Source organism: Ochotona curzoniae, unplaced genomic scaffold (assembly GCF_017591425.1).
Source record: "Ochotona curzoniae isolate NIBS_2020 unplaced genomic scaffold, NIBS_Ocur_1.0 patch361, whole genome shotgun sequence".
NCBI classification, from domain to species: Eukaryota; Metazoa; Chordata; class Mammalia; order Lagomorpha; family Ochotonidae; genus Ochotona; species Ochotona curzoniae.
In genome coordinates, this window is record NW_024466930.1 from 361,228 (window position 1) to 433,316 (window position 72,089).

Here is a 72,089-nt window from a genome sequence, read left to right on the forward strand (position 1 = left end):
ACACTCTGTCACACAATGGGACAACCAAAGAAGAACCCTAAATCCCTCCTAACTTTTCTGTCTTTCCTGGGTGTGAAATATTTTGATGTCCCATGTGTCCATGCTAGATTCACTGCACATCTGCTAGCCACTTCATAGGTACCCTGGTTTTCAGACAGACTCTAATTGTATTTTGTCTTCATATTCAATCCCTTTTTCTGATAGTACTGCATCATCATGCAATATTCAACCCCCCTCACCCATCTCATCACACAAAGCACAGCATTACTTCTTATTATAGTGAGAACTGGGAGTGCAGCACCATAAAACCCTCAGTCATAATCACAGAGTTCATGCAGTGAAGTGTTATTGCTGCTCTAGCTTGAATTAGAGTTGCTTACTTCATACTGTTCTAATGTATAAGTTAACCTTTATCACAGGGGTGTGTGCAATGCAGAGAGGCAAGTTCCTGGTGCACATAGAGAGACCCATTCTAGGCTGCTGTCAGGACTCACACTCAAAAGCTCAGGGTTGTGGGTGAATGTGAGCGTACCCCAGCTCACATTCAGCAGAGTCTCCTCTGACTGCGATGATAACACTATGTCTCCTCAGACCCTTCTACTCCAGGCGACCCTATCCATAATCAATATTCAAGTGGATGAGTGCTGTCGGAAGGGAGATGGGCTCTGTGGGGCAGAATCTAGGGGACCATGCAAAAAGGATCTAGGGCTCTCGGAGCTGACTCTCCGACGCCTCTGGGCACAGGCTTCCCCACCTTGGCACTGCCATCCTCCCCTCTCCTCTCCCAGACCCTTATGCTTTTCAGGAGTCTCTTGGTTCCTCTGTTCCTAGCTACTTTGGAGCCAAGATTACTGTGCCGAACAGGGGTCAGACACTTCTTCCTGGCCATTGGGTCATGTGCAGGGGCAGCTGTGCTGGTGCCTTCTGGAGAGGAGCAGAGATACACATGCCACGTGGAGCACGAGGGGCTGCCTGAGCCCCTCACCATGAGTGGGGTAAGGAGGGCCTACTGAAGCTTTCAGTAGGGGCAGGGCTGAGACCTGGTGTCAGAACCCTTCACTCTTGCTTCCCCTCTCAGAGCCTTTTCAGCTCACAAAGCCTGTGTGGGTCGTCCTGGCCTGGTTCTCCTCGCAGCTGTGCTCACTGAAGCTGCAGTCACTGCTGTGGTGAGGAGCAGGTGGAGGAAGTGTTCAGGTAGTGAAGGAGTGAGGAGTGGGCTTTGTCACATTAAAGAATTTAAAGCCCTGCATAAATGTGCATTCACAGGAGGCACAGTCCCTAGATGGGTGTCCTGGGTTCTCACACTGGTTCTGTTGCAAAGCACAGATGGAGATAAGGATATGTATTTCTCAGGTGTGATTCTGGGAATGCAGACCAGAGTTTTAGGTGTCCCAGTTTAGTGGAGAATGTCCAGCTGGGGACAGACCTCCTGGACAGATGTTTCCTGAATCTTTCTGGTTCTGCAATCACAGTTCCGGCAACTTCTATAAGATAAACTAGGACTTCAGATTTCTTCAACTTGAAGCACTGTCTCCTTTTTGGTGTCTCCCAATTGTTTTCTTTTCACAGATGGAACAAAACGCAGACCTTCATACACTATGGGTAAACGTTGCAAGGGGGCAGAAGTAAGACTCCAGAGAAGCTAGCACACCTACTCTGTAATTCCTGCATTAGCCAGATTTCCGAGGGCTGTCAACAAGACCTGCTTTTGTACCTCAGATGGGACAATCCAGAATCTGATGCATCTCTGATGAATTTGAAAGGTGAGACCTGGAGGGCCTGAATTGGGAGAAGTTGGGGCAAAGTAAACACTAGTGGGAGTTGGGGGTTCATGGTATCTGGACATTTTGTATGTATGGTGAGTTATTTAAAATCTCACTGTGTACAGCCATTGATCTGAATTTATCTGTTTTCTTCCAAAGAGTAAAACAGCTGCCTTGGAGGGACTAAAAGATATAGAAATGTTTTGTCCATAGTAAACTCTAATTTTTGATTTCTCCTGTTGCAAATGTGTCTGAGTGTATCTGTTTTTCTGAGTTCCGTGTGAGACAGAAACTGGCTCATCCTGCCCACCATGGAGGTCTCCATCCTGTCTCAAGATTGTGGTACATTCAGGGATAGCTTCTCATTTTACTAATGTAATGAAAATCAAAATTTGTTTCTTTCTGATTGACTCTTGAGGGTTAGTATGTTAGTTGAATGAGTATTTTTTTTAATTATATTTTTTATTGGAAAGGCAGATTAACAGAGAGGAGACAGAGTGAAAGATCTTCCATCTGCTGGTTCACTCCCAAATGGCTGCGATGGTCAGAGCTGAGCCAACCTGAAGCCAGGCGTCAGGGGATTCTTCTGGGTCTTCTACACAGTGCAGAGTCCTAAGGATTTGGGTCATCCTCCACTACCTTCTTATGCCATAAGCAGTGTGCTAGAAGGGAAGTGGAATGAGGGGGATGAAAACTGGTGCCCATATGGAATCCTGGTGCTAACAGGCAGAGGATTAGTCAGCGGAGCCATTGCTATGGCCTCCCGAGGAGCATTTCTTAGAACTTGAACAAGGAAATAAATATAAACACTGAGAACTTTCTGGAATCCTTGTGTTTGCTGTGCTGTGTCTTTGCAGGTGGGGACAGAGGAAGGCTGTGAGGGGATGTGTCCTGTCAGTGTTCAGGCCATTGTCGGCATTTTGTGATCACTCTTTAGGTTGTCATCTCCTATGCCCCTGTCCCTCCAGCAGAACACTGTCCCACAATGTGACATGTGATCACAAGAACTTAGGCATGGCTCCTATCTGATGATTCACTCTCCAAATGCCAACAACAGTTGTTTATGTGTTAGGCTGAAGTCCAGCCTTTAAGCTGAATTTGATTTTCCATTTAGGTGCTGGGACCCAAGTCCTTGTGACAGCATTTGTTTACTTCCTAGGGTTTGTATTGGAAGTAAGCTGGATTGGAACTGGATTTGCACCTAGCATTGCAATGAGGGATACAGGTATCCTAAACTGTATCTTAACCACTGCATCAAAGGCACACCCTGAAACCACATTTAAACTGTTTATTTATTTTTTTCTGTTGGCAAGAAAAGGGGAAAGGAAGGATAGTTATGAATTACAGTGTTGAGATACATATTCTTTCTCCTATGGCATAGAGCACAGATGGAAGATTGAAGGAGAGGTTCATGGCTGAGTGTAAAGAACACTTCTGAATGCTGCTCCTTGGCGTGATCCCCCGGATGTATTTCTCACTACTTGAAGCAGACAATGGTGTCAAAATGCTTTTAATTTCTACTTTAAGTGGTGTATATTCTCATTTAATATTAGCAAAGTCTAGAGCACCAGGCTTGAAACTATTTCTTCTTCCTTACACAATATTGAATAAACAAAGTGAGTGTAGAAATCCTGTCAGATTCTAGATCTTAGAAGAAATGCCTTTCATTTTCAATATGAAGTTTCCTGTGTGTTTATCATGTAACCTTCACTATGATGTACTATGCTGTTATAACTAAAGTGCTCAGGTTTTGTTGTATGTATTTATATTGTCACGACGAGGTACAAATTTCTATTGAATGCTGCTTCTATATCTATTAAAATTATATGATTCTTAGCACTAATTCTGATGATGTTATATATTTATGTCTTTGCACACATAGAACCATCAGCGTACTCCTGAGATAAATCCCACAAAATCAGTTGGTTCATCTTTGCCATGAACTGGTGGATTTAACTTGCGACTATTTTGTTGATAATTCTTGAAGAGAATTGTCCGTCAGAGAAATCTGATTATACTTGATGTTTTGGCTGTGTTCTTGTCTGGTTGTTGAACCATGGTAATTTTAGCCTTGTGAGACAAATTTGAAAGGGTTCCCATTATTTTGTTTTCTTAAAATTGTTTTAGAAGAGTTGGTGATAGATTTTGTAAACTGTGATACAAGAGAAAGTGAAATTGTCCAGTTTAGGTCTTCACCTTGTTGTGAGACATTCTGTTACTTACTCAATTTTATTTCTTTTGTAAGTATCTTAAGATTTTCTGAGTTTCATGGTTTAATCTTGGTAATTATCCATGTTCAGAGTATTATGAATTTCTATGAGCTCTTGAAATTTTCTATATTTGTTATTAATTTTTTGTTATATTTATTATTAATAGTATATAGTGATTCCTTGGGTTTCTGTAACTTCAGTAGTAGTAATATTTTATTTTACATATTTGATTTTACTTGACTTTTTCCTATTTTTGATAGTTTAGATAAAATTTTGCCAGTTTTGTAAATATTTTTCAGAGAAGAAACTCTTCATTTCATTGGTCTTTTTTATTTTCTCTCTAATTTTGTTTATTTCTTTCCTTTTACTGTCAGCATTTGGTTTGTTTATGTGAGTTTATTCCAGGAAATACCTCATTTGGCCTTTTTAAACCAATTCAACCAATCTGTACTTTTTAGTTGGTGAATTTAGACCATTTATCTTCAGGTTGTTATTTATAAATTATGACATTCTTCTCATAGTAAACATTTTCTTCTGTTTCATTTGAATATCTTTTAAATTTTCTTCCTTTTGGTTGTTCATTTGGTAGGTTGATTATTTTCTGTTTTCTTGGATTGGAATCTTTCATATTTCTTTTCTCTGCAGTTTCTTTTATTTATTTATTTAGCTTTTTAAAAAAATTGATTACATTGCATTATGTGACACAGTTTTATAGGCACTGGGATTCCCCCCACCCCTCCCCAAACCCTCTCCCCATGGTGGATTCCTCCACCTTGTTGCATTACCACAGTTCAAATTCAGTTGAGATTCTTTCATTGCAAGCATTTACCAAGCATAAAGTCCAGCATCTTATTGTCCAGATAAGTTCAACAGTTTCTTGGGGAGACCATCTCTGGTCTGAAGGTAGAGCCAGCAGAATATCATCCCAATCAATTAAAAGCCCCAACATAACATCAGCAACAATTTACAATGTTATGGTATTAATTGACATGGTATTGAGTAACCAATATGTTAAAAGAAAAAAAAAAGAAAAAAGAATGCAAGTTCTGAACCACATCCTGTGACTTCTTCATTGACATTTCAATTATTAGTTTATATACAACCAGGTTCTATATACCTTAAATGGCTATAGATTACTATTCAGCTGTCTCATGTCTATTTTAATTTTAGTATTTAGCAGTTTATAGCGTTGAAGCATGGTTTTGCTGAACCATGGCTGTTTTACGGGTGGTCTAACTCTATAACTCTAACAAGACATGTGTCAACAGTTTAGGTGCAGAACAGTTTTAGGAGGGGTGTGCAGAGAAATCTTCAATACCCTAGTGAGGAGTAACTAATCTTTGTGTCCCACCTAGTAAGGTATAAGTGAATCCATGCTGACCATTTCCTGTCTGATTCTAAGCTTTCCTTGTTGTTCTCTGTCTATCTATTCTTGATTGTTTGTTTTGAGGGGTTTCTGGAGCGATCCTGATGGTCATTGCGAGAGAGGGTGGGGACCCAAAGTCAGAACCAGGCAAGGACCAGAGAAAGCTCCCCTTCCTAGTCCCAAAGGAAGTTTATTGTTCTTCTGTTTCTGCGGACTGCTCAGGGCTCCTGGTTGTCGTTCTGATGACCTTGGATCCTGCAAGGCAGGATTTGGACTTCTTCCATCCCATGTGGTAGATCCAGATGGGGGTGGGTGACCTCAGAGTTCTCAGCCTCCGAAGGCACTCCAATTCCCCATGGTCTCCTTGGCAGTTGGGATGTAGTCCTTGGTGCTCATACTGATAGTCCTTGGTGAGGATCTGGGAGTCTTCAGGGTTGGGATACAAGCCTCCTCCTGTCCACTTGCTCCACTCAGGAGTCCTTCCCCCCACCCCCCCTACCTCCATGCATATGACCTCCTGTTAAGAGAATTCAATACCAGAATTCAATTCAATTCAATTCAATTCCAGAATTCAGTTCAAGTCACCCACATGGTGTCAGGGAACCAAGACTTGAGCAACTCCCAGTGTTTCTCAGGATGCAGAGTTAAAAGACCTTGAGATTGGGAGGGTGGAGCTGGCACTCAACCCAAGCACACCCACCTATATGGGATATGGTTAACCAAACAATAGCTTTAACTGCTGCACAAATGCTCATCCCTTTCTAGCTCAGCTAAATTTTATTTTTACTTATTTGATAGGTAGTCAGAGAGAATAGGATGGTGCTTGCATCTGCTTGTGTTCTACTGAAACACACAGCTAGGAGGACAACTCAGATCTGCCAGGATAATGACCAGAAACCAATCACTTGAGCCTTTGCTGGAACCTGCCAGAGTGAGCTGCCTCCAGGCTCAATTGGAGTCAGGAGCAGTACGGATTCAGCCAGGGACTGTGTCTGCAATGTAGGCATCTCAACTGCTAGGCTGATGCCCACCCACTTCCTACTTGTATGAATTATTTACATCTAAGCTTGTCTATATTTTATTGGTGCACAAGGGTTGTGTCTTTTAACTTGGTCTACATAAGGTGTCCATGAAATTGTAAGAAGCCCCACAGTCTTCCACATGGGTGTCAGGGGCTCAAACATGGGCCATCTTTAATGTTTTCTCAACTGCCTTATCAGGTATCTAGATGGGAAGCCAATTGTGACTGGAATCAGCACTCCTATCTGAGATACAGGTGTCACACAAGTGGTACCTGTTGTGCTCCAATACCCACCCCAACAAGCAGTATCTTCTATCTGCTTATTCACTCCCCAAGTGACCCCAACAGCTCACTTAGGTAGGAACCCAATCCTGTCTCCCATGTGAATGACAAGGACTCAAGTTCTTGAGTCAGCATCTGCTACCTCCTGGAGTGCACATTAACAGGACATTGAATCAGATGGACAGCAGGAACCCAACTCAAGGATTTCCATAGGTGAAAATGATGTCCCAAGAAGGGCTTTAATCACAGTGCCACATTCCTGCCCCTGATTATGATTTTTCAGTTCTTTAAGTTTCACTCTTGGAAAGTAAGGATTAGAAGTTGGAGTAAGTCTGTGGCCAAACAACCCTGAACATCCCCCATCTCAGCTGATCCTGCGCAACAAGCAAGATCAGGCCTGGTTAGTACATGGATGGAAGAAGTTAGAGTAAAGAGATACAGCACTTTCTAAGGTCTTCTTGAACTTGGCTTTATTAGAATTTTCTCAGATAAGTTGCAAGAATACTAGGAACATATAGTATCGAGGGCAAACAGACCCAAGCCAACAGTAATTTGACACAATGACTAAAAACATCTCTTTGCAATTTTCAGTATAGACTTTACCACAGGACTTGAAACACCACTTGTGATATCCATATTCCACATCAAGAATAGCTCAGGTTCCAGGTCCACATCTACTCTAGTTTTCCTGCTAATGTCCTGTCTGGGAGCAGCATATTATTAACTATTTGCTTCCCTGACATCAATGTGGGAGATCCAATATGTGTATTCAGGGTCTACCTTTGACCAGTTCCATTCTCACTTATGATGAGCATTTGGGTAATGAATGATCAAATGGAAGATTCTCTTTTTCTTGCAAATAAAAACAAAAAAGAGCATCTTTGTTTTTCCTTTGAAAAAGGAACTTAGAAATTTACATTTTCAAATAGAAAAATTTGTGCCCAGCGAGGTAGCCTTGCAAGTAAAGTCCTCTCCTTGCTACACCAGGATCCCTTATGGGCACTGGTTCTAATCCCAACAGCCCTGCTCCCCATCCAGCTTGTTGCTTGGGGCCTAGGAAAGCAGTTGAGGATGGCTCAAAGCCTTGAGATCCTGTACTCATGTGAGAGACCCTGATGAAGCTCAAGGTTCCTGGTTTTGTATCAGTGCAATTCGACCCGTTTTGGCAGTTTGGGGTGTGAATCATCAGGTAGACGATCTTCCTGTCTCTCCTCCTTTCTGTATATCTGACTTTCCAACAAAAAGTTTTTTTTAATGCATTAGCTTAAAAAAAAGAAATATTTAAGGACACATAAACAGATGGAGAATCATTAGCCAGGTTGAAGCATAGTGACACATTCCAGAAAAAAGATGAGAGCCTGACAGCAGAGTGGCACCTGGAGAATGACAGACACAGGAAAGCAGCAGAAACAATGGAATGGTGTTGTAGTTACTAGATATCCCAGCAGCAATCTGCGAGCAGTGAACTAAGTTTTACTTGTGGCCAGAGGTCCTCCTGAAGCCAGGTGGGAAGAGGAATTCACCAGGTGCTCAGGAGGTGAACATAGGCAAATAACAGAAGGAATCTCAGAATTAGAAGATATTTCTTTCCACAATGGTGACATTCCATATGTTTATGTCCAGGCTGCTTTACTCCTGATCCAGCACCCTGCTTATGGCCTGGGAAAGCAAAATAGGATGACCAAAGGCTTGGGACCTTGCACCCACATAAACAGCCTGTAAGAAGCTCCTGGTTCTTGGCTTCGGATCAGCTCAGCTGTAGCAATTGAACCCATTTGGGGAGTGAAGTAGCACATGGAAGACTTTTCTCTTTATGTCTTTATGTGTAAATCTGGTTTTCCAATAAAATAAAATGAATCTTTAAAAATACTATAATGTTTGACCCACAATTACAAATTATACCTGCCAGTGTAGCCAGTTGATCAAGTAGTGTATACTAGGCCTCTCTCCACCAGATTGTGAAGACCACCTGCACCCTCCCAAGCCCAGGTGCTATGTGAATCCCTAGCGCAGCCTTGTGTCACCACTCCCTCATGTTTTTTCTAAGAATTCTGCGCCCACCTTATGTTCATGAGAAGAGTGGAGAATAATCCACATCTTAGGCAATTGCACCTATGTGAGAAACTTGGATGAAGTTCCTAGCTTCTGGCTCTTGGGTTCTGCCTGACTCAGCTCTGGGCTATTTGGAGTAGAACCAGCAGGTAAATGATATCTATCTATCTATCATCTATCTATCAATAGATCTATATACAGCGAGATTTCAGAATATCATATATCATATACAAAACACATGTGATATACATAACTATATGTATTTCTGTATGCTATCCCCCATGACTCTTTCAGATAAATTAAAGAAAAAAGATAAATAAACTAATATGATTTTAAGACCCCCTCCCCCATGCTGTGCTACTTTCTGATCACTGATCCCAGTGGTTCCCAATTCAGAGTGACCATTTTAATGTTTATTGGCTTGTTATTCATCTACCTGAAGGCACATGTATACAGAAAAAGAGAAGGAAAGACAGTGGAGTCGGGGACTTCTATCCAAAAATTCAATGTCCAATTACCCACAGAAGCCAAGTCTAAGCCAGGCTGAAGAGCAGAGCCCAAAGCACCAACTGGATTGTCATGTGGGTGCCAGATGGCCCAGCATTTGAGCCATCATTCACTACCTCCCAGGTGGCATTGGAAGCAGAGTAGCCAGACCTCAAATCAGCCTGAAGAGAGTGCCAAGCAGTTGAATGTGCTGCACCACAATGTCCAACCCGAGTGCTCCCTTTATTAGCGACATTGTACCACTTTCATCTTCCACTCAGCATTATCTGATAATTCCCAGTCTCACAGCAAGTGAAAAGCCTTTCCCACATTTCCAAGGCCTCCAGGACAGTCAGACCCCTTACCTTACCTTCACAATTCTCTATTCCTTATTTTTTTAGTTCACAGACATGCTGCTGCCCCCGGGTTTTTGCACTGGAGGCTACCTCCACCTGGAATCAACCTTGGAGAAAACCCTCAGGCACTCTTTGCACCGCCATTGCCTTAATAAGCAGCTCCCCTCTTTTTTGCCACTCACCCTCAGCAGTAATTACTTTTGTAACTAAAGTACTCTCCGTATTTGCTCCCTGTAGAACTAAACAGTTGCCCCTTCTCGCTGGAACTCAAACTCCACATAGCCAGCAACTCCTGGTCTCCCTCAGGGACTCAGAGCAGTGGCCATGGATCTTGCCCACAGTGATTCAGCTCAGTGATTTGCATGAAGCACTTCCTCATTCCACACTCCACAGCTTTAATGAGGAACCTGACTCAGAGGGTGCTTGTGCTGGGTGCAGCAGGGCATCCTGCTGTTGATATGAGATATCCACAGTACATATAGCTTAAAGAAACGGCTACTTTTTAAAGTTCTAACAAGTTTGTTCTGCTGTGGTTTGACTTTATGCAATCTCAATTATTCACTAAAACTTCTTTGTATACATGGTAGTATTGTCTTTCATTTCTTTGATAGCAGTTAAGGGCAGGAGAAAAAAACCCAAATTATTACTCATACCCAAGTGAAGTTAAATATTGAGTCAGAAACAGAAAGAAAACAAAGTCAGTGGAATCAATTTTAAGCCACACAGGAAATTTGCATAAAATTTTGAATGTAATTTCATTTTCACAATTTCATTTTCACATTTTCACATTTCACATTTCAAAGACAGTGGTTAAATCAATCATGTCTGAGTCTTAAAATCCTCAACAGCTAAGGCTGCCACTGAGATACAGATGCACTGTCAACATGTTGCTCTATAGCAAATTATTCTTTGTTCGTTATTTGATATCCTTTGATATCAATGCCATGTGACAGGTTAGTACACATATTACACCGAATGCACATGGAGAAGTTGATATGAATAGACACAACAGAATCATTTTCTTATAAAAAATACATTTTATTTGAAAAATATGAGGGTGTGTTAATATAATATACTTACTACAAATACTCATTTTATGTCAAAGTTAAGAAAAATAGGCTATGACCAGAAGGGTACTGGGGACAGACTGGGCTAGTATGCCATATATACTGGCAAGCCAGGGTAGGAGGTGGGCCTGGTTGAAGCTACTGCGGGTCGCCCTGACTGGGCTGCAACTCCTACTAGTACGTGCGAGGGACAAATGCGTCCAGGGTGGAACCAGGCGGGACTGCAAGAGGACACGGGTGGAGACAGAACCGGCCCAGCAACTGCAGCCGCCAGCTGACCGGGGCAGTGGACTGTGACGGGCCCTATGCTACTAAAACAGCAGGAATCTGGACTGGGAATACCTCAAAATTTCTTCGAGGATCTTCCCATTCGAGACACCGGACTCGGAGTCCTAACCAGGGAAAGACAGGACAAATCAAGCAACAACCTCAGCCATCTGTTGGCAGCAGAGACTGGGCAAATGGAGACCCTAGAAGGGACTGTGTCAATCAATGAACTCTTCAATGACCACATCATGATTGGGGTGGCGAGACTGGCAACGACCCATGAATGGTGAACTATTGGAACCACTTGATCGAGTATCTCGGAGCGCGCCCCACACCCGGGGCTTGGGGTGGGCGGGAGACTGGGTGGGGCTTCTTCCTCTATATCCCCCTTAAAATTAAAAAAAAAAAAAAAGAAAAATAGGCTAACATTTTAAACTAACAACCTTTATTGACAAAATTTTTAAGTGTATTGTTTTAAAGATTCATTTTTATTTGTATTTATTAAAAAAAAAAAAAAGCTTATAGGGAGGGAGAATGGGTTCACTCCATAGATGACCACCGTGCCAGCCAGGAGCTTGTATATGGAGTACTGGCATGGCAGGCAGGGGATTTACCCCTAATCACAAGATCACCCTCTCAACTGTATTTTTTAACATTTATTTATTTATGTGACCATAAGAGTTGCAGAAAGAGAGGGAAAAACAAAGAAAAATCTTTCATCTGCTGGTTCACTCCCCACACAGCCACAACACCAGCACAGAGCCAGCTCAAAAGCAGGAGTTTCATCAGATTTTCCCACTTGAGTGGCAGGGAACAAGGATAGGCACCATCTTCTTCTGCTTTTCCCAGGCCACTAATAGAAAGCTGGATCAGAAAAGGAGCAGCTGGGACCTAGCTAGTGCCACATGGAATACCAGCATTGCAAGGAGCAGCTTTACCAGTTATACCATAATACCAGTCCTTCAATCATATTTTCAAGTAACCACTTTCAAAATACCTGGTTGCTTACAAGTCATTTTTAGAAGCTGTTTCACTGTTTACCTCACATATTCTTTAAAGTTCCTTAGAATATTCAGGCATTCAAAACATATATTTCTATTAAACCAACCTGTGATGATTAGTACTTAACAAGCTATCTATCAGACATTCCAAATTCCCTCATGCTTACTACTGCCTCACAAAAAAGAGATGTGATTCATATACCTGCACTATTTCAGAGCTGTTCTTGTTAAAATTCATTGAACCTGGTTTCTTATTACTGGTAATGTGACATAAAACAGTCTTGACCAAAATTCCTCTCAATACCTACAATTCAGCTGAAAAAAACAATGAAAGATAAGAATATTTTTTGCATCTCACAATGCCTTTAAACAAAGGTAAATGACACCAGAAAAATGAGTAAGAATCAAGAAAACACACACCCACACTAGAGATTTTTAAAAATTGATAATACCTTTCCATGGGCATTTTAAGCCATTTTATATCTATATAAAAAAATCCTGTAACTTATTCTGAAATAAGAAAAATTTATCTTGGATTACTTAGGTTTGTGCCAAAAAAAAAAAAAAAAAAAATTTAGATCTTGGCTGGCTGACCCTGATCTTACCTGGTTATTTTCTTCACAAAGGAACATTATTTAGGCAAACTGCTGTTTTATTCACATCTCTTTCTAAAAACTGTATAACCATGCGGTGATATCTTTTCAATCAGCACAATATAGAGTGAGTGGCTGCTAAAGCATGATTGATGAATAGATGCTTCATTGCGTTGTTCATATCAAATGTATACAGGCTCATAATCTCCCCATTAGTCTCTTTACTGCCCCTCTTACATCTTTGTTTCTCAGGGTGTAGATTAAAGGGTTAAGGCTAGGTGTGACCACTGTGTAAAAGAGGGCAATGAATTTGCCTTGATCTTGGGAATTTTCTGTTGGTGGCTGGAGATATATGCACATAGCTGGAATGAAAAAGAGTGATACAACCACAAGATGGGCACCACATGTCCCAAAGACTTTCTGAAGTCCTGAGGTTGACTGCATTCTCAACACAGCCCTGGCAATGGCGCCATAGGAGATGACAATGAGGATAAGAGGTATGAGAACAAAAACAGAGCTGGTGATCAGAAGGGTCAACTCATTCAAATGTGTGTCTGCACAGGATAATTGCAGCAATGCTGGGACTTCACAGAAGAAATGATCCACATGGCGATTTCCACACAGGGGCACCCAAAAGGTAAAGAGGGAATGAAGGGCTGAGTCGGTAAAACCACTTACCCAGGAAACCACAGCCAACAGGTGACAGAAACGAGGGTGCATGATGACACTGTAATGCAAAGGCCTGCACACAGCTGCATAACGGTCATAGGACATCACCACCAGAAGGACACACTCTGTGGTTCCCAGTGCAAGCACAAAGTAGAGCTGAGTCATGCAGCCGGCATAGGAGATGGTCTTGTCTGGGCCCCAGAGGTTGACCAGCAGCTGAGGGATGGAGCTGGTGGTATAGCAGAGATCCAGAAAAGAGAGGTTGGAGAGGAAGAAGTACATGGGAGTGTGCAGGTGGGAGTCCAGGTACGACAGGATGATGATGAACAGGTTGCCTATCAGTGTCATCAGGTAGAACATCAGGATGAGCACGAAGAGAGCTACTTCCAGGTGAGGCCAGTGTGAAAAGCCCAGCAGAATGAAGTAGTCTTCAGAACTTGCATTGATTTTTTCCATGATCATTCAAGTTTTTTTTGTTGTCGGAGGAAAAATAATCATAAATGTTGGAAAATGGAAACAAATACTCCTAGAGTCATCAGAACACTGAAACAGACATGAAAGTTAACATAAAGGGTCTGTCTACTGTTCAAGTCTTGGATAATCTCAGCTTTAATAGAAACTTTGAATGTAACAAACTGAATAACCTAAGAATCCTCAACCTCATACTGTTATAAAAGAGAAAAAAATTGAATAATTCTTTCTTATACTCAATCCTAGTTCTCAAATACAGAAGAAATGATGATGGAGTGAGAGAAACATTTTATCAAACACTGTGGGTAAACATTTGATGAAGAGCAGGAAATCGACATAGTTCGAAAATTTTCCTAACAAGTTATATCATTCTGTGATAAATAATATCACCATCAGTGCTAGGACCAACCAACATCCCTTGCTAATATGATGTTCTGAATAGGACATGATTACACATCAGTGAAATTCTTGAAACATGAGACAAGCTCAAAATGAAACACAGAAGTTTACTAATATTCAAACATAGACAGGTCAATGAAGATACATCAAAGATGAGAAACTGTGGTGGAGCTGCAAATTGGTACAGCCTCTATGGAAATCAGTCTGGAGAACACTCAAACAACTCAAAATCTGCATACCATATGACCCAGCAATAGCACTCCTAGGAATATATCCAAAACACCTGTTTTACGACAAACCAACATGCATCCCTATGTTCATTGCAGCACAATCAGTAATTGCAAAAACATGGAAGCAACCGAAATGCCCATCAGCAGAAGATTGGATAAGAAAGCTTTGGTTCATCTACTCCATGGAATACTACTCAGCTATTAAAAAAAACAAAATGCAGTTCTTTGTGGCTAAATGAGCACAACTGGAAACTATAATGCTAAGGGAAATGAGTGAATCCCAAAAGATTAGATACCACATGATTGCCTTGATTTAACCTGTAATTTTTGTATGGTTGTTTGTTATTTTTTGAACCTGTCATTGATACTGTCTCAACCCAGATGTTTCGAAGAATGGAACTTGCATTATTTTTAACATATTGTTTACCCAATACTATGTCAATTAATTCCATAATGTTGTATATTGACACTGAGGCCTTGTTGGGGCTTTTAACTGACTGGATCTTTACTCTGTTAGACCTATCTTCAGACCATAGAAGGTCTCCCCAAGAGGCCACTGAACTTATCTGGACAATAAGACGCTGAACTTTATGCTAGGCATGTGTTTGCAAGCAATGAATCTCAACTGAACTTGAACTATGGTTATGCAACAAGGTGGAGGAATCCACCATGGGGGGAGGGGTATGGGAGGGGTGGGGGGAATCCCCAGCGCCTATAAAACTGTACTACATAATACAATGTAAGCAACAATAAAAAAAAAAAAACAAAGATGAGAAACTGGTTCAGATTAAAGATCAATGAGATATGATGTCTAAATATTTGATCACAGACTTCAAAAATACTATGCATAAAATTGTTGAAATGTTGAAGAAAATAAGATATGGACTATTAAATAATATTAGACTCATCATTTTTGTTGACTTTGAAAACTGTAAACAAATTGCATAAAATGGTACTATTATTGTGGGGTCAGTATAATGCTTCATCAGGCTTAGCCTCTGCGTGTGGGAGGTATCACATATGAGTGTTAGTTAGAGTTCCCTTTGCTCATTTCTGATCCAACACCTTTTTTATGCCTTGGGAAAACAGAGAAAGCTCTCCCAAGTCCTTGAACTCCCAAACCAAAGAGGAAGAACTGGAAGAAGTTCATGGCTTCTAGCTTCAGTCTGGCCCAGCTACTGGGGCTACTTGGGGAGTCAACCTAAGGATGGAAGAGCTTTCTGCCACTCCTTCTCTCTCTGCAACTCTGCGGTTCAATTAAAACACAATGAATTTAAAAAAAAAAACATGTTATTATTCTAAGATGATAAGTGCTGAAATACTCGTGAGTAAAGGAATACAAATGCTGCATGTTACTCTCAAAAGAGCAAAACTAAACAAGTAGATGATAGATGATAGAACAAAGCTTCTCAGGTAAAAAATCCCATTGCTAACTCTGGGTGAATAGGGAATGCTTTGTGCTACTTCTATTGATAATTCTATACATTTAAAATGTTATCATAAGGTGAAGTTCTAATTATAAATTTAAAATAATTTTTAAAATTTTATATTCTATCCATATAATTACCTCATTATATGGTTAAAAAATCTTATCTTGTTGTTCTAATTCAGTCCCAAAAGAATACGACTAAGTGGAAATAGAAGAAATTCCTAACTGGGCTAGAGAATACAATCTCTAAGAAACTAACCCTTATTAACAAATACATAATGTTTGGTTTTCCTTTCGGCATGTTCAGGTTATTGCACATCATATGATTATACTCACAGAAGCGTTAACAATGGTAATCCTGAAAAATCTTGCATAAGAATGAAAAGACAGACTGGCACTGTGGCATAGCAAGCCTGTGATTCTGTGCTCACCTGTGATTCTGCTGCTCACATCCCTATGAGCACAAGTTGGTGTCCCGCCTGCTTCCTGGTGATCCAAGCTCCTTGCTAATGCTGCACAAGATGGCCCAAGTGCATGGGCCCCTACATTCTCCTTCTCTCTGCGTCTGACTTTCAAATAAATAAACTTAAAAAAGGACAGGATGAGAAATACCAAATTTAGAATCATTTTATGTAATTCATGCAATGTGTTCTACATATTAATAAATAAAATTAGTTTTAAAGAAGGAAGAAAATGATTGTTGATATAACTGCTTTTGAGAAGAGTCAGTCTTAGGGAAAGATGGCTGAACATTCAATGAGATAGCTTACAGCAAAGAAGAGCATTATATTGCAGGGCTGAGAAATCGGAACCACAGGACTTCAGGAATGTTTCTGTATGATTTTTCCCCTATAGAAATGTAACCGAGACAGAATTTAAATTCTAACCATAAGTTGCAATCACTATATACTTTTGTTATCCCATTTTGAGAATAATTTAAATATTTAGTAAAAGCATTAAATTGGTTTTTAATATACTGTTAACTTTTTGTTAAACAATAAAGGAGGCTTCAGAGATAACTATGACTCTTAGGTAGTTCTTTTACAGTTTTTAAATCTCTCTTGCAAAATACTAATATGATCTTGCTATAGCGTTATTGTGGCAAGACATAGTAACTCCTTGCTTAAATACCCCCTTTTAGTCTCTAAATTCTTTGTATCTTCCAGCTTTGCAACATTCTTGTGACACATAGTTATATAGTATAGGAAACAAAACATATTATCACATTCAAGCAGAAAAAATGCCAGGTAACAAACTATTCGATTTTCTTCTTATTGAAGATGTGGTAAATGAAAACCTTCCTAAAGTTGCTTTCATGATCTGTGCAGGAACTAACCTCTGTGGTGCTGGGGACAAGCATTATGTCAGAAGACGTGATCTCCTTCCACCATCCTCATACCCTGGACAGTCTCTTGATTCTGATCATAATGCTTCCTTTGCTGTCTTAGCAGGTAGCAGGTCTCAGCAGTCCTTAAACACCTTTCCCTTCTGCCTTTGCTGTGTGTTCCCATTCCCTCTCTGCTGTCTTCCCAGCCAATGCCACCATCACATGCAGACCCATCAGACTGCTGATCTCTGAAATCATCAATCTAACGCGTGTTCATATCCTAGATTCTTACTTACTAAGACAGATTAGGGAAAGAGTCTAAAAGTGTGATAGTCAGGAGAGTCTTGAATCTAACAGGATTTGGTTGCTGCAAGGAGAAACTCATTAGAGTCCTCAGTGTGTGAAGGGGTGGAGCCTTGTTTTAGAGATAACCTGGGCTTTTGTGGAAACAAAGGAAGACCGCTCAGTCTCCTTGAGAGAGATCACTGGAGGATAAATCCCAAAGTGACAATTAGCGCTCTTCAAGGAACTGTTCTGATTAGAGCAGCTGTGCAGGAATGCCTTCAGCATGGTACCACAAGGCTATAACAAAGATGACAGTAATTTCACCTTCCAGCGCTCACTGGAACCATGCAGAATCATTCTTGAAGTCATTCACTCAGCATTCACCGAGACAAATGCTCTAAGCTTTTTTTTTGAAAAAGAAGGACTGTTTGGTTGAAATTATTGGATTTGTTCCCCGTGATTTCTCATTATACAAGTAGTTGCATTTGAGATGAAACAGCCCAGTTAGTCTAATTTGTAAATGGAAGAAGGCATGAAACATTTGAACAAAAACTAAATCGGCCCAACACAGTAGCCTAGCAGCTAAAGTCCTTGCTTGAACATGCCAGAATTCCACATGGATGTTGATTCTAATCCCGATGGCCCTGCTTCCCATCCAGCTCCCTGCTTGTTGCCTGAGAGGGCAGTTGAGGATGGCAAAAGGAATTGGGACCCTGCATCCTCATGGGAGAGCCAGAAGAGGGTCCAGACTCCTGGTTTTGGATCAGCTCAGCTCCAGCCACTGTGGTCAATGGATGGAAGATCTTCCTCTCTGTCTCTCCTCTTTGTATAACTGACTTTCCAATAAACATAAAATAAATCTTAAAAGAAAACAACTAAATTATATATCTTCACTTTGTTAATGTGGATTCCTTAGTTCTGACTGCCTGATATTCTCAAAATTCAAGGCCTGGTTAAACACTGAAAAACTGAAGAAAGCAAACTATCAAAATATTGTTTACAGTCATACCACCCTGAACGCTCCTGATCTCATCTCATCTCGTGAAGCTAAGCAGGGCCGGGCCTGGTTAGTACTTGATGGGAGACTATCAAAATATTACTCAGAAGTTTATATCTTAAGCTTAAAAAAAGAAACTATGAGATATTTTCTTTTTAAAGTAAAAAAGGAGGGAGAGAGAACTTTTGCTATTTGAAAATCAGAGACACCTTTTCAGGCATTGGCTTAACCTGTTGTATCACAACAAACATTAATCCAAGTCTTGCTGAAAGCTTTGTCAAAACATGCAAACAGTTGAGATGAAGTTGGATTGTTAGTCTATATCCACAATTGGCTTATTGCAAAAAAAGGGGGGGGGGTTAAAGGGAGGGGAGACAAATAAATCAGCATGCTTAAATTTTTATATTTTTCAACAAAGCTATTATACCTATATTAAAGAAAATTTTGGTATGGAAATCATAACACCTTATAATAAGATAGACATAAAATAGAGCGATCTAAACAATAATCCAATGCCTTCCTTTCCAACTAACATAGGTAGGGGCAAAAGATCTCTGGTTTCAGAAAACATGATGGTTGTAAAAACTCAATTAAAAAAATAGGTAGTCTTCACAATGTCTGTGACATAGTCACTCAACATGTGCTAGCTGTCGTTCAAGTGAATTTTAAATAGAGTTAAATTCAAGTAGAACTGATAGCACAAAAGATAATACGACCTCATTTTTGTTATTATGTATTTTAGATATTAAAAATAAACAAAAAATAAACAAAACTGTCATCTTTCAGAATCAACTGTACATTTTGTCATATTTATTTGTAACGTTTTAAAAATATTGATTTACTTTTAATTGAAAGGTAGAGTTGCAGAGAGAGGAGGAAATACAGAGGGTTGGGGAAAAGAGACACACAGAAAGAGAAATCTGCCATTTACTGCTTCAGTTCCCGAATAGCCGCAATGGTGGGAGCTGGGCCAGACTGAAGCCGGGGGTCAGAGACTCTTCTGGTCTCCCGTGTGAATACAGAAGTGTAAGAACTTGTGGCCACTTTCCACTGTCTTCCCAGGAGCATTAGTGAGAAGCTGAAAATAAACAAATGGCTGCTACAAACTGTGGGCGCAACAAGAAAACTGACCACAAGATGAAACAAAGTTCTTTTGAAAATGTGGAAATATTCTGTATTTTAATTGTGATGGTATTTGCAGAAGTTCACATTTGTTAAAAATTCAGAGTTGTTTACTTACAATGGGTAGATTTTATTGTAGGTGAGTAGTATCTCAGTAAACCAGAAATAGAATGGCATTTAGATCGTGAGAAGCTGGGATGCTACGTGAGGTACATGAAACAGCAAGAGCTCCAAAAAGGAGAGTGATATGCATCTTGACATCTTGTGAAGTTTGTAGGTGATACAATGTGATTCAGTTACCCTACATTAGTGATCATGCTTCATGAGAAATAAAACAGATTAAGAAAATGGACATTCTAATATAAACTCCATTTTGTGTCCTGAGTGCTTTATTATCAACCTGGTTTCCTGCTAGTATGCCCGGGAAAGCAGCAGAAATGGCCTGAGTGTTGAAGCTTCTGTCACTCACATGAGAGACCTGACTCCTGGCTTCAACCAAAGCTGGCACTAGCTGTTGTGGCCCTTGGGGGCAGCGAGCCAGCAGATGGAAGATCTCTGCCTCTGTCTGTAAATCTAATTTTCAAAAGTGATACAGAAACTTTTTTAAAAAAGAAAAAAATCTCCACAGGTAGAAAATCTAAGTAGAACACATCATGTAGTAGTAATAAACTCTAAATTAAGGAAGAATAGGTTGATGAGTAAATGGACATATGAATAAACCTATCATTTTCAATCAGTGTACTGTTTAACTGTGACAGCCATATAGGCCTCCAGATGAATTAGAACAAATCGTCACATACCCTTGAACATACAAAAGGTAAACTTTGCTCTTGTTATTCATCATCCTTATCACTGACCTTTGCTGTGTCACATTTAGTTAAGCTAACTCTTTGGCCAAAATTTCCATTAGCCCTGATCTATAATATGTCACCTTTCTTTATATATAAAGAATGAGTTCATCATTAAGTGTGTTTGTGTGTTAGAAATATTTCATATATTTTTAAAAAGATCTCATGACAATACAAACACATGCATATGCATAGACAGTCAAAAAACCTCCAGTTGTTAATTTTTGTGAGTATTACAGATGGCAGGTTTAAAGCTAAAAACATCACTAAGAAAAAGATTTATAAAGAATATTTAAAAACTTGGTAATAAAATAATAGTGTTTTTGGTACAGCACTTGTTCACAATTGATGAGTTCCAGACCAAAATGCAGGATCACAACAGAGATCTAACCTCCCAGATGGACAAGGGACTCAAAATAAAATTGCAGAACATATAATCGCTCAGTCACATCTTTGATTGACATCCCACTAGTCTCTTTACTGCCCCTCTTACATCTTTGTTTCTCAGGGTGTAGATTAGAGGGTTAAGGCTAGGTGTGACCACTGTGTAAAAGAGGGCAATGAATTTGCCTTGATCTTGGGAATTTTCTGTTGGTGGCTGGAGATATATACACATGACTGGAACGAAAAAGAGTGATACAACCACAAGATGGGCACCACATGTCCCAAAGACTTTCTGAAGTCCTGAGGTTGATTTCATCCTCAGTACAGTTCGAGCAATGGCACCATAGGAGCTGAGAATGAGAAGAAGTGGTATGATCACAAAGATAGAGCTCATCACCATCAGGGTCAACTCATTAGCACGCACATCAGCACAGGATAATTGCAGCAACGCTGGGACTTCACAGAAGAAATGATCCACATGGCGATTTCCACACAAGGGCACCCAGAAGGTAAAGAGAGAATGAAGGGCTGACGTGCTAAAACCACAAACCCAGGAAACCACAGCCAACAGGTGGCAGAAACGAGGGTGCATGATGACACTGTAATGCAAAGGCCTGCACACAGCTGCATAACGGTCATAGGACATCACCACCAGAAGGACACACTCTGTGGTTCCCAGTGCAAGCACAAAGTAGAGCTGAGTCATGCAGCCAGCATAGGAGATGGTCTTGTCTGGGCCCCAGAGGTTGACCAGCAGCTGAGGGATGGAGCTGGTGGTATAGCAGAGATCCAGAAAAGAGAGGTTGGAGAGGAAGAAGTACATGGGAGTGTGCAGGTGGGAGTCCAGGTACGACAGGATGATGATGAACAGGTTGCCTATCAGTGTCATCAGGTAGAATATCAGGATGAGCACGAAGAGAGCTACTTCCAGGTGAGGCCAGTGTGAAAAGCCCAGCAGAATGAAGTAGTCTTCAGAACTTGCATTTTTTCCCATCATAATTCATTTTTCTATTCATAAGGAATAAATAACATAAACTTAGTGCTTGTCCACCCATTGTCACACATTACCATATATATTTGGCAAAAAAAAACCCATATGCTATGGGTGATTATGGAACTAGAATTGATATCATTTTATATTTTACTCAGATATTTATCTTTTAATACACACATACAATCAATAACCTCAAAGTAGACTTGGTTGTTTCATGTATTACCATGTTAACATTTATATAAATTAAGAGTAAGGTATTTCAAAATCAGGATAGACAATGTTTATGAAAATTTTTCATGAGAAATTAAATTTATTTATTTTCTCCACATTTTCAGGGTACTTTCAGTTTGAAAAACACAGAGAAAGAATAATTCTGTCTCAATTATTTATATAATTTTCTTATATAAAAAACATTTCAATTATAATTTTGAATCTGTTGCACAATGGATAACACACTGATTTTAATAAAAATTTTAAATGCTAATATTCATTTAAAATTAACTAAGTATGGTTATATAAGCAAAACATGTATTCAATTTATTCGTACTAATATATCAACTCTAGGCAAAAAAGTAACATGGAAATGTAGGTATTACGTGACACACACGTAAGTAATGGATTCACAACATGAGCAAAGTGAGAAGGAAGGAAGTGGAAGACATTGGAGAGATCAGTGCTGGAATGCTTCCAGAGTCGAGCAAGAACACCAGCAGCACTGGAAGACACTCAGAAAATGTAGAGAGGGAGCCACGGGGTGGTATTTAGAAGCAGGTGACAGAGGAGCTCCGACATGGCGTTGGAAGAGTATTCTCACAGCGCAGTGAGATCTGGACAACAGGATCTAAAAGATTTTGTGAAATTTCTTCTATTTGAGCCAGTATTGCAACATTATTATTAAATTATTTTATATAATTATTCTTTTATTTTTAAATATATAAAATTATACTTTATACAGTTATATTTATAGTTGTAAAATTAGTTAAATAATAGTAAATGTATGCTTCACCATTTTTGTTTTCTTTAATTTGTAATAGAGCTTCTGGATAGATATTAGCCAATAATAATAGATGATTACAGATAAATGAGCATTGAAATCTCATTTCATAGCTATTCTGCAAATAAATAATAATAAAGACATTCATCTGTGCACTAATAGCTTCAGTTTTAGTAGCCCATTTCCTCCTTTGTATAATCAGTCTTTCATAGGAAAAAAGGCACTCTTATTATTTAGGTTTTTTTCTATATGATATCATAATCACCATTTAAATATTTCTAAATAGTTTTTCTTTGCTGCTTATGCTCCCAAACCTCAAGGCTGATTCCTCTTCTGACAGAAAATGGAATAGACCAACATCATCACCACAGACCCATTTTCTATCTTAAGAGGAATTTTAATAACTCAACTATTTTTATCCACCACAGTCTTGAAGATCCTTTATTGGATTTCTATTCCTGATGGTCATACAGTGTTGTATTCATGCAGCTAAGTTCAAAATACAGTCTCCATCCAGACAAATGTACTGCACTTGGCCTGTTGATGGAATATTTTCCTCTATAAAGTTTCTTGGTGGTGGCAGCCACTATTATATTCAAGTAAATAATGCCCATTTTAAAACAGAATTGATTGTGAAAATCAACAGTACAGCATCCCCAGGACTGAGCTGAGCGATCTGCTATTCAAAGGATGTGAATATCTTAAGAAACCAAAGGCAAGCTTTACGCATGCTCACCAGGTACGGAAACACTGCTACATTGATTCACATCCCTTGACTCAATCCACAGAGTTCTGAGGTCATCCAAAACAGCAATTTAAAAAACATGAAACTAGGGTGATAAGCTTTGACAATAAAGTTACTTACACACATCAATTCTTTTGTATACACATTTAATTTAGTGTAACAAAGCAACTTGTGACGTTTTAATGTTCACAATTATGCATTGTGTTTCTTATCTAGTGGGAAAAAAAGAGAATAAAAATAAACAGGAACAAAATTACAATAGAAAATGTCAATCTCTAATAAGATCCTTCAGGTTCTGTTTTCAAATAAGGTCCTACAGGTTCCTACCAAATGGCAGAGCTCAAGTCATCATTAGCAGAGAATTTTATTTTTGAAATTTTCATGTTTCAATTTTGACTTCTGAAAAGTCAACGGATGTAAGGAATCTCTAACTTGCTAAGCTTTAGCTGCACAACTATGAGCACAAATTTAACCCATGGCTGTGAGATTAACCCAGGAAGGCACCTAAACATCTCTACAGCTTTTGATATCATCGATATTACGCGTGGTCATTGGTTTTGGAAGTATTATGGCTAAGTTTCAAGAGTCATTTTGCTAAGTTTCTTGAGATGACAGGTAGAACACAAGTGACTTTCATTCAAGTGACATTTGCTCTGATGCAAACATCATTTTCATCTTAATGCAACTACTAAATTCCTTATTGCATTAGTAAGAGCAAGTGGTGGATGTGCTTTCTATTGTATCTGTTGTATAATCCATCCTTCATCTTATTCTAGATCCATCCTTCATGTTATTCTAGAGACTTGAAGGGAATGGGGAGTGGTGTTTGGGTTAAAAGCCTTGTGTCCCACACTGGAATGCCTTTGCCCGATACCTGATTGGTGCCTGCCTGCAGCTTCTTGCTAATACAAACCCTGGCGGTCAGTAGTGCTGGCTCAAGTCATTGCGTTCCTGCTACTCAAGTAAGAGGTCCAGGCCCAGCCACTGAGGGCAGTTGGGACGTGACCCAAAAGATGGGAGTTCCTCCTGCCTATCCAACTTTGTCTCTCTTCTTCTCACATAAAATTTTTTAAGTTAAAGGAAATTAAAGAATATAAAACAGAAATAGAGACTTCTCTAGAGAGAAGTTCAGGGTTTGGTTTTACTGATAGAAGTAAAGAAGGCATTGAAGATTCTATCACCTAGATTTTATGAGCTGTGGGGTATAATATCTTCTCTCTTCTTTTAAATCAAATAGTGTGGGGGGGAAATGTATAGCTTAGCACTCTCCTCTTGTAATTACTGAAGCAATTTTGCTAATTCTTGTCATATTCATTTCCTAGAATTTTGCATATTTTATATTGAGAATAGTTTATTTATACACACACACACACACATAATTTCGTATGTGTGGGGTAAAATAAATGCTTTGATATATGTATGCATTGTGAAGTGACAATGGTAAGTACTTACATAATTGTCATCTCTACTTGTTCTTAACCATTAGACCAAGAAGCGACAAAATATCCACCACCTCATATGCTTATCATTTTATAATAGAAACGTTTGCTTAGCAATTTGGAAATGTGGTCACTGCTTACCTGATTCTTAAGCGGCGCTCCATCCATTTCTTTCAGTACCAGCCTGACTCCGTGTTCGCCCCTGAAATTCTCTTGCTGGTTTGCTATCTCAGAAATAAACTGTCGTGGAACATGAATACATAACCTCAACGCCTTACATGATTTTGCTCATGAGCTAATCTAGCTACAGAGAACAGAGTCTGAAATGACTGTGATCGTCACTGTCGCAGAAGAGAGAGCCCGAGTTCGTCCAGAAGACGTACTTTTATCAGAATGTAGAAACTCATTAAGGTCTTCAGGGTATCAGGGGAGAAACCCTTTTAGCCTACAACAGTAGGATTTTCATGGAAACAAAGAGAATAACGGGCTTTCCTCGATTGGGACCTCTGGGAAAATAAATCCCCAGAGTTAAATTTATTCGTTTTGAAAGGCAGCGTTCATGGCTGAGGGGAAATAAAGAAATAGAGAAATCTTTTATCCAGTGGTTCACTGCCCTGAGGGCCACAAAGGCCTCATCTCGGCGGATTCTTCCAGTCCTCTGGCGCCACCTGCTGTTACTTTCCTAGGCTTGTTAGCCAGAAGCTGTATTGCAGAGGGACAGACATGCAATGCCCATATGGGGTGCCTGTCATAAGTGGCAGCTCTGTATGCTGTGTAACCACGTCAGCTCCTAGAGTTTCAATTAGTACCTTTCAAGCACTACTCCGGTTAAACTAGAATAATATTCTTCACTGAAATACTTTCAGTTTGATTTGTAGTCTTGTTGAGATGACTGTGTTTATCACCAAGCAATATGGAAAAAGATGCTGTGAGCTATACTGACAATGGATGGAACAGGTTTTACAGTTATGAGATTTTTTCCTGTAATTCCCCATGAAACTAAACCTTAAATGTAATAAGGAAATTGATTGGAAGGTAGAGGAAGACTGCAAACCAAGAAGCAGAAAAGGGAGAACACAAAAAAATTAAACTGTATACGTTTTCCTTATGTAAAGCTGAAGGTGTATTATTTGTGTATTTCAAATACAAATCCTGTGTTTCTTTTAAGTTCAATTCCAGGCCTATTCCCAAAAGTTTGTGAGAAAATTCAAGTAAAATGCAAAAGTTTTAGAACATGTTTACACAGTGTGCAAAATGATCCTTAGCTGTATTTGTATAGTATTGAATGGTTTAGGTCAAAGTTGTCACGTAATGTAACTTCTTGTACTGTTGCAACCTACTGCCACCATACAGTTTAGTAGCTCTCTTGAAAGTAACAGTCAGACACACTGCTCGTGATAAGAATTCAACTTTGTACTCTTGGAATAGTCTTTCTTCTTTCCCATCCCCTTACCTTTGGTGAGCACCATTGCACTCTCTACTCCCTGAGTTTGACTTTTTCAGATTCCGCATGCAAGCAAGGCCTTACAGTATTGCCTTTTTGTACTTTGTTTACTTTACTTACTGTGATGTCTTCCACATGTATCCATCAAGTTTCTCCAGGCTGAAAGGTCTGTAAAACTAAAGGATTTTTAATGAACTGTCATAGACACTAGCCAAAAATGAAAGGGTCATCCTAGGGTAAATTCCTTAAGTCTCCAAAAGCATGGCAGATAGCATTTGTAAAAGTGTCCACAGACTCTAACAATCTATATAATTTTATAAAGATTTAGTGGCAGGGGAAAAGATTGCATCTATGAGCTACATTAAATACTTTAAGTTAAAAATAAAGAATTTCCACATGAACAGTTGGCTCTATGAAAGATGCAGCATCTTTTTCTGTGGCAGCTGTGAGGTATAAAACTTGTGCCTTTCGTGTGTATCTAGGGGTTTAGACCTGCCAGCAGGCCCTGAGGTCACCGAGGGTGAGGCAGACGTTGGCCGCAAGAACCACCAGAGACAAGCTGGTGAGGAATGTCTGCTTTATTATGCACAGGTTACAGGTTTTAAAGGATAAGGAAGGGGAGGGCAGGAGGGAGCCTTCCAGCAGACCCCATGCCTGCTGAGATGCTGCTATATAACACATCTTTTTCTAAAGTTTCCAGTCATATCACAGGTCATGTTCCATGTGTACTCCCCTTGACCTTCTAGCCATGTTGGCGGTCACACTACACATGTAGGCGTACACTCAAATATGACCTCTGTCCTAGACAGCAAGACCCTGCTAAATGTTGTTTGTGCAACAGATGGTGGGGGCTTGGCAGTCCTCAGTTCCTTATCATTCACTAGCTTGCTGTCTACATCAACATTTTACATGTTAAAGACAAAGTCCTCAATGAACAACACCACTGACCCCCACCGCTGCACATACCAGTCACTCGTGATGTGTTTCCAATGTCACTCCAAGGTCACCCAATCCTCTGGATAAGTGATTACAAATTCAGAGGTCTCCGCTAACAATTCATGTTCTATATTTTTCTAGAACATCTCATGTAATTGAGAAAAACAGTATCCTATTAGAAGGATGGTTTGTCAAAAATAATACAAACCAGGATCAAGAAGAGACACATAGATCGAGACTTGCAGGAGCAAAATGTTTCTAAAGATGCCACACTCCCAATATCACAATATGTAACTCCAATACAGACATGCATCTATGCCACAATATCCAAGATTTTATGGGTATTTCATTACATAGGCCTATCTTGGTGCATTTATCCTTTGGTGGACACTCTGATTTCATATCTTGGTATTCCGTATCATATTATGACTCATAATGCAATGAACATGGTTGTGTATATATTATCTGCCCTGGATTATAAAGTAGTGGTAATGAAAACACTAACATGAATACTAATATCCTTATTTATCTGGGCAAAGGATGTTCAACACCACTAATAATCAGCGTAATTCAGATAAACCCACACAATATCACCTTAGCCCAGTTAGAATGACTAATAACAAAATGACAAAAAAAGTAACAAATGCTGGTTATGTTAGACTAAAGCGAGCTCTTGCACTCTATCAATGTGAATAAAAATTAGTACAGTCCTTTTATAATATATCTTCATCAAAAATTGAAATGCATTCATTATGTAATCCTAGAAATCCTATTCAGGATATATATCCAGATAAAATGAAATCAGTAAGAAAAGAAACATCTGCTCCCTCAAGTTTATTGTAGCACAACAAACTATATGCAAGAAAGAGAAACATAAGTGTCCATCAACAGATGAGTGAATAAAGAAAATAAGGTGCTACTAAAAGGCATGAAATCTTGCCCTTTGTGACAACACAGGTATATATAGAAATTACCATGTTAAGTGAAATATGTTAGGCACATAAGGCTAATCACAGCATAATCTCACTTTTGTGTGGCATCTGAAAAAGCTGAACTCACAGAAGTTGAGACTAGAACAGTAGTTACCAGAGGCTGGACAGAGAGGCAGTGTGTGTGGCAAAAGGAAAGTTTGGTCTACTAATGGCTACTAAGTTATAGTTTCATAGAAGAAAGAAGTTCTGGTGTTTTGTATTACAGTGTGGTGAATATAGATAATAAGAACTTATTAAAACTTTTTAAAATCTTTCGGATTGATTTTGAATATTTTCCTTCATAAATACTCATTATCATTTATTTTATTTTTATTTGGATGGCAGAGTTCCAGAGAGAGGGAGAGACAAAGAGAGATGCTTCATCCACTGGTTCACTTCCCAAATGGCACAACGGCCAGATGAGCTGTCCCAAAGCCAGGAACCAGCAGCTTCCTCTGGGTCTTCCACATGAGTGAAAGAACCCAAGAAGCTGAGCCATTCTCTGATGCTTCCTCAGGTTTAACTGGGAGCTGGATCAAAAGAGGAGTAGCCAGGACATGAGCTAGTGCACATATGGGATGCCAGCACCATAAGTGGAGGCTGATTATTATACCACAGCTCCCACCTTCTCTGTAAATAATTAGTAAGCATTTGAGAATATTGATAAGTGCACTCTGAACTGAATACTGCTACAAAGTTTATATTTCTATCATGTCATCACTTGGTACTCAATAAGTATATACAAATTTCATGTGTCAATATTAATTTTATTTTTCTGACAAGCTGCAATAGAAGAATCACAGCTAATGGCTTACAGGCATTTAAATTTGAAGTAAATGGCATTCTATTTTATGGACAGTAAATATGAAAGAATCCTCATTTAGTTGATAAAGATCATGGTCACTCTGTGCTCTAATAGGTCTAAGGTACATTAACTACCTGTGGAAGACATGGATGCTACGTGAAACCTCTGGAAATCTGCAATAGGAGAATCACAGCTAATACTGACAACCATTCTCTGCATAACAAGGAGCTCCCGTCATGCAATTGGCCTCTGATTGGGCTAAAATACTGACTATGAGTCACCATTATCTGATTTGCCAATCTGGTTATGCAATGTAGCATTCCGTTATTAAACACAAATGTCATAAATAAGACCAAGCCTCAGTAGGATGTGAGGCAACATAAAGTTCATTTCAGTGTGAAATTCCAGCACATTTATGAGAAACCAATTATACATGCCAGAACTCAAGTTCCTGGAGTATCTGCTTTCAAGATTTATTACCTCTCACTAAATCCATATATATGGCTTATAGGATGTTCCCCAACACATAGGAAGTTCTCTATGACAATTTAGCATAGGAGAAACTGTTCAAACTTGGCTCACTTTGAGTTTGAATATAAGTGGACTGAGCTCAAAGTTTGAATTTGCTACTCTTTTCCTTTAGGACATGTTATAGAGCAGTAGTAAACAAATCAGCCTGGTACTTGTACAGAAACAGAGATGAAGATCGATGGAACAGAATAGAAACATCAAAAGAGAGCCCACACATGGACAGCTACCTAATCTTCCACAAGAGAACAGAGAACAACCCAGGGAAAAAAGATGGTCTCTTCTACAAATTTCAGCACATCTGAATAGCAGCTTGCAGAAGTAAGAACAAGATCCTCATCTTTCATCAAACACAAAGATCAAATCTAAATGGATAAAGGATCTAAGCCTAGACCCAGAAGTCATTAAACTCTTAGAAGAAAGTGTAAGAAATACTCCTCAATACTTTTGCTTAAGCAAAGACTTCCTAGAAAAATCATCAAAAGCAGTCAAGACCAAAATAAACAAATGGAACTACATCAAACTAAGAAGCTTCTGCACAGCAAAGGGAACAATCAACAAAGTAAAGAGAAACCAGCAGAATGGGAGAAGATTTTTGCATACTACACAACAGAGGCTTATATCAAGGATATGCAAAAACTCCAGAAACATGATAACAAAAAAAACCAAATAACCCAATTAAGAAATAAGTGAAGGAAATGAGCAGATATTTTTCAAAGGAACAAATTCAAAGAGCTAACAGACACATGAAAAAATGCTCAAGCTTCCTAGCAGTAAGAGAAATTAAAATAAAAAGTACACCGAGGTTCCATTTAACCCCAGTGAGAATGGTGCACATACAGAAAACCATGAACCACACCTGTTGGCAAGGATGAGGGAAGAAAGGTGCCCTCTTCCACTGCTGGTGGGACTGTAGACTGGTGCAGCCACTTTGGAAGTCAGTATGGAGAAAGCTTAGGTAACTGAAAATTTACATATCATATGACCCATCAATCACACTTCTATGAATACAAAAGAACTGAAGCATGCACATGAGAAAACAACCTACAATGAATATATTCATTGCAGCACAAACAACAATCGTAAAAACATGGAAAAACCTCAATGCCCACCAAAGGACTAGATAAAGAAACTGGTATATCTGCTCTATGGAATACTATTCAGCTATTAAAAAGAATGAAATTTTACCATTTGCAACCAAATGGTCCCAACTGAACCATTATGATCAGTGAAACGAGCCAATCCCCAAAAGACAAATATCATATGTTCACTCTAATACAGGACAACCTCCACTGAGAAACAAAACAAAAAGTTGAACAAACATACCCTTATAATCTAACAAGTGAAGGATATAATGGATCCCAGAGTACCAGCAATCAAAGAAAAACAACAGAATGGATCTCTACAACTGAATGAAAGTAGACTCTCCAGTGAAATTTCTAAATATACCTAGACAACAGAATATTAAACTTTCTACCCTTGCCTATGCCAACAGTGTCATGACCCATGTAAAGAGCAGAAAGTTGGAGTCAAGACTACACTTGATCAACGTCCTTTTTAATACTGCTTTTGCTACATCATGGGCTCTGATAGTTTTGTTTTTAATTTCATTTCTTAAAAAAAATTTTTATTTCTCTACCAATTTCTTCAATGACACATAACATTGCTTTCCTCAGGAAAGTTTTTATTTTCTTTTTCATTTCTTCAGTGGCATATTGATATTTAGTAGCATGTTATGTAACTCATGCTGTTGTAATTTTTAAATTACTGTTCCTACTGTTGATTTTGCTTCATGGTTTTTCATTTAACAGAAAGCACAGTAACTGTGTAATGGAAACTATCATAACCAGTTGTGAAGATGCAGTGCAGTATGCATCTCTACTTCCAAACCAAAGATGAACTCCCAAAGAAACTGTAAATATGTCCTGACAATAGGACGCTGGACTCTCTTCTATTGCCCATCCCTATAATGTGAGATTGCATTTAAATAGCAGAATGAAAGACACGTGACTGTTTATGGAGGACTGTACTAGTGTAACAATATGGGGAAATGAGTGGGAAAAAGAGATTTGGGGCGGTTGGGGAAACCCCAACAGTGAAAAACAACAATAATAATGCCTATTAAGTGGCTAATATTAAAATATTTATTATTACACATAATAAACACCTACCAACAACCCAGCTTATGAAATAAATCCAATACCCACACAGTTAAATTACCATGTTATTCCTATCCAATGAGTGAGTGTTCTTTACTTTTCAATATCTCTACATTTTAGTACTCATTAATATTGACATCCAGAATATAAATAATATTTTGGAGACACTTAAGCCTGAAATAAAGACGGTATATTTCATGTATTCTTTCACAGCTTGTCTTCTCCAGTCTCGTTTAAGCGGAATAATTAAGCATTGAAGATGACTGCAGTGCATTTCTACTCCTGAACAGCAGGACTCTCACTGACTGATGAATACACATTGACAATAGGATGCTAGACTTTCTACCACTGTCTATTGCTGCAATGCCACGATGCACTTAAATAACAGGAAGTTGGACTGTTGCTGAAGGACTGTATCCCTGTAATAACATTAGGAAAAACAGTAGGGGTGGGTAGAAAGGAAAGGGAGGAAGAGGAGGAGGAGGAGGGAGAATCTATAAAACCATATCATGCAAAATAAGAATATATGCACATGAAATTTAAAAACATAAATATCATTGAAATCATTGTTTCTGAAATGTACACCAAAATGCTCCTTTAAACACCTGTTTCCCACAGAGTCCTAAGAAAATCCTTCATTTATTTACCATTTTGGGGGAGTTAAAGTGATAATAACCATGCTAACACAGTTGAAGATCCTGCCCTGGTGCTGTGTCACAGCTCTAAGAATTCATGGAGTAAGATTTCCTGACACTAAGCTTCAATAAGAAGTGCTTCTTTCCCTTTTTCACATCACAAGAAGAAACCCTAGAGACAATTTCATTATGCACATGAAGATGAAACATTACAAACTTTAAAATAGTTGCCTTGAGAGTGGGAATAAAATACATATAACTGTGGTTCCACTGTTCCAAGTCTAGCAGAATCTCTAGGGACCTGGAGAAACTGAACTCATCACTATTAGTTTCCGCATCTTGCCAGCTTAATTATGAGATCCCAAAGGTGCTTCTTCATATTAGAAAAAAATCAGATACTTTCAAGATATTCCCAATGACTTCATAGTTTCATACAACTAATATGCTATCAAGTTGTGTAAGGATTATTCTAACTCATTCAGGGAATTTACAAAAGCAAATAAAATAGGCTGCCAATTCCTCTGCAAGTAGTGAGAAACCAGTAAGACAAACCATTAATGCTATTGTTTTTCTTCTCTCCCTCTTAAAAATGTAATTGTCACCAAGGAAAATAAGCCAATTACTCATGGAGCTAAGAAATAAATTCAATTTTTTTCACTTAGAAAATGTAAAACAAACTCCAGAAAAGCAATTCTAATGGTTTGATTCATTCATCACTTACTCATGAAGGAATTACTAGAGCATTTTTTAATTTTAATTTTTTTTTTAGTTTTAGAGCAACATTTATTAGAAAAGTTGAGAAAGGAGACTCCTGCCCTAGTGACAGGAGGGGGCTCTGAGATAGAAAGGGCCCTTACCCCTTTGCCATAGTGGCAGGAGGAAAAGTAAAAAGACCCTAGTCCCCTGCCATAGTGGCAGGAGGAAAAAGAGACTCCATTAGAGCATTTTAAATCTGTGCTTTCCTATCTTTTGCCTTCCAAATCTAAAACTGTACACTTTTTGAAACATCAAATAGAGAAACGCAGTGACTTTCCATAAGCCAGTATCCCATGTGAATGAAGAAATGCTTGAGTAGTTTCAACACTCTGGGCTACAATGAAGCTCAAACAGCTGAACAATCTAATGGAAACTATACTGGATTTTATCCATAAGTTAGTATTTGTTCCCAAATTTACTTGTTTAGATATTAAGTTTTAAGAAGTATTCCCGGGCCCAGCGCCATGGCCTAGCACCTAAAGTCTTCACCTTGAAAGTGACGGGATCCCAAATGGACGCCGGTTTTAATCCCGGCTGCTCCACTTCCCATCCAGCTTCTTGCTTGTGGCCTGGGAAAGCAGTTGAGGACAGCCTGAAGTCTTGGGACCCATGTGAGAGACCTGGAAAGAATTTCCTGGCTCCTGGCTCTGGATCAGCACAGCACTGGCTGTTGCAGTCACTTAGGGAGTGAATCATTGGATGGAAGATCTTCCTCTCTGTCTCTCCTCCTCTCTGTACATCTGCCTTTCCAATAAAAATAATAAATAAATCTTTAAAAAAGATCAAATAACAGAAAGATTCTCCAAGCCTCCAATCACAAACTAATGTCAAAAAAGTGAAAATGTTAATTCTTTGATCTGTTAATGTTCTAATCTGTACACACTGTATGTATATTGAAATGTCACACTTCAGCCATAAATATGTATAAATACTGTTTTTAAAATTTGAAACATGACATTCATTTTCTCTGAAAATTGTAAAAGGGGGCATTATTATTTGGCACCATTTAAATTTCTTACAGTAACCAGAATAATTTTATAAAGTGATATGCTAGATTCTCTAACAGTATTGGTGTGAGATAAAGAGAGAGAGAGAGATACAGAAGGAAAAAGAGAAAGTTACGCTATACCTGTTTGTAGGTGACATAATCTTATACCTAAGGGAGCCAAAGAATTTCACTAACAGACTATAGGAAATCATCAAAGAATTTGATGAATTTGCAGGATATAAAATAAACACTCAAAAGATCAATAGCTATAGGAGAAATACACCAACAATGTCATAAGTGAGGAAGAACTTGCAAAATCAGTCCCATTCACAATAGCCATAGAAATTTGCGAATGTCTTGGAGCAGATTTAACCAAGGACATGAAAGATCTCTACAAAGGAAAGAAATGTAAAGAGAGTGAGAGAAAAGGAAAAAAAACAAACAAACAGTAAAACCTTTCATTTCATGGATTGGAAAAAGATACCACAATATCTGCAGAAAACATACAGATTCAATGCTATGAAAATCAAAATAACAGAGACTTTTCTTCTCAGATCTAGAAAAATGATCTTTGAGTTGGCACAGTGGCTCAACAGGCTAATCCTCTACTTGTAAGCCCTGACTTCCCATATGGATGCCAGTTCATGTTCTGGCTGCTCCACTTCCAGTCCAGCTCTCTTTATGGTGTGGGAGAGAAACAGAGGATGTCCCACGTTCTTGAGAACCTGCATTCTTGTAGGGAACCTGGAGGAAGCTCATGTCTCTTGGCTTCAAATCAATTCAGTTCTGGCAATTGTGGCCATTTGGGGAGTGAACCAGTAGATGGAAGATCATTTTCTCTGTCTGTCCTTATCTCGGTAAATCTGTGATTCCAATGAAAATAATTAATAAATCTTTTTGAAAAAAGAAAAATGACCTTAAATTCCATATGAAATCTCAAGATTCCCTGAATCTAGTGGAATATATTTTTGAAGCATTCCTATCTTATTAATTTCTGGAAGAGTATCTGTATTGGATCTCCAAAAAATATGATAGGAGCAATCAAGGAAGTCATCCGGTCTGGATTTCTTCCCTTGTATTAATGTATATGACTTTGGCACAATATAAACACAAAGAAAATTACAGATCAATGTTCCTAATGACCATATATGAAAATCCTCAAACAAGGATGGATGTTTTGTGTAATGATTAAGATGATTTGGGACGCCAATCTGCTAATAGAGTGATTGATTTCAAATCCCAGCCTAGTTTCTGATTCCTGCTTATTTTTAATGTACAATGCAGGAGGCAGCAGAAGATGGCAGAAATACTTGGGTTCCTGCCTTCCATGTGGGAGTCATAAATCTAGATAAATAACAACAAATAAACAAGTAAGCAAAAACATTTTTAAATGCTCAAAAATCCTGGAAAACTGAACTTAACATTAACCATGACTAAGTGGAATTCATCCCAGAAATTTAAGGATGCTTGAATATATATGCAATTTAATATGGTACAACACAAAAGAAGGCACAATCATCTCAATAGGAGAAACAGCATTCGTTAACATTCAAAATCCATTTATTATAAAAAACCTTCAACAAAATAAATACAAAAGAAATATACCTCACCTCAATGCAATAAAAGCCAAGTATGTAAAACTCAGTTATCATCATGAATAAAAAAGTGGTTTTTCTTCAATCCCCTGAAGAAAGCTAGTCTTCCCACTCTCTCCATCTCAATTATTTCTAGTAATAGGGATTATAACAAAAGCCATTGGAATACAGTAAGTAATGAAAGATACTCAAACTTAAAAAAGATTGTTGTATCACTTTGTAGATGACATGACTTTCTAATGGAACATCCTCAAGATTTCGTCAAAATAATGTTAGGATTCTTATATAACTTTTAAAAAAAAAAGCTAGTAAGAGAAATTGGAATATTTCCAAATACAGATAGATGAGAGGTGTTTGAGGCCATAATTGTGCCAATTACTCCAATTAAATAATTAATGCATTATATACATATATTGAAATATCACACTCCATCCCATAAATAGCTACAGCAGTTATTCACCAACCACATTGAGAGGTATATATACAATTATTAGTACTAATAAAGTGAGTAAAATTATAGAACACAAAATTAGCATTCAAAATCATGACTTTTTCTGTGCACTGAGCTGAAAAACCAATGAAGAAAATAATCCTATCTGCAAAAGCTGCAAAAAGTAAAATGTTTAGAAATAAATCAGTCAACAAAATACCTTATACTAAAAACTGCAAAATTACACTGAGATTTAAGAAATAACTAAATGGAAAGATATTCTGTCAGCATAGAGTGGAAAAATTAAAATCATAAAGAACTCTTATTAAAATTATTAAAGCAAGCAAAAGTAATATATACATTCAATTTAATCTCCCTGAAAACTCATAACATTTCCTACAGATACCCAAATAGACCAAGCAACACAGAGAAAAAAAAAAAGCAGTGGCATCATGTCATATCTCAAAATCCAGTACAAACCTATCATCATCAAAACAGAATGGCCCTGGAGTAAAAGCAGAGACAGAGACCAATAAAACTAGAGTGTAATATAATCTAATATTACCTAAAAAAATGACCACAACTTGTGCTTTTTTATACATAAATCACTTCTCGGCCTTTTGGCTAAGAACATGTATAGTGACTTTTTACACGAAATGAAAAAAATAAGTAAACATAAACATATGTTACTCTCAGCAGTAATTTTTTCAGTAGGGTTCCAAAAGCATAATCATGAAAAACAAAAATTGCACATGAGGTTAAGATGAAGATCTTCCATAAAGACAAGAAATCAGTTTATAGAATGAAGAGAACATCTTCAGAGTGCAGAGAAAATATGCACACCACATATTTGGTAACATATTAACAGTCAAAATACATAAGAACCTCAACTAGCTCAATTGAAAGAAACATTACTCAATCAAAATATGAAGTCATAACCAGAATGCAAATTTCTCAAAAGCAGACATACAGATGGCCAGTGAGTATATGAAAAAAAACGTTCGGCATCCCCAAATGTGCAATTTAAGGGTGCAATGCCATGGCTTAATGGACTAATTCGCCACTTCAAGTGCTTTGGGTGTTAGTTCATGTTCCAGCTGCTCCACTTCCTGCCCAGCTCCCTGATAACAGCCTAAGAAAACAAAGGAGAGTGCCCAAATTCTAAGGATCCTGCACCTGTGTGGAAGACCCAGAAGAAGCTCCTGGCTGTATACTGATATGATGACTTGCTTTTAAAAAGAAATGCAAATTACAACCACAATGATCACTTCACATCTGTCAAAACAGTTATTAACAAAAACCCAGCACATACGACAAGGATGTGGAGAAGTAAGAATTGCTGCACACTGTTGATGTGATTGTAAATTAACACAATATTTATAGTGGGCAAAGTAGTGGGTACGCTCCTCACAAAATTAGAGGAAGACACTGTGGCACAGAGAATCCAGCCACTGCTTGCAAGGAAGACATCACAAGTGCAAACCAAAACCATAATGAGATATCTCCTCGTTGTTGTAAGGCAGAGCTATTTCAAAAGGACACAAGGTAACAAGTATTGGGGAAAATATGGAGAAAGGAGAACGTTTGCAGCCTGAAGGCTGGAACGTGGATCCCCATGGTCATGTGGAGAGGGGTATGGAGTTTCCTCAGAAAAACTAAAAACAAAGCCATCATAGGAAAACATGAGAATTTATTTGGGGAAATACTTACAAAATACCGCAAACTAGCTCTCTTTTCACTCTCTAACTCTGCAAAGTGACTTCCATCAGTTGAATCCAATCAGAAGTCAGGTATCAAGGAACCCTCTTGATTCAGCTCCCGGGAGGAACAACACAGAATTCAAATGATTAAAAAGTGTAATTTGCTGTTTCAGTGTTGCTTTTGCCAGTGCTGTGACCTGCACTTGGCTCCAAAAAGCTAAGAACAAGTAGAAACAGAGTCACCTGTGCTAACGGCTATTAATCAAACAGGAGCTCTAAAGAAGCAAATAGGCTTCCAAACAATTCAATCTTTCTTTTTTATTTTCCTGAGTATGAGTGATTCCGGTTTGTTGGCATCTGTATAACAGAGAAGTTTCCTCTCTTTAAACTTTGCCAAAAATTAAAAAGTCAACTTGAATGACCTGATATTAACCAATCATCTTTTTCTATTGTTCTGTTTCCTTGTCCTCAACTGACAAAACTCACTGTTCTGCCATTACCTAGTAAGGATTTCAATTCATTGTGTAGAACAGAGGAAACCATGACCCATGAATCATGAGTAAAAGCCAGTTACATCTCTTGCCAAAATTTCTAGGTTTTTTTCCCAATAAAAGATACATATTGGGGAATGTCAAGACTACTTCAAATATTTAATAGAAAATGCATACTACTAAGGACTACTCACTGGTTTTTTAAAAATTACACCAAAATAAATGAATCTTTTATTTCCATTTCATGTATTTTTGAAGCACTTTCGTATACTAGAAACACACATAACCATATGATTCTACTAATTTCAGAAAAACAGAAGGGGCTGTAATCTATCTGAGGAGGTTGATAAGGAGAAACTTTCCCATTTGTACAGTCTCTTTAAGACACTCAAAGTTGTTTTTCAAAATGATAATAGTTGTGGATGAGAATGCACATTTTAAATATTAAACTTTAAATGTTAGTGGTTTCTGCACATCTGGCCCATTAAACTATTGGATTAAATAGAAAAGAGAAAGAGAGAAAGAGACCAGAGATGGGGAATTTGTAATTTCATCTTTTTGTTACAAAAATTTAAATGTTTTAAAGTTATTATTTTAAATATCATTTGAATCTTTTTTATTAGAAAGATCATCATTCATTGCTTTATTTTCCTTTCTCGTGTCAACTGATTTTGTGTCCCTTTCATTGTTTTGACTAGAAATAATCAAATGTATCAAGAATTAATGAAATAAGAGAGTCAGGAAATCCTGATATTAATTCCTCAAGATACTTATTAATAGCTGCTCTACTCCATTTGTATTGATTTGTTTATTCATTTTAAGTGTGTTCTATTTAACTAATATCTAGTGTTGTGGTAAGCTGTATCAGTTTATTTTCAAATAAACCTAACAATAGAAGAAAGTTTTGCCCAATCTTTATTCAATAGGACTAATTGTACATAACAGACGTTTCCATAGAGAGTTCAGTTCCAACGAATTTTTTCTGCTAACTCAACTGGGATAAGAATAAATGAATGGCCTGTTTGAAAACAATACCCATGAGATCTCAAGAATAGCATACAAATAATATGCAAAGGAAACAGTCCTCATATTTTCTACTACATTCCTCCTAACATTTGGCATGGTGCATCAATGGAAAGACTGTCTAGTATTTTATTCTTCCTTGAAAGTTGGAAAACTTCAAGTACATCCCTTCAGAATCATTTTCATTGAAGGCTTTCTATCAAGTAAGGTATGTAGAAGCTAGCCAGTCTTAAAGTCTGATCTCTGAGAAGGTTAGAATGGATGTAAATCGCAGTGACTGATACACACATGAGTGTTATGTAGGAAGTCATTTCAGCAAGGCTTTGTAAATCTCTTTAGGGATTCTAAAAACAAGTTTTCTTCTTGTAATTATTTTTTTTCATTTCTTTCTCAGTATCTCACTTGAGTGAAACTGAAAAATCGAATTTCAATGAACAGCACAGCTAATAGCTAGTAAACACTTAAATTAACTATGGAAAATTCGCTCCAACATATGAATATATCACATGAATTGCTTCTAATGTGTGATCAATGTTTTATGTATTGACTTCACATAATTCAAAGAGATATTTTAGCATCAGATAAAAATAGCTTTTATTACTTCTTATGATCTTTAATCATATACAAACCTTTTTTAAAATTAGTTTTAGCTCCTATGCATGAACATGCAGCATTTTTCTTTCTATGTCCAGCCTACTTCACTGCATATGGTGTCTTCCATACTCATCCATTTTAATGAAAATGGTAGAATGTTATTCTTTTTCCATGAATAATATTCCATTATAAGGAAGAAATGTCTGTGTATAACAGTATTGCTGCAAATATAAGCTTTGTCAGACTTTGTTATATATTTTTGTCCATTAAATGTTTAAAATGCTATCTATAAGTGAAACGATCACTTTTTCATTTGATTATTATTCACAACCTTTTTTGAGTCTTTTTACTTGTTGGTTTAGGGGATCATTAAGCTTTTGAATATTATGTAAATTTAAAATATGTCAAAAGCCCAAGAAGAAAGAGAGGTAAAGTAAAAGAAAGGACATATCATTATATTCTCTATATATTAATGTCACATTATCATGTTAATTGATTTAAATTGTGTGATAGCCATTGTCATATATTTGCTCTGACTCTGAGAATCTAGACTACTAAAAAGTTTCTTTAAAATTATAGTTACTAAAAGATCACTAGAAAGAAAATGTTTATATATATATATATGTAATATAAAGGAAGTGTCATCTACTAGAATAAAATCCTGTACTTCACTAAAGTGACCATAAAACTTTTATGGATAAATAGATCCCTGTTTAGTGAAATTGGAATGAAAACCGCAAGAAGTGGGAGATCCAAATATCATGGAATCCAATAGGTGAAAGTAATGAAATGTGAGAATGACCTAAAAATTATTAGTGATCTAATGATAGAGTCATACACCTTACATATACTCCAAAGGTAAATCATGTTGGTTAAGCATACCTTCTCTGGTGTCATGAGGTGAAAAATCCAGAAAAAATGAAAGAATTCTTGGGTAATCATCATTTACAAACAAAATGAGACATAATAATGTGAATAAATGGCACAGATTTTGAAGTGTGCACATTTAATAATGTTACTGATCATGTTCAAGCATGATTACTGTCATTAGAGTTAAATATAAGTATGGTAGATACTTATATATGAGATATAAGTATCTCATGAAAAATTGAAAACTGGGTCATGCTATTAAAACTATGAAATGTGACTATAAGAATGAGTAGCAAAAGGACTTTATGGCAAAATTTTTAAAGACCATTTGCTAAATGAAATTATTAGAATGCTTATTTTAAAAGCTAAATTATATGATACAATATATGTTTTATATCACAACCAAAACATATGTAGAATAACCTGAAAAATAATTTAAGCTAAGAAAGTTGATTATGCTTATATAAAATTCTGCATAACATTAAGCTAATATAAAATGTAGAGAGCTATATTTATTCAGGACACAGTCCTAAAGTACAGGTGCTTTCTATGGAACCTTAAAACTATGAACTTATAGTCTTGATATTGATTGTTTTTCTTACTATAGAATAAAAATAACTGGAATAGCATGGCATTGGAATGAAAACTGACATACAAAGAAACAGAACAGAAAAGCAACACTAAATGTTAGCCCAGAAACACAGCCATTTTTTTGACAGTGATGTCAAGAACACAAATTAGAGAGAAAGGATAATAGTAAACTAGACACCAAAAGACAAATACTATGTGTCCCCTTTCATATGTGGAAGCTAAATAAAAGTCACAGGCCAGTGTTATGATCTGCAACCCCACCAGACTGCTGGGTCCAGTCCTAACTGCTCTACCTCCAACCTAGTTTTCTGATATTGCAGCAGAAGATGGCTCAAACATGTGGGTCCCTGCCACCCATGTGGGAGATCCAGCTAGAGATGCTGACTTTTGGATTTGGCCTGGCTCAGACTGAAAATATTTAAAAAGAAGAGAAAAGCAAAAAGGGAAGGAAAGGGAACAGGAAGAGAAAGAAAGAGGCAGGGAAGAGAGGGTGAAAAGGGAAAGTAAAGATTGGGAAAGACAAAAAAAATCAGAATGATTTTTACTACAGAATGATGTTTACTAAAGACTGGGAGGAGTACAAAGGTTAGAGGCAATCTGGGTGATGGGTAAGCAAATCATAGTTAGAAGGAATATAATCTCAGTGTTACAACATTCTGGTGAGAATATAGTTCACAATAACAGAGCATATATTTTATGAACATACACAAGAAAGAAACCCCACTCTTCTAATCACTAGGTAATATCAAAAAAGTAAAAATATCAAGTGTTCTAATGTATAGAAATATCAGAATGTACCATGTAAATTTGTATAATCACTTTTAATTTCAAAACAGGACAGCACTAAAAGCTTCAATCACTGTAAAAAAATTGGGGCTTTGGCACACAGGGCACATTAGAAATTAATTACAATCATTACTGTTTTATTATGGATATTGCACTCTGTACCTAAAATAATATAACCAAAGGGCAACATTACGGCTGTACTCTGAGAAACTGTGTGATATCTCACAAGATGGCATTGAAAATTTTATAAAATAGATCATATAGAACAGGGCTCTTTAGGACTAACAATGAAATATGATACAATTAGACCACATATCAATGGTAGGGTAATTCAGTATTTTATGATTGTGATACCATCATAACTTTCCAACAGAAATCTGTCACCTTACACAGTGGATTTCATAAAATGCACTTAATCACAAAAGTTAAGAGTAATCTAAACAAAGTCTTCCAGTTTCCTAGTTTGCCTTTGTTGAACTACAGCTTCAGATCATGCATTTGACTTAGTGGTTTTTAGCATTTTTAAAGAACCGAAGAAATATGATCTAGCATGTAAAATAAATTTTGAACTTGATTAAAGCTCTGGGCTTGATTCAAGATATTTATCCCTCAGCACCTTAAAATGTCTACAAAATAAATAACTAGATGAAAATTTTGCATGGAGTATCAAATGCCCAAAGTTTGAAGCAAGAAAAAGGTACACACAAGCTCTAATTTGAGAGCATGGGTAAACCTATGTCTTTGAGACTTCACTTTCTCAGTTTTTACATGAGATAATGGTCATTACAATGTTTTATAGTCTTACTCAATGACAAAAAGCTGACATAGACTTTTTTCAAATCCCAAGTCTTCTCACATCCTCTGGAGATGTGATTGTATTCACTGACAACTTAGGGTTAACAAATGTTGGGTTGCTAATCATGCTTGTTGCACGTTTTCTGCTCCCTTGCCCTCAGTCCATCTGTCCCATCTTCACATTTCAGCCAAGCCTCATTTCAGGAATTCACCTACAAGCTCTCTATTTCCAGATCTAGAAGCCACATCATCTTTGTCAGACACTTAGAAACCAGAAGATCCCATAGAATCAGCTGGATTTTATGCCAAAAAAAAAACTTGAAGTAATTAATTTGGATATTCCAAAATACAAAATTCTTCTTTCACTCAATCCTGGTCAGATCTCATGGAAATAGATACCTACATCCTTGCTATTAAGTGGAGGAAATTCAACTTCAGAAGGGTTAACGTATTTGTTGAAGACAGCCACATTTAGTGCAGAGTATCTTGAAGCAAGATTGAGTCATCAGGTGCCAGATTGTTTATTTCTGTCATATTACTGTGGAACATCTTCCAATCATAAATAATCAATTTGTGATTATGTTTTATCATTCCTTAAAACTTTTACTGTTCTTCTGATTCCTTATGCTAGGTGAAACTGAAGATCATGGTACTGACTAATGAGAGTTACCCTGGAGAGTTCATTCTACTCGGCTTTGCTGACCGACCTTGGCTCCAGCTTCCACTATTCATCATTCTTCTCATCACATACCCCACGGCCTTGGTGGGAAACATCGCCATCATCCTGGTGTCCAGGCTAGACCCCCGGCTCCACAGCCCCATGTATTTCTTCCTCACCAATCTCTCCTTCTTGGACATGTGTTACACCACCAGCTTTGTCCCTCAGATGCTGTTCAACCTGGGAACCTCTAAGAAGACAATCAGCTACGTGGGCTGTGCGATTCAGCTTTATTTATTTCACACCATGGGAGGCACAGAGTGTCTGCTCTTGGCTCTTATGTCCTTTGATCGCTATGTGGCCATCTGTAGACCTCTGCACTACACCCTCATCATGAATCGGCACATCTGCATCTTGTTAGCATCCATTGTGTGGCTGACTGGAATTATATTTGCTCTCTCAGAAGCCACTCTCACACTACAATTACCAATGTGTGGTGTCAATATACTGGATCACTTGCTGTGTGAGATCCCAGTTCTGATCAAGACAGCCTGTGGTGACAAGAGGGCAAATGAGTTGATACTCTCTGTCGTGTGCATTTTTATATTAGCTGTTCCCCTTTGTTTAATTCTTGCTTCCTATATCAGTATTGGACGTGCTGTATTTAAGATTAAATCTTCTGAGGGAAGGAAAAAGGCCTTTGGGACATGTTCCTCTCATCTCATTGTCGTTCTCTTGTTTTATGGTCCAGCAATAAGCATGTACCTTCAGCCCCCTTCTTCCTTCTCAAAGGACCAGCCCAAGTTCATGGCTCTCTTCTATGGAGTGATAACTCCCACACTCAACCCTTTTATCTATACTCTGAGGAATAAGGATGTAAAGGGGGCATTAGGCAAACTAGTGAGTAGAATGTTTGGTTTTAAGTAAATGGATATCAGTTAAGGAATAAAATAGATTTATGTGGATTTTTCTGAGAATTTGTTCTTGTCTCATCGTGTTCTTTTTGCCAAATATTACATGTTTCTGATGGTTCTGTAGTGTTAGGTAAGAATGATAGTTCAACTAACATTCACCATCATGGTCATTCTGCTTGCAGGGATATGTTAAAATAACTACTTTGAATTATTAAAAGCTAAAATAGTAACTGTAGTAAGTAGTAAAAATCAGTAATATGAATTATACTATAAGCTCAATATTTTCGGCTTATCCATTATAATTAGCATCCACAGGTACCCTGTCAGTGTCACCTAAGACACATAAAATCACTCTTGTGGTTTGGCTCCATGTTTAGGTGGCGGCATTCATGGTGCATTCAATGTGAGGTACTCTCTGTTGTAGAAGAATCACCGGTTTGCCACCTTCAGTTTTTGTAGATATGAGTACCTCTTCAAATTTCAAGACTGTGGGAAGCAGCGAGGTTGGGTGGAGAGGGAAAAGAGGCAAGTTGTGTTCTTTTCTTGGAGAGGTACCTAGGAAATGTACGAAATCTGTTATCTTTATATTAAAAAAGTGAATTTTAAATTTTATAAAGACAATGCGAAAATCAAAAGTATAAAAGCAAAAAACTCCATAGTTTTGAAAAAGTTGGTTCTGAATTTTTTTCTTTGCTTTTACAATGAAAGGAATCTTCTTTCTTTAGGCTACTGATACAAAATCGGTTCTTGTTCTATTTTCACTTGACTTGAAAAGAATCGACTTGTTTCTTGAACATGTTCTCACGCACTCCAAGATATATATTTCTCTTCTCCAATTTCAAAAAGTATTATTAATATATTAGGATGAATTGTTTTTTAAAAAACTAAGTCTTCAGGGGCCCAGCGCGGTGGCGCAAGTGGTTAAAGGTCCTCGCCTTGCACGCCCAGGATCCCATATGGGCGCCGGTTCTAATCCCGGCAGCCCTGCTTCCCTTCCAGCTCCCTACCTACGGCCTGGGAAAGCAGTCGAGGACGGCCCAAAGCTTTGGGACCCTGCACCCGCATGGGAGACCCGGAAGAGGCTCCTGGCTTCGGATTGACATAGTATCGGCCGTTGCGCTCACTTGGGGAGTGAACCATCGGACACAAGATCTTCCTCTCTGTCTCTCCTCTCTGTATATCCGCCTTTCCAATGAAAAAATAATAAAAATAAATCTTTAAAAAAAAAAAACTAAGTCTTCAAATTGACTTGCATGATTTTTATGTTTTTATCCTTGCCTCAATGTTTTTAGGAAACCACAAAGGAGTGCTTCGATAGGAATTTATGATTACATTTACCTTAGGGATGTGGGGTAGCTACAATAGACTTAAGTGACTGAATATTTTGTAGAGTAGTATTTGAAATCATTGAGTAAAACTGATAGATAATTCCAATATACTTTATTAGATGTTAATTCATTTTTGCATAAACACATACACAAAATGTTCATTTATAAGTGAAACAAGGTATCTGTATCTGTCTGCATTTCAATCAATAAAAACTAAAAATAAAAAATTGCAAGTTTGTAATTATTTAAGAAATATATGAATATATTTTGCATTTAATGTTTAAAATTTATAATGAAATATTTAAAGGAATACAATGAAAAACAAAAGTATAAATGAGTTTTTGAACATTTATTTTAAATATCATAACCATGGGTCTTATAATTAATTTGAAGAAGGAAGGAATTTAGGTCGATAATGAATCATAATCTGGTACCATGTCTGTGCATGCATTAGACCAATCGAGAATGTCTCATGAAATTGTTGAAAAGTCAGTAAAAGAAATGATTTGCATTTCAAGAAAATGTAACTGATATAAGTTGTCTTTTTATTAAGACAAATATGGGTAGAAATGATGTTTAATAACTGTTTCACTAAAAGCTGAAACTTCTGGGGCCAGTGCCATGGCATAGCAAAATAATCCTGTGCCTACAGCACTGGCATCCCATAAAGGCTTTGATTCAGCCTGCCCCAGCTGATCCACTTCCAATCCAGCTCCCTGCTTATGGGCTGGGAAAGCAGTGGAGGACGGCTCAAAATCTTGGCCCCTGAGCCCATGTAGGAGCCCCAGAATAAGCTCCTGATTTCCTGGCTCCAGATCAGCTCAGTTTCATTCATTATACCATTTTGGGAGTGAGCCAGTAGATGAAAGATCTTTCCCTTTCTGTAAATCTGCCTTTCAAATAGAATAAATGAAAACACAATTGAAACTTCCAAAATATAGTTCTGAAATTTAGAATTTGCCCTCAAGACTTAGAGCATTGTCATGAAATTGGTAGAATTTATGAAAGAAATTAATGAAGCTGTGATTATTTGGTATTGAATTAATATATTAAGAATCCTATGCTATGGTTGGTAGCTTTTTAAAAAAAATCAAAAAGTAATCTGGGGTGGGGGGACCTTTCTGGCATGCCTGTGCTGTTATCAAGATCTAAGAAAATTTTTTCAAAGAGAAGTCATGTGTTTTCCTTTACAAGAATCAATTGTAGCTAGATTCACTATCTGAAAAACATCAGATCATCTGGGGCTGCTCCAGTTCTTAAAATCACTGGACATGAGCAAATATAGAAAAAAATGTAGCAATCTAAAACTCATATGCTTGCTAGGTGATTGTAGACTCATTGGCACATAATGTTTTTAAATTTTACACAAGAATACATGAACACATATACACTCAGGAATAAAAAATATTTCGTGATGTTATAATATATTTGATCACTTTTGTCATCTCAGATATCTTTGGTCTAACTTACTCTAACATACAGCAAAAAACAAAGAGTGTCCATTACCCAAATGCCAAATAAGAAGTGTTTCAGGCTTGCTTTTTTGGTAGGATTTTGAAATATTTGTATATATGTAAATATATACAATACCCTAGGGTAAGCCGAAAATTCATTTTTTCTTATTTTTTTCACATCCTAAGAATATACTTCTAACATAATCTTAACCATTTTTTAAAAAAGAGTTTTTATATATTTGGGCTATATCCGATCACACAAAGTATATAGATTTCCTCCTGTGGTTTAACTCTGATGATCAAAATTTAGTAGAATTTCAGATTTTAGATGTTTGTATCAGAGATGCACAATTGATATAGTGATATTTAGACTAAGGAGCAAAACCCAGCAATGTTTGTGTGAGAAGCTTAGCCATAAAGATTGATCATAAATGTCCTGCTGCTTTCTTAATTCATCCTGTCTCCCGCATTCAGCAAGCAACATTCTACCTTCTGTGTCTAAATATTTTTAATTTTATAAGTGGAAATGTTATTCAGACACTGTGGAAAATCACAACCTCCTAAGAATTACAAATAAAAAATTTAGGAAAAAAAATAATTAGCAATGAAGAAAATCCATAGAAATGTTTGATTTCTACCATACTGTTTCAAAATTTCCAGGCATTTATGTTCAGTACATTCCAACATTTCAGCTAATTTTAAAAAATTTTTATTGGAAGGGCAGATTTTACAGAGAGGACAGAGAGAAAAATCCACTGGTTCATGTCCCAAATGGCCGCCACTCTCTGAGCTGATTGAAAGCCAGGAGCTAGGAGCTTCTTCTGGGTCCCACGAGCGTGCAGGTTCCCAAGGCTTCGAGCTATCCCCCACTGCTTTCCCAGGCCATAAGAAAGGAACTGGGTCAGAAGCAGCACAGCCAGTACCTGAACCCGTATGGGATCCCAGAGCTTGCAAAGGGAGGATGTAGCCAGTTCAGCCATTGTGGTAGTAACACTTTGGGTAATATTTAAGCACCTCTGTGGAAGAGAAGACATATTATACTAAGAATAAAATTGTTCTATAACTGATGTAAGTTCTTAGCATTCCCAAGCCTATCAAAGAGGTGTCTCCACTCTCTGCATTTTTGTAGTTTGTATTGATTGTCTGTGCCATAGAGTGGTTTAGATAATAATATATCCTGTTATCTCATCTTATTGTCATGAATTCCACATCACCTTTGATTAATGCAGGCCTGCCTGCTTTGAAAAGTGTATGTACTATATACCTATTTGCATTCAAAGAAAATGAGGCAGAATGTCAAAACATTTTAACTGTTATAATTTTAGAAATCTGTGTATCCATTCAACTATTTTTAAGTTTTTATATTATTGTATTTTAATAATAAAATTAAAAATAAAATTAATATAATCTTGACTTGTATGTTAGAGAATTTTCTAAATGTATTTCTTTCTTTCAACCTTTTAATTGTTTAAATCTTATGGTATCTGTCATTTGTTCTTCCTGGAATGTCTAGTTGCTTGGAAATGATTTTATGATCACCTCCCTGCAATCCGAAGCCAGGAGCCAGGAACTTTTTTCCAGGTCTCCCACATGGGTACAGGATCCCAAGGCTCAGGGCCATCGTCAACTGCTTTCCCAGGCCACAAGCAGGGAGCTGGATGGGAAGCAGAGCAGCCGGGATTAGAACCAGTGCCCATATGGGATCCCAGTGTGTTCAAGGCAAGGACTTTAGCTACTAGGCCACCACACTGGGCCCAGATGCTCGGTTTTAATCTTCTGCATTTGCATCTCCAGTTATCCCAGGAGCTCTTACTTAAGAGATTGTCTATTCTCCACTTTCTGGTTTTAGTGCATCTGTCTAAAAAATTTACTGGCAAGTATGAGAGAAAATATTTCAAGAAAAGCAGTTTCCTGTGGATGTGTGTTCTCATTTTTGGTATTCTGTAGGTTCATGTGTCTGTTTATGCCAATATCATGCTGTTTGGATTACAATAGCTCTGCAATATATGATGAATTCTGATATTGTCAGGTTTAAAAGTTTGTTCTTTTGTAGGTCTTTGTGCTTCCATATAGACTTCAAGATATTTAGATTTTGTTAATTTGAAAAACAGAGTCACACAGAGAGACAAGAGACAGAGACACCTTGTATCTGTTGATTACTCCCCAAATGACTGCAACCACCAGCCCTGGGCAGCCTGAAGCCAGGAGCCCAGAGTTCCTCTCTGTCTCTCCAGGCTGTAGGGGCATGAGCACCTGGAACTTGATCTGCCACCTCTCAGGCTCATTAAGAGGGAATTAATTCAAAGTAGAGCCCCTGAGTCTCAAACAGGCCAAGAAAGACAGAGATGAAATGATGCCAGAGAAATGTAGAGGATCCCAATGACCTGTTATGAGACTTGATGACAAGAAATTTGAAGAGACTGCTATGTGTTAGTTTGGCGGTGCTAGGACACCCTTGAGAAACAGAGAGGCTTTTAATGCAGTCTGCAAGATTTTTGTCTTCATGATTCAGTTTTGGTAAGTATATATCCTGAAATTTACCCACTCATTCTTGTCTTTCCAATTTGTTGGGAGCTGGATCAGAAATGAAACAGTGGAGACACAAACTGGTACCCATATAGGATGCTGGCACTAGCATGCACAAGATTAGCCTGCTAAGTCACTATATCAGCAACTGGGCTTTTGATTTTGATGAAGATGTTTACCGATATAAACTTTCTTGTCTGTGCCAGTTTTACTGTGTCCTGTTCTCATTGGTTTTAATGATTTCTAACTATCTCATTTACATTTTTCTGTGATCTATTTTTTGTTTAGGAGCTTGTTGGTCACTCTCCATGTATTAGTTTTATATCTATAATTTTTTTATTTTTATTTCTAGTTTTATTTCATTATGATCAGAAATATACATAATTTCAATTGTTTTAATTTGCTGAGTCTGGTTTAGTGAAATTATATATTATGCGTTGTAGAGATTGTACTATTTGCCTACAGAAATGAAGTGTATCTTACAACTACTGAATCAAAATATTCAGCAAATGTCTGCTAGGTCCTTCTTATCTATATCACATTTTAACTCTTGTGTCCCCTTTTTCATTTTTAAGATTTATTTTATTTATTTGTAAGAAAGAGCTACAAAGGGAAAGAAAGAGAGTGTCTTTATTCACTGATTCACTCCCCTAAATGGTTGCAAATGTAAGGGTTGAGCCAGGCAGAAGCCACTAGTCAAGAACTTCCTCTGGGTCTCCTGTGTGGATGCAAAAGCCCAAGAGCTTGATCCCTCTCCCACTACTTCTCCAGATCGTTAGCAAGGAGCAGGATGGGAAGTGGAACAGCTGGAACTGGAACTGGCACCCATACGGAATGCAGGCATTGCAGGTGGTAGCTTAATGCTCTGCACCATTCTTAATGCTAGCCCCATTCCATTGTCTCTTTACTTTTCCTTTTCCTGGATGATCTGTATACTGATCAAAGTGGTGGGTAAGTCTTCCACTGACATTGGATTGCAGTTCACATCCCAATTTGATTCTCATAATGGTTCCTTTACAAAACTGGGTGCTCCAGTATTAGGGTGTATCTATACAGACAGATATAGATGTAGAGATAGAGATAGAGACAGAGATAAAAAAAATGATAAAAAATGATAAAAAAAAAAAAAGAATGAATAAGAATAGCGTCTGAGCATACCCTACATGGGGACCTGGGGAGGGTGGGAAATTGGGAGGGCCTTCTCCCTTAATACCCTCCTTTTAAACATGAAGGAAACAATATGGAAAAAAATAGAATAGTGTCTGGTAAAAAGAAGCCAGTTTGTTACTACAGGGACTTAGAGAGAGGAAAAGCAGGTGTTTATTTCTATAAGAGACACCTTACAACATAAAGGTTCAAACTAGGAAAAATCAGCAGGGGATCTTATGAGGAGACAGCAACAGGCAGCAGTAAGTGTGGACTTCCTCTTGGCAAATACTTCTGTCCTGGCTAACTCCAGGCATATTCGTCATCAGTAATGGTGCTACAGAGGCAGGAAGCCAGAACAACTTAGAACCAAGACCTACTACTGAAAAAGATCACACAGAGTCTACTAAAATCTCTGCAAAACCTTAAGGACCTAGTTGGGACTGGAATTTTGAGTGAAAGTCCTGTTTGAGCTTGAAAAAGTACACAACCAAGAAAAAGGGATAAATTGGAAGGCATGAAATAAGTTACTTTTTAATTGACAAAAAATTTATAAATTATAGTATAGAACATGATGTTCTGAAATATATATATATATACATTACAGAAATGCTACAAAAGCTAACTTATGCACTGAATTATGAATTAGCTCATTAGTTTTTAAATGAAATGAGACTTTTTAAAATCTACTCTTCATAATTTTCCAGTATACAATACATAACTATTAACTTTTGTCCCCATGTTATACACCAAATCTCTTGATGTTATTTCTCCTGACTAAATTTTATATTTCATTTATTCCCCCACTTTAACTGTATTCTGTGTTCTCTAGATAATAATTATTACATGTATTAATCTCCATACCATACTCTTCTTAAATCAACGGCATAAGAAAAGGGATTCAGCAACAATTTAACAACGAAATTGAAATTGCTATATAAGTAACATCTTTTCCTCCAACTAATTTATCTTTAAGATGTAAATTTCCAGCATCTGTGGTCTGTTTTTTCTCTATTCTTCGAATTCCATATACTTCTCCCTAATCTCTTCAATGCCCCTTTTACCTCCTTGTTCCTCAGAGTGTATATAAGAGGGTTAAGAGTTGGGGTCACTACAGTGTAGAAAAGGGTGAGAAACTTGTTCTGTTCATGAGCATAACGACTCTTGGGTTGGAGGTAGACACCTGTGACAGTGCCATAGAAAAGAGAAACCACAAGAAGGTGAGAAGTGCAAGTGCCAAACGCTTTCTTCTGCCCGGAAGCTGACTTTATCCTCAGCACAGCCTTAACAATAGCAGCATAAGAGGACAGGATAATGATCAGGGGCACCACCAGCAGAATGCTGCTAGCTACGGACATCTGGATTTCATTGTAGGTGGTGTCTGTACTGGAGAGCTGAATAAGTGCTGGGACTTCACACACAATGTCATCAACCATGTGGTGGGAGCAGAAAGGCAACTGGAGTATAGCAGGGGCCTGAATGAGAGATGGAACCAAGCCAGTCCCCCACGCCAGGAGAGCCAGCTGCAGACAAACTCTTGGGTGCATGATGGTGGTATACTGCAGTGGGCGACACACTGCTACATAGCGGTCCACAGCCATGATGACAAGAAGGACACATTCAGTGCCCCCAAGCCACATGAAGACGTAGAGTTGAATGGCACAGCCTATGTAACTGATAACTTTCTCTGGGCCCCAGAAGTTAGTCAACATTTGTGGAACACAGCTGCCGGTGAAACAGAGCTCCAGCAAAGACAGATTGGAAAGGAAGAAATACATAGGAATGTGGAGTTTTGGATCCGTCAAGAAGACAAGGACTATAACTATGTTGTTTGCAATAGTCAAGCAGTAAAACACCAAAATAATCCAAAAGAGTATCATTTCCAAATATGGCTTGTCAGAGAAGCCCAAGAGAATGAAATTACTGTGGCTGTCATTGCAAATCACAGTCATAGCTTCTGAGACAATTACCTCTTGAGGGAATGGTTCAAAATTAATTAGTTAGAGGCCTGTGATGGTTCCTGTAGAGACAAGAAGAATACACTTGTTTAACTCAAAGTTATGAGATTCTCACTTGCTGTATTTTGGGGATGAAAGATAACATTTAGTAGAAATTTCCCAATGCTTTCATACTTAATTCCTTTAAAAGCATATAATTTCTCCCTGCCTATATTAAAATTTACTCTTAATCTTTGATATCTTTTACTCAATCTTTCTTTTCTTGTTATCATTTTCTCAAACTTTGCATCTATATTTTATATTATACAAAAAATACACTAAGCATTTGTTGGGTAAATTGATACATTGCATCTTTGCTTTCAAAGATTGTAAATTTGTGTTTTATTTCATAGTACTACCCAATGCAAACTATCTCTCTTCTATTCATCTTATCTTTTATTTCTGCATGTCTTTGTATTTCAATGTGTGTTTTTTCTCTCATGCTCACCTCCTCAATCTGTTACCCCTCAACCCTTCTCCCTTTTCTTCTCATCAATCCTTCTCGTTCCCCATATTCTCCATATATTCTTTTCATTTCCTTGATTTCTGAGCTTAATTCTCTCTCAGTGACATTTACACTGTTTGACTGAACAATGACCCTCCTGGCATGAGGGACCAGCTTGGTTCCATCTCTCATCCAGGCCTTCACTATACTCCAGTTACCCTTCTGCTCCAACCACATGGCTGACGACATTGCGATTGTTGATGACGTTGTAACTGTACAATGTACTTAATTCACTCCTCTTACTAAATTTTTCATTTGCAAAAAAAGGGAAAGAACATACTTGTTGGGGAAATGTAAAAATTTAAGAAAACTACTAGAAAGAGTTTCGGGCACACTGTGACTGTTTAATGATTGTTAACATGATTTTTTTTTTTACGATTCCATATAACTTCTTTATTTCAGTGGCCTCACCTCTTATTCCATCTCTGCCTTGCTGCTATATCCTTTTTTCTTCTGCCTTTTTTTTCTAATTACATTGCACTTAGACATTGGATTTTTGGAGAGAATATGATGGATAACAATAGAAAAAATTCCTATTTTTATGCTATCATCTTTGAAAAATAACCTGAGAAGAAATTGTGTACATTTCCCTGCTTTTATAAATTATGCATATTTATATATGCATATGTAATACATATATGTATGTGAATAGGATATATATATATATATCCTACAGGTATGTCTGTATTTATCAACCTAATGAGGAATTTCACTTGGTCATTAACTTGAGCATTTCACATTTCTAATTGTTAGAGAATCCTGATTTGTGTTTAATAACATTCTAAATTCATATGTTAGTATGGCATATTTTTTAAAATGTTAACAAGGTACCATGCCTGTAGGCAACTGCCTAGGTTAGCTTGTATATTTGGAAGTTTTACACTCTTGGGAGAAAAGTAGGCAGTATCTGGCAGGCATTCTGGGCTTGGTTAAAGCCAAATTTGTGTTAACTGTACCAGTGTTCCAGTGAATTGCCTATTTTTCTTCTTCTTCTTCTTTTTAAAATATAAGTGGAGAAGGCAGGTAACTCCTGAACAGGACACCTACACCATGGTACCCACATGCCAAGGGGCTGCAGATTGTCCAGGGAAGGAGTTTGGAGATGTATTGGAATGGAGCACTTGAGGGCATGTTTGACAGGGAAAGAATAACTTCTGGGGTCTTCCATGGGCCAGGCCACTGCACTCACAGGTAGATGAAGGAGATGAGAGGGAGTGGTTTAGAGGAAGTAAATCAGAGCACCTGTTGACATATATGTGAGCCGTATCTGGGGGTGGGTAGGGCAGGGGCAGTCCACAGCACATACTGGCATGAATGAGAGCCAGGACAGGGTGCAAGCCAGGCATGGTGAGGCCAGTTCACATGAGATTAGAGGTGAGCTAGGCTGAGCCAGACTGATATACTTGCTGGGGTGCATGAGAGCCAGAATCTGTGCAGGCCAGCTGGGTTAAGCTGCAACACCAAGTGACCAATACCAGGACGGAGTGTGAGTCATGTCGGGCTAGATGGCAGTACCCACTGGTAGGCACAAAATCTGGGGCTGGAAATAAGCCTGGCAGGGGAATTGTAGACACTCCCCTACTAGGCTGTACCTATTGCTGCTGAGTACAAGAATCAGGACTAGCAGCAGGCCAGATTGGACAAGATGGTGGTACCTGTTGGCATAGATGAGGGTCAGGTCTGGTGGCGGGTCAGGCTGAGCAAAGTCGTAGCACCCACAGGTGTACACAAGAACTAGATGGGATACATGCTGGGCCAGGCTAGACCACAGCAGAGGTTGGTATGTAAAAAAAACTGGGACTCAGGGAAAGCCTAGTGGGGTTTAAGGGGGTCACCCTAACTAGATCCTGTCACCCACTGTCATGCATGAGAACCAGGTCTGTGGTGGGCTAGCTAGGCTCGACAGCAGCAGCTATTGTTTGCATGAGAGATGGGACTATGCATAACTAACCAGGCAGCTGCATGCACCAATACGTGCTTTGGCTAGTGCAAGTGACAGCCTGAGCCTGACCCTGCACTGACTAGCACATACAAGAGTCAACTCTGAGGTCACTGCAGGTGAAAATTCTTGGGAGATCGCAACCAGACATCAGGATTCAGACAAAGAACACAGGAAACATCACAGAATGTATAATCCAACCTTGGAGTACATGTATCAGGACTGGGCCTCCTCAGTTGCTGCTGCCTGTGCAGTGGGCAGCATGCCCAGATACATAGAGGAGAAATGATGGCCAGCTCATTTTGGCCATCAGGGGACAGCAACTGCCTCATTAGAGGATGGAAAGCAGAATAGGCTGGACAACTCCCCTGGCCAAACTTTGGATGCACCAAGATGGATTGTCAACCAGTAGACCTTGGAAAGATTTTCTAAACACGGAAACAGCAAATCCACCAATTTTTCAGAACTATCGAAAATACTCAAGTAACATCCTTGGAAACTCAGTCCAACATCAAGGTCTCTAAAACATCATCAAATGATCATCCCCCATCCCTGAGTGCTGATCTTGTTTGACAGAAAGGAATGGCCCCCTCTTGCACTTCCCCTGGATACATAGGAGAATAAAAAAAAAAAAAAAAAAAAACCCTGAAACATTTGTCCCACCCATCTTACTTCATGCCTGAGACTTCCCACCCTCATCAGAGGTCACTTGGGCATGCATCCCTCTCAACAACATAAAGTATATTTTAAAAAAACAAAGTTTTGAAAATGCTAAAAAGATAATAAAGAGGGACCGGCACAATGTTTCAATTGACTAATCTTTCAGCGTCAAGCTCTGGCATCTGATATGGGGGCCAGTTTGTGTCACAGCTGTGCTACTTCCCATCCAGCTCCTTGCTCGTGGCCTGGGAAAGCAGTAGAGGACAGTTCAAAGCCTTAGAACCCTGCACCCACGTGCGAGACCCAGAGGCAGCTCCTGGATCCTGGCTTCGGATCAGCTCACTTCTGGCCCTTGCAGCCACTTGGGGCATGAACCAGTGGACAGATTGCTTTCCCTTTCTCTCCTTCTGTCTGTAAATCTGCCTTTCCAATAAAAAAAAAAAAAGATCATTTTTTTAAAAAGTAATGATAAAGTTTCCCAGAGAGCCAAATTATCCAATGTTTTATGATTATGATGTTTTCCATTTGAAATATTACTTAAATGCTGACCTATAAAATAACAAATAAAAGAGAAAAAGGATAATTGTGGTATGTAAATTAAGCATATTGAAATTCAGGTTTATAGATTCTAGACTCTGTTATACCATTCATTAGAGAGCTGACTTTGACTTAGAACAATTAGGCCAAATAAACTTCAAATTTTATCAATTCTAATAAGGTAATTATTCTGCCAGCTTTACACGTTGCTCTCAGAAACCCTGAAATTACTAATTCATTACAGGAGTTATTCTTTTATTTACCTTTCTGGTGACTCAAAAAGAAGAGGAAAAGTTTTACACTTATCATGTAACATATTTTTATAATATTAAAAAACATTAGCGTGGTGCCTTTACCTTCCTAATTTTTCTATTCTTCCTTTTTCTAAGCTCTACAGTCTCATTTTCCTGTTTCTTGCTTCCCTATCATTTTTCTTATCAGATAACCCAACAAATCCTGTCAGTTTTCAAAGTTTGCATAGCACGTTGTATAACCCCAAGTATTTCATTTGCAATAAACTTTTGGCCAAAGGGGTTGAACAGAACATCCTGTGGCTTAGAATGGATTTTATAAATCTAGGCCCTTTGGTGAGTATTTCACAGCATCTTCTTCCAATAAATTTAAACTTGAACCCACTTTTTTATTCCAAATCAATGTTTGCTAAAAGCCTTTCAGTTTTGCCAGTACTGAAATAAAACTTTTCCTTCTCTAAAATATTTTCCAGTCTACCAAGTATTAACGTACTAAAATAAATGATCAAAATGCTGATGATGGCATTCCAGATCCCAGTTCCAATATTTTACTTGCAGTCTCTCTCTTTTCTACAAATCATTCCAGAAACCTGGGCTTCCCAGCACGTGCCTACAGTCAATGAACAGAGGACATGTGAGCTGGAGAACCCTAAACGAGGCTGGCAACAACAAACTGCAATGTTATTCAGCTTACTAAATCAATTACTTCATTTAAAGCTTAAACTGTGGTTCACATGTTAAAAAAATTCATTTTCCCACATCTTATTAGTAACTATAGTACATTTCTAATAAACTTTAAATAATACTAAGAATGGCAGAGAAAATGTATAGGGGAAAGTCCAAGTTTAGAAATTAAGCTGAATACAGTAATATCATTTTGAAAGTCCATTGTGTTCAATGAGCCACTTACTAAATCATTCTCTTAAAAAGGTAAAATGACATGGCCTGATATTTACAATCCATACTTCATTGAAACAAACTCTTTATCAAAACTTAATGTACTTGAGCACTAATGATATATCATGCAATTATCTATCTAATGTTTTTACCTAAATATGAGCTTTTGCTTTTTGCAAAACTTGCTAGAGATTATGTTCTAAAATGACATCCTAAAATATTCTGGTTCTGGTGTCTTTCCTCTCCAATATAGCCTTATGAATCTAACATAAGTAAAATTTAGCTTTATCCACACATGGGACACAGATACATCCTTATGCTTGAAGGATATTAACCGATCTGCCAGAATGTTCAGACATTAATATTTCTCTCTGCTGAGATACACTGATCACGCATGGCTCAAATTTTACCATGTTTTATATTTCCTTCAAATGAGTCCTTAACATCAATACATTCCACAAAATCTCTATGTTCTGTGTGTCTATTTTCTGATTAGATATTTTCTATAGAGCTTTTACAAATCAGTAATAACATGTTAGCCCTTTGGCTGTAAACTTGATTCTGATATCACAGACAAGGCACATTCAATGTTATAAACACTCTCACTAGTTGATTTTTACCTCCAGCAGCAAGTTGCCTTTTACATAACCACTTGATTTTCATCCACTTGGACTTCTGCCTTATATTTTTTTGCCTATTCAAATTGTTCTTCCCTTTCTGGCTTTCTCTTAAATAGTAAAGCCTGCATCTTTCTATCTGTCTAAATTTACATACCTACATAGCCATGCACCTGCCTCATCTCTCTCAATCTATTTTTCTCTCTTAATTATTAGAGATGTGTTGTTTCTCTGAACCAATTATTTCCACAGAGGTCTTCAGGTTGAGGATAGAGACTTAGACTAGCTTCCTTTCACTACATATAATTGCAAGAAATCTGTATTTCTGTTGAGAAAGGCCTTCTGCCTGAGAATAGCAATGATTCTAAGGCGTTTCCCTTAGCTCACTTTTCCTCAGAACACTATCTGGAGGAGTTCAGCTGACAGCCAGTGTGCCCTGATTCCTGTGGTTGCAAATGTAGAAGACAGCACTTCCACCTCACCTTTTAAAGAATGCATCTAGTGCCGGTGCGTCATGCTCTGTTTTGATTCTACCAGCATGGCATCGCAGAGCTCATGTAAGCTCAGATTCATTTTACATATATAATCTGCCTCAGGTCCACAGCAAGCACCTTTCATCTCTGCCCAAAGACCTTGTCTGACACTGTCGGAGCGTAGTTGGCACATACACAAGTGTTTCCCAGAAGGACAACAGATTTAATGACCCTGGGGAAACTCAAAAAATGGACGATGTTAGCCAGGATGGAAGAATACTCTAGCTGTTTATCTTCAGATGAAAATACTCTATATGCTATCCAGGAGGTCCTGAGAGAACTTAGTTCCTATTACACATAACTCTGATAAATACATTTACACATTGCCCTTTGTATATTCTTCCTGAAATCATCTTCCCAAATAGATTTTTTTATACATGATGCCTTGTCTCCAGCTCTGATTTTGGGGTTCTAAGATTAACAGAGGTAGTTCTAAAAGTGGGCCTAGAAATCAGATCCTTGGGAGAATATTCAGAAAACAAGCTGCTCACCATTTAGGTTGCAACAGACCTCCCAATATTGAGACTAAATAGGACAATAGCTATCTTCTGAAAATTGTCAACATCACCAATACTAATATTGTTGCCCCTATTGTGGCTTGAGGCAATGAAGTTTAGGCAGAAGAAGTTATGAAATGTTTGGAGGAAATGATAATTAGGTTCTTTTTGAGTTGGCTGGACCTTGCTAATTATTGTGAAATTTTAAGAAAATAATAGCATATTCAAATTAGCCAATTAACAACATAGGGTGATGGTTCTCAAAATGGAATGCCAGCATCCTTATTGGAGTGCCAGTTTGAGTCCCAGCTACTTTATTTTCAATTCATCTCCCTGTTACTGTACCTGGAAAAGCAAAGGAAGATGTACCAAATACTGGGTTCCAGAACACAAAGCAAGAACATTCAAGTAGAATTTAAACACTCTTTAAGATTTATCTATTTTTATTGGAAAAGCAGATATACAGAGAGAAGGAGAGACAAAGAGAAAGATCTATCTGCTGGTTCACTCCCCAAGTAGCTAAGCCAATCGCAAGCCAGGAGGCAAGAGCTTCTTCTATGTCTCCCACACAGTGCAGGGTCCCAAAGTTTTGGGCCATCTTGTACTGCTTTCTCAGGCCACAGAAAGGGAGCTGGACAAGAAGGAGATCAGCCAGGACACGAGACGGCGCCCATATGGGATCCCAGGCAAGTGCAAAGTGAGGACTTTAGCCCCTTTTGCAGGATTTAAAGATATTCTCATTCTCTGCAGCCACAGATACATCTGTAGAAAATCAGACTTAAGACTACAGTGTTAGAACTAACCCTAACCCTAAGAACTACAGAGCATCAAAGATAATATGCACAAAACTAAAACTTGTTGCGACAGCCAAGGAACTGTCAGGGGAAAAAAAACAGACACTGAGACTTCTGAGTGTGGGTAGTGTGCAGCTGAGTCACAATGAATGGATTTCCAGATTTCCCTGACACTGCTGCAGAGCAGAAGTATTCCCGCACCACTTTATTTTCTGAAAATGATGCAAGGTATTCAACTAAAACAACTTTTTGCAAAGGAATATACACCTCAAAAGCTTTCACTGGTTCATCCAATACCACCAAAACAAGTAGCTTTTTTCAACATCTGCAGGACTAGAAAAATATACTATCTGAAACTTCTAAAGGGGAGAAAATATATGAAGGTAAACATGAAAACTGTTTAATCATGAGAATACCATCCCATCATTTAGGAATTAAATTTATGGACATGAATGCTAGATTCAGTAATAATGCAGGATTGTTCTGAGGTGGCAGAAACTATCACATGACAAAAGGGACTAAGTATGTGTTTGTGTTTGTGGTATCTTATAAAGCCACCAGAGTTTAATTACTCTATGTAATCCTAATACATCCTAACAAAAAGCAATTATAGCAGGCAGAAGCTGTGTTGAGGACTGTTGTGATAGTATACTGATTAACGCTAGAAACTGATAAACAAGATTTAGAAAAATAGTTCAATAAAACTTAACATCTCATCATAACAACTGCTTTCAAATAATATGGTGAAAAATGAATTATCTCAATATAATATAGATCATATATGAAATGCTCAAGTTAGCAATATATTTAATGGGAGAAGAGTGAAAGCTTTTCTGGTAAAATCTGGGAAAAACCAAAAATAACTATTTTCATCACTTTGTCAAATAGTACTGGAGGGACTGACATAATGGCTCAATGGATAAATTTTCACTTTATACATGCCAGGATTCCAAATGGGCACCAGTTTGTGTCCTGGCTGCTCCAGTTCCCAACTTGCTCCCTACTTGTATCCTAGGCAGTAGAGGATAGCTAGGGAAAACAGCAAAAGATGGGCCAAAGCCTTGGGAGCCTGCACCTATGTTGAGAGGCCTGGAAGAAACTCCTGGTTCTTGGCTTCAGATTGGCTCAACTCTGGCTGTTGCAGCCACTTGGCGAGTGAACCAGAAGATCGAAGATCTTTCTGTTTGTATTTCTTTCTCTGAAAATCTGCCTTTCCAACAAAAATAAATATCTCAGAAAATATATATTATTGGAAATCCTAGCCAGAAAAAAACCAAACAATAAATGTAAATAAAAGATGCAAATATGATGTAAAATGCCCTCTATTTGCTTGAGGATATGATTGAATACATAGAAAACCCTGTAAGTGCCACCTAAAATTTATTAGAACTAGTGACCAGAGGTGGTAAACTTGTAGGGTAAAAACAATAATAATTAACAAGAGCTGGTAGTGTCTGTTTACACTAAAATCGAGCTGCTTTTAAAAGAAATTAAGAAGGGGTCAGCTGTGGTGGAGCAGATAAAGCTGCCTACTGCAATGCTAGCATCCAATATGGACACTGTTGTTTGTTTATATCAGAAAGACATAAAGAACCCAAGCCACTCAAGACCTAGTAAACAAATAATCCAATTTCAAAACGAGCAGAGGATTTAAATAAACTCTTCTGAAACAAAGGCACACAAATAGCTTACAGAGGTGTGGGATAAAATGTCTCATCAACACCAACCACCAGGAATATGTAACTTTAAAAAGCTATACCCATCAGAATCATCTAACACAGAATATACACACATAAAAAGCACCTCACAAATTATGGAAAACAGCATTAAAAGATATTTGTTTTGGAACAAAGCTATTTTGAAGTCAATGCATAGTTTCTCCTTATATGTGTTACAGCAACTTCCTCTGTGATGCCTGGTCGGATTTATGACTTCTGCGCTCGGTGCTTCTTTTCCTGCCTCACATAAATTACTTTTCTATTATAATCCAAGATTAATCAATTATATTTATTTGTGGTATTGTGTTGTGTTTATACCAATGCCTTTGAGACACTAATCCCATTTCAAATGAGCAATCTAGAAAATTCAAATACGAATTCAAATGATCAACATGCATAAAAAGTGCTCGACATCACTAATCATTTCTGCCTACTATCAAGATAATAAAATAATACAAGTACATTAAGGCTTTGAAGAAATGAGAATCCTTGCACATTTTTGGTGAAAATCTAAGCTAGTACAACCAGTATTAAAAACAGTGCAGAAATTCCTCCAAATTTTCAAGTAGAGCTACCATATAATCTAGCATTCTCATTTCTAGGTGTGTCCAAAGGAAACAAAAATCAACATGCCAGAGTGTCTGCATGTCCCATTCATGGCAGCAATATTCACAATAGTAACATATGGAATCAACCTAAGTATCCACCAACAGACAAATTAGTAAAAACAAAAATGTGCGGTATGCACACAATAGAATATTATTAGCTTTTTAAAAAAAGATTTATTTATTTATTGGAAAGTCAGATATACAGAGAGGAGGAGAGACAGAGAGGAAAATCTTCCGTCGAGGACTTTAACCACTAGGCCATGCCACGGGGCCCTATTATTAGCTTTTTAAAATTAAAGAAATCCTAGCACTTAGAATGACATGGTTGAATCTGGATGAGACTGTTAAGCAAAATAAGTCAAGCACACAAGAGTAAATATTGCATGATCTGACCCATACGTGAAAATGTATAAAAATTAATCCTGTAGAAAGAAATGTTATGGACTGTGAGTGCGATCACACCAGACATGTCTAAGGTTTATTAAGGAGTCTTTATTAACCAAGCTTGGTGATAACAGAACATACTAGAAATAGCAGATCACAAGTCCATATGGCAATCCAACCAATCATAATCCAACCAAACATAATCCAAAGAGGAACAAATGGTCATTATCCTCAAGTCCATCCATTAAGCTGAAGACCTATGTCCCAGCTTCCCCAACAATATGTTATCCTAAGAGACATGCATCGAATAACCTGGACACACTTCCAAAGCTGCAGACATTCACCTTTCCCTGGCTTCTCTGCCCACATTCCATTACTGCTAGGTCTCACCGCTCCTGGAACTCCTGATAGCACACAAACCAGAAACAATATTATTATAACCATTTTCTCATCTAAGCAGTACACAGGGACCATGCTCAGGGGATTACCTGTCCTGGGTCAGCCAGCAGTGGAGGTGCCAGAGTAACAGAAGCATCTGACCAGATAGAGAGAGTGAGCCCCTGGCTTCATGGGCCTTTTAAAGGGGCTTGTGAGGGGAGTGGTTACACAACAATGCAATACCATCCCCTCTCAGTTGATAGGTGAGTCACAGGTGGGCAGGAGGGAATACCTAAGTGTTGTGGGCTAAGGAGTTGATTAGTGCTCATTGGGATGGGCAGGAACAGGAACTGGGCTTGCAGCTGAAAACACCTAGACTAATTGGACTCATCTGTATCCAATATCCTGGCTAAATTAGGACATGGGGGGAAAAGTATACAAGGAGAGCTGAAGCGGCAATAAAGTCAGACTTCGAGACTTTGCAGAGACGTCTACCATCACTGGCTGCACTCCGTAACAAAAATAATGTAATGGTTATCCCTACAAGCTAGTCAGCTGAGGATAAATGAGATGGATGTCAAGGAGCTGTTAGTCAAAGGATGCAAATTTTTTTAAAAAAAGATTTATTTTATTTTTATTATAAAGTCAGATACACAGAGAGGAGGAGAAATAGAGAGGAAGATCTTCCGTCTGATGATTCACTCCCCAAGTGAGCACAACAGCCAGTGCTGTGCCGATCCGGAGCCAGGAACTTCCTCCAGGTCTCCCACACGGGTGCAGGGTCCCAAAGTATTCAGCCATCCTCCACTGCTTTCCCAGGCCACAAGCAGGGAGCTGGATGGGAAGTGGAGCTTCCAGGATTAGAACCAGTGCCCATATGGGATCCGGGCGCGCTCAAGGCGAGGACTTAAGCCACTAGGCCACGCCACTGGGCCCAAAGTATGCAAAATTGCACTTAGATAGGAGGAAAAAGTTGAAAGCATCTATTTGTATAGCATAATTACCTTAGTTAATCATGGTATACTCATGTTTTTGAAATGTACTTAGAGTGGATTTTAAATATTTCCATCAAAAGATATTAACTATGTGAGCTAATTAATGTGTTGTCTAGTTAGATCCAGCTTTTCCACAATGTACATTTACTTTCCAGTATTATGCCGAATGCAATAAGCAGTTTTCCTTGTCAGTTTTAAGATTTATAAAATTGATTTGAAAAATACACTATAAGAGCAAATATAGAAAACATTTTACTCTGTATTACATATAGTATAAAATGACAAATTAAAACATTTATTTAGTAAGCAAAAATTGAGAAGGTATATATCAACTATTAAATCACGAAAGATCTTAATATAGTTATAACAACCACACTTAGAAAATGTTCTCTCATTAAAGTATTACCCTCTATGCAGAAGTTTATAATTTTTAAGAATACATAATATAAAAAGAAAAATAAACACATTTAAAATGCTGGGTTTTTTGAGGCATTAATACTCAATCTAATCACAGTTTTTTTAACATTCCACTAAACTTCAGTTATAAATATTAAGTTATAAACTGCGTAAGAAGCTATTGTAAAATTATTCCCTTTTCAATCCCATATTATGTCTACATGTTCTGTCCTAATGTATTAATGCTAACCCTGAACTTCAGTGTGTTTAAGAATGCACATTATGTGATCTTCTATGAATTAAATTTTTATCAGCAGATATCTGAAAGGTAAGTCCAAAAATACTCATTGGAAAAAACAATGAGTAATAGAAGATTCTCAAAGACATCACCAGAATGCTTTCTGTTTGAGCTTACAGGAAATTTAGAGTTATATGTTCATTAGCACTGTGTCCTCTCAATTAAACAATCTTAAGCTTATTTGTCACAGTTTATGTTTTGTAGCTATAACTGTCACCATGGTTTTATAATTTGTACACCACCTATGTACCAATATCGTGTTACAAGTGCAGTTGGGAGTACATTTCCTTTTTTGCATCTCTGGACACAATGACCAATTAAACTTCGGGGACTCTAAAGTCCCTGGGGCCAAAACAGAGGATACAGCATTGTATGGATAGCAGACCCCCAACTGGTATTTATACCAGTTGGATTATTTAAAGTTACAATTTTCCTCACGTCCAGTCTGTGAACTCAGCTTCTCATTGTAGAGATCCATTTGGAATCTAATGAATGAAGTCAACATCCATCAGAAAATGCCCAAGTGACTGAAGCTAATATTCACAATTCACTTTCAACTCGCCATACAAGCTTCCCTTATGTATTTTCTTGATGAATTACAAACATCATTTCTTCCTTCGTGAGTGAGCAAAAAGATGCTACAAGGACTGAAAGTTCCAAGAATCACTGTGTTTATCCACCTGTGTTTGGACCAGACCACCTTCCAAACATGGCATGAAGAAAGGCAGGAATATCTCCTCACTTAGAAAAAAGGTGAGTGCTGGGTGTGTGCTACAAAAATGAGTGTCATATGAGAGGGAAGCATCTTCCAGCATCATGTTATCCATATGTTTGCTACTAGGTTGTGACAGATTACAGTGTTCCATTAGCTTCCTGGGGACCAATTCTTCCTAATCTTTCATGCTTTTGTATCTATGCTCATATTGTGTCTAAAGTCATCAACAGGACTTTTCAGGTTAAAAAAAAAAAAAAAACAGCCTTACATGAGATTTTCTTAATTCATGTAAGATGTGTAAATAGGAAAAGCAACAGGTGATGGTGAAACCAATTATCTCATCAAAGGGCAAATTTATTTTTCTGATAACAAAAACGAGAAATGGGTAGATAAGTTGACACCAATGCCATATAAATCATGTAGAACAGTCGAGGATATGAAAAAATAGAAGCAGAAAAAAAAAATAGCTGCTAGGGCAAACTTTTGCTCAGTGAGTAACAGGCAGCATAGAATTCCCACATCCCATACTGGATCTACTGCACTCAACTCCCACCTTCAGTTCCAATTCTTACTGCAATGCTCCCTTGGAGGCAACAGGTGATGGCTCAAGCACTTACATCTCTTACACCCACATTCGAAACCCAAATCGAATTCCAGTCTGCTGACTTCAGCCAGGCCACACTCCTACTGTTGTGGACATTTCGAGAAAATGGTGGATGAGAAATATCTTTGTCTGCCTATCAAATTAAACAGGAAGCATAAAAAAGGAAAAAATGTAATAATATTCCTTTCCTTACTAGTTGTTCATTCTTCCTTCTACGTGGGAGCTAACATTTAAAACAAGGAAAAAAAAGGAATGTCTGCGTGCATCACTATTGCTACAAATATAATTGTGTAAAACTTTGTTTTATGCCTTTATCAAATCAATAGTTAAGAATTAACACACGACTGTTATTTTAATCACCTATGATTACTTTAAAGTTGACTGTTTGTGAGTGAAATGGTCATGTTTCCATTCAATATTCTCTATAACTGTTGTCTGTGTTCTAAGTAAGTCAGGTCTTACTGCTTTTTACTCGCTGAACTTTTTATTCAGTGGAGTATTAAGCCTGTTTTCTGTAATGTAAATTCAAAATATGTTTTCCCAAAATTTTTCTTAAAGGGGAAGAAGGGGAGAAAGAAGAGTTGGAGAGAATTACCTCGCATTTTAAAATCTATGTGAATACTCAAAAATATCTGATCTGATAAACTCTTGTATCCTGCAGCTGAAGGGTTATCACTGCTATTTACCAAGAACTAATCTAGATGTAGCACAAATCCAAAATTAAAGTCACACACAATGAGAGGAGTTACAAATTTTACAATCAGCTTTGTTCATGATCGTATATACTTTACATTGTCACGCTATATTTCACATATCACTGTTTCTTACTCCAGAAAAGATTTCTCATTTTGTATCAAGATATTCCAATCAACCCTATTTTATCTCCTTTCTGAAGTATATTTTACAGAACTCTCTATTGCTGTACTTTTAAGCAGTGTATGTTTTCTCAAATTCATTGCATTTAACCACACAAAGCAGACATAAAACTTGAGTGTACTTAGGCCATCTGATTAAATAACTGACAACTTTCACAAACTGAAAGAACTAAAACTCAATATGCTATGTTTGGTGTTTCAGTGTGTCAATTTAAAATAGCTTATGTTGTAAGAAGTAATTCTTGTTGTGTTATTTATTCGTTAGAAAAAAATATTTTGAAAATTTATTGGAAAAAAAAATCAAAAGTTAAACTTATATTGCCACAAAAAAATCAAAGACAATACTTAGATTTTTCATAATATGCACTTTTGCTAAAACTTTTAAAAAAGATTTATTTGTTTTTATTGGAAAGGTAGATTTACAGAAAGAAGGAGACAGAAAGATCTTCCCTCTGCTAGTTCACTCCACAAATGGAACTGAGTCAATCTGAAACCAGGAGCCTTTGGGCCATCATCCACTGCTTTTCCCGACCATAAGCAGGGAGTTGTAAGTAAAGTGGGAACAGCTGGGACAGGAACCAGCACCATATGAGGTCCTAGCACACTGAGAGTGAGAATTTAGTCGCTGAGCCACTGCACTAGGCCCTTCCTAAAACTTTTTAAGACTCTCCATATGTGTTGATTTCAGTTATTGGTACATAAAAAAAAAAAAAAAAACTTTGCTGTTACATCTTATCCATTTTCCATGAAATGTTTGAAAAATCCTCATGGTAAAAAGAAAGAGGGATCTTAAATGTGGGATCCGAGTCTTGCCATCACCATTAATAAGCATGAACATTATTTATTCTTACTGTGTCACAGTAACAATGCAACTTAGCATGTGTCATTAATCAGGCTTTGGGGGAGAGTTAGCAAAGAGAGGTTTTAGACACCGAGAAACGTCTCTTACTCAACCTGGTCTAATGAAGGTTAAGTCATCCATGTTCCTACTGTCACCCAGGCCGTTGCAGAGCAGACGACATCCCCTGCGATCATCACTATCACTCCATATCACAGGTAAGGTATGCGTTCATTAACCTGAAATAAAAACTTTGTACCCACAGTGGCTCTTTGGAAGGGACATACACAAAACCTTTAAACAAAGCATGCAATTCAAAATACTAAAGATACTACTGAAACAATCAATTACATATTTATTACAGATTCAGAAACTCTTTATTATTACCCCTTTATTACTCAGAATTTTTAGCCTAAATTAAGTGTAATTTAACTAAGAATTGTTATCTATAATAACTGTTTATGAGTGGGAGGTAATTTGGGAATGGAAGAGGAGGAATTCCAGAACCTATGGAACTGTATCATAAAATAATAAAATAACAAAACAAAAAGTTTATGAATGAGGATAGGTTTAGATGAGAGAATACAAAGTATACTCCATACTTCTAATTTTCAATGCTTTTGTATGCATATATTTTCATATTAGATGGCATCTAATGCAACCATTTACTTTAAAATAGCAACTGGAAATAGAGAAGCTATTTTTTATACTGTAAGCTTAGAAAATATGGTATTTAACAAGGCTCCATTTAATTCACTCTAAGATATGTTTTTTTTTTTTTGCTGAAGGATTCATTATAATTACTTTAAACTAAATTTGGTTCCAATAAGAGTATTCATTAAACATTTATGTTGGCTGTTTTCCTATATCATTTTTAGGTGTGAAAATAAAGAATCATCATGAATTGGGCAAATGAGAGCTCTTCAAAAGAGTTTATACTGCTTGGCTTTTCAGACAGGCCCTGGCTGCAAATGCCTCTTCTTGTGGTCTTGGTAATATCCTATTCATTCACCATCTTTGGCAATGTGTCCATCATGATGGTGTGCATTCTGGATCCCAAACTTCACACACCCATGTATTTCTTCCTCACTAATCTCTCCATCTTAGATCTCTGTTATACCACAACTACAGTCCCTCAGATGTTAGTGAATATTTGCCGCAACAAAAAGACCATCAGCTATGGTGGTTGTGTGACACAGCTCATCATTTTCCTGGCCCTGGGAGCTACTGAATGTCTCCTCCTCGCAGTTATGTCTTTTGACAGATTTGTGGCAATTTGCAGACCCCTCCACTACGTAGTCATTATGAATCAAAGGCTGTGCCTGAGGATGGCAGCTTTCTCCTGGTTCACCGGCTTCAGCAACTCCGTGTTGCAGTCTTGCTTGACTCTTTACAGGCCACGCTGTGGTCATCGGGAAGTGGACCACTTCTTCTGTGAGGTCCCTGCCCTTCTCAAGTTGTCCTGTGCTGACACTAAACCTATTGAGGCTGAGCTCTTTTTCTTTAGTGTATTAATTCTGCTCATCCCAGTAACATTAATCCTCATCTCCTACAGCTTCATAGCTCGAGCAGTATTGAAAATCAAATCAGCAGAAGGGCGGCGGAAAGCTTTTGGGACATGTGGATCACACATGATTGTGGTGTCTCTCTTTTATGGAACAGCCATCTACATGTACCTGCAACCACCTTCATCCACCTCGAAAGACTGGGGGAAGATGGTTTCCCTCTTCTATGGAATCATCACACCCATGTTGAACCCCCTCATCTACAGTCTCCGAAATAAAGACATAAAGGAGGCCTTCAAGAGGGTGATGTCAAGAATCTTTTTCTATAGGAAATAAGAGGATGATGAAAATTTCAGTTTTTACTCTTGAAAATGATAACATTTGAACTGATTTTTTTCCCATGCTGATGTTATTTCATTGAATTCTTTCAACAATGAGGAAACTCTTTCTCTCTACAGAAAATAATGCTGTTACCAAATTATATATTTTTAAAGTTAAAAATTTGGTTGACATTTAGAAGTCCAATATATGAGTTTTTTGAGGCGACTCATTTTAATTTCAAAAGCCTTGGATACTTTACCTTCCCATTTGTATACATATTTTTCTAAGTCATATTACTTATCTTCTTGGTAAGCTATTTATTTCCAAAAAGTAACCTGTCATTGTTTTATATTGCATAAATTGGTTTCATGGTGACAGTTTTCTCTGATGAGTCTCATCAGAACTTTGCATAATGGATCTACTGGCAGTGAGAGTGTTGTTTCCAGATGTTGTAACTCAGCACAAATACAGATGTCGTCCCGCCTTTTTGGCTTTGAAAATGTAGGATTCAGATAAACATCTGCACAGAAATAGTTTTTCAATCATTTCATTGAGTCACTTGTCGTAACAAAATGCATCCCAAAACTGTCCTAAGCATGTAATGTATGCGCTTTTAAACCAGCTAAGTATTTCACTTTTAAAACCTCAAGTGTCAGTTGAGTTTCATTTGTTCTTCTAACATTTATTCTTTTTTCTTCCTTTTGTTCAGTTCCTTACTTGTCTCAATTTCTATTCCAGGAAGTAGAATTTCTGCTAATTATAAAGTCAATTGATTACAGAATATGTTAATGAGACTCTTTTTTATAATGATCATAATTTGTTATATGAGCAAGTATACACAATTTAAGTAGCTAAAAATTGAATCCATTTAATTATATTTTTGTACTGTTGAATGTTTGCATTTGTTTTGACTATTACAAATACTATCACAAAGAATGCAAAACATAATAATCTGTGTCTCGTTGCAAACATATATTCTTTATCTCAGACCGTAAAATGTTTTGAAGACCTAAGATGTCAACATATAGTGCCAAATTTTTCCACAAAAGTTGCTATATTTCATATTCCCACAAAAACTGGGCATCATAAATGAGAATATCTGGTTCATGTATATTTGAAAGCTCAGAGTTTTCATTATTTGAGTTATTTTCCAGCTTTAGATACAGAAAAATTATCACTTGGTACTTTTTTGGGTGTATATGCTTTACAGATTATTTGTTTTTGTTGTTATTAGAAAGTCAGTTATAAATAAAGAAGATTTGGGAAGAGAAATATCTTCTATTTGTGATTCACCCACAAATGGTCACAATGACCAAATTGAACTGGTCTGAAGCCAGTGGTCAGGACCTTCTTCAGTCCTCCCATGTGGCACAGCTGTTTTCCCAGGACAAAAGCAGAATGCTATTTTGGAAGTAGAGCAGCCAGGACTCGAACTGGTACCCACATGAAATACCGGCACCACAGACCGAGGATTAGCCTATGTGCCGCCATGCTGTCCACCAAAGTCATATATTTTTAATAATTTAGATAAATGTGGGATGTTAGTAAATAACTTATTCTCGCCTTCCAGGGAGATAGTAAAATTATACCTTCCTTCCACATTAATTATAGTCCTAATTGCTTAATCTAATTTGCCAATAAAATGTGAGCGAAACTGAAGTGAGTCACTTACTGGTGAGGCTAAGATGTAACACACATTCTGCAATGTTCTATATTTCTCTTTGCCAATCAAGTCAATTTTCCAGATAGGGGTCCTTATTTAGCTTTCATGTAGATTGAGAATAACGTCAAATACTACTCCACCTTGTGGACTAACATTTGGCCTGGAGGATGACACAGATGGGGCAATCAGAGACCTGAGGGTTCATGACCAGGTAAGGAATGACTTCTAAGGGAGTTCCATGAACAAGCCCACTGTACCTGAAGTGCTGGATCACAGAACCCACGAGTGAGAGTTGTAACAGGGAATGGGTAATGTGAGGCTGGTCTGTGGGGCATTATCTGGGCTCACTCATGTGGAACAACAATCTGTTGGCATGTGCAAGATCTGTGGCTAGGAACAGTCCATATTAGGGAAATGCCCAAGCTAGATTGGGATTCCCACTGGCAAGAACAAGAGCCAGAATAGGGGTAGTGGGCTGGGCCAGACATGGCTGCAGTCTCCCTTGCAATGGGTGGGGACTGAATCTGATGAGTGCCAGATTGGGCTAGACTCCAGCATTCGCTTATAATCATCAGAAACAGGGTGGGTGTATAATGGGCTAGGTTAGGTCCCATCTTCCACTGAACTACATGAGGGCTGTGTCT

The 72,089-nt window shown here is 37.8% G+C and overlaps 4 protein-coding genes and 1 pseudogene across 4 annotated transcripts; 2 read left to right on the forward strand and 3 right to left on the reverse strand.

Moving 5' to 3' along the window:
* Positions 1-12,662: 12,662 nt before the first annotated feature.
* Positions 12,663-13,595, reverse strand: LOC121167306 (olfactory receptor 2J3-like). Its single transcript, XM_040996756.1, has one exon. The coding sequence runs from the start codon at positions 13,593-13,595 to the stop codon at positions 12,663-12,665; it is 933 nt and encodes a 310-aa protein (XP_040852690.1).
* Positions 13,596-20,686: 7,091 nt separating this feature from the next.
* LOC121167338 lies at positions 20,687-21,629 on the reverse strand (annotated as a pseudogene).
* Positions 21,630-43,540: 21,911 nt separating this feature from the next.
* On the forward strand, positions 43,541-44,479 carry LOC121167309 (olfactory receptor 2B11-like). Its single transcript, XM_040996759.1, has one exon. It carries the CDS (start codon positions 43,541-43,543, stop codon positions 44,477-44,479), a length of 939 nt encoding a protein of 312 aa, XP_040852693.1.
* Positions 44,480-51,891: 7,412 nt separating this feature from the next.
* On the reverse strand, positions 51,892-52,872 carry LOC121167340 (olfactory receptor 2H2-like). The gene has a single exon (XM_040996792.1). The coding sequence runs from the start codon at positions 52,870-52,872 to the stop codon at positions 51,892-51,894; it is 981 nt and encodes a 326-aa protein (XP_040852726.1).
* Positions 52,873-68,855: 15,983 nt separating this feature from the next.
* Positions 68,856-69,797, forward strand: LOC121167310 (putative olfactory receptor 2B3). The gene has a single exon (XM_040996760.1). It carries the CDS (start codon positions 68,856-68,858, stop codon positions 69,795-69,797), a length of 942 nt encoding a protein of 313 aa, XP_040852694.1.
* Positions 69,798-72,089: the final 2,292 nt, after the last annotated feature.

Coding starts and splice junctions, on each gene's coding strand:
- LOC121167306 (XM_040996756.1), bottom strand. CDS start 13,595: ATGATCATGGAAAAAATCAATGCAAGTTCTGAAGACTACTTCATTCTG.
- LOC121167309 (XM_040996759.1), top strand. CDS start 43,541: ATGGTACTGACTAATGAGAGTTACCCTGGAGAGTTCATTCTACTCGGC.
- LOC121167340 (XM_040996792.1), bottom strand. CDS start 52,872: ATGACTGTGATTTGCAATGACAGCCACAGTAATTTCATTCTCTTGGGC.
- LOC121167310 (XM_040996760.1), top strand. CDS start 68,856: ATGAATTGGGCAAATGAGAGCTCTTCAAAAGAGTTTATACTGCTTGGC.